This window comes from Sinohyriopsis cumingii, chromosome 18 (genome assembly GCF_028554795.1).
Source record: "Sinohyriopsis cumingii isolate HCF-2022 chromosome 18, ASM2855479v2, whole genome shotgun sequence".
Taxonomy (NCBI): Eukaryota; Metazoa; Mollusca; class Bivalvia; order Unionida; family Unionidae; genus Sinohyriopsis; species Sinohyriopsis cumingii.
This window is the reverse complement of record NC_142978.1, coordinates 89,808,413-89,880,501: the sequence shown is the minus strand read 5'-3', so window position 1 is coordinate 89,880,501 and position 72,089 is coordinate 89,808,413. Positions and strand designations below refer to the sequence as shown.

The 72,089-nt window shown below is 38.8% G+C and overlaps 1 protein-coding gene across 3 annotated transcripts; it reads left to right on the top strand.

The window, feature by feature from the left end:
* Positions 1 to 19,351: 19,351 nt before the first annotated feature.
* LOC149777416 (core alpha-(1,3)-fucosyltransferase-like) lies at positions 19,352 to 49,993 on the top strand. 3 transcript variants are annotated; one of them, XM_089942035.1, is made up of 4 exons: positions 19,352 to 19,474; positions 34,608 to 34,757; positions 38,310 to 39,966; positions 44,578 to 49,993. In XM_089942035.1, exons 3-4 carry the CDS (start codon positions 38,866 to 38,868, stop codon positions 44,632 to 44,634), a joined length of 1,158 nt encoding a protein of 385 aa, XP_089798161.1. In that variant the 5' UTR covers positions 19,352 to 19,474; positions 34,608 to 34,757; positions 38,310 to 38,865; the 3' UTR covers positions 44,635 to 49,993. The 3 variants fall into 3 exon arrangements, with proteins under 3 accessions (XP_089798161.1, XP_089798162.1, XP_089798163.1); XM_089942036.1 differs by lacking the exon at positions 19,352 to 19,474 and adding an exon at positions 19,626 to 20,189; XM_089942037.1 differs by lacking the exon at positions 19,352 to 19,474 and adding an exon at positions 26,365 to 26,451.
* Positions 49,994 to 72,089: the final 22,096 nt, after the last annotated feature.

The following is a 72,089-nucleotide window of genomic DNA, read 5'->3' as shown; positions in this document are numbered from 1 at the left end:
CGAAGAGGGTGACGGCCGCTTTGTTTCAACACCCGTTGCAGGGCTCGCACTAACTCGCTGCTGGATTTGGAAGTCAAGGGCACGACCCAGGCAAATTTGGAAAAGACGTCGATGACACAAAACAAATATTTGTAGCCACGATTGTAGCTGGCTAAATGAGAGACATCGGCTAAATCGGCTTGCCATTGATGATCGATGCCTTCCACTCGGGTGCGACTTCTGGCAAACTTGCGTCGAATGGGTTTGTGTAAAGTGTAGGTAGCTTGTTCTTGTAACCATCGTTGCACTTGAGGTAAACGGAGACTTTTCAGTCGAGTTTTGGCAGCACGATACAATTTTTGAACTCCTGCGTAACCTGCAGGATGGGAGGGATCGTAGTAAATGCTGGCTAAGACTTTTTCCATTTTTTATTTTGTGTTGGTGTGTTAATAAGGCACCCACTCTTGGAAGAGGCTACTCTTTTTCTCTTGGGGTATTTTCTTGGATTGCAAGGCTTTGCGTGTGCGGCCAGCAATAGGTGTCGAAGAGGAGGAGGATGTCTGAGCGGGGGATATCGGTTCTTGTTTCACTTCTGTCTTCACTTCTGTCTTCACTTTCTTTTTCTCTTGTGAGGAAGAAGGGGTGGCCATCATCTTTTTAATCCATCCAATTCTGGAGGTAGGTGGTGTTGTTAACTTGCGTACTTTTTCTGGTGGAGTTTGAAACCCTTCTTCTTCTTCTTCTTTTCCTTTTTCTGTCTTGGTCACGGGTACTGGTGGTACTGGTACTGGTACTGGTACTGGTGATGGTGCTGGACTTTTCATCAAGGTCTTAAAATCTTTCAGAGTGGGTAAAGCTGTTTCGTCTAAAGCTTTCTGGTGAAAGAGTTGCAGTCTTTGCAAGAGTTGACCGTACTTTTGCGATTTTTCTGTTTCGGACAAATCTTGGCGATCCAGCAAGGATTGCAATTCGTGTTGCAACTGGGACATTTCGCTCAAATTGGGATTGGGAGGTAAATGCGGGGTGCGTTGTTCTTGCCACCGATGGTATTCCATCCATCGTTTGTAAGGCACTAAAGCTAGTTTTCGTCCTTCCATGGGGTTGTCAGGGGTGAATTCTGAGATCTTGGGACTTCCGAAGGCCTTTTTATCTTGCTCCCATCAGTCCTCCCAACATGGTTCCCAAGACTCCTTTCAGTATGGGGCCTAACAAGAGAGGTAAAATGCCTCCACGTTGGACCAACATCTTCTTTTTTTGACGAATGGGAATTTTCTTTTGAACCATTTTCCGAAGAACGTGACGATGTTTGCCTAAGCATTGTTTCTGGTGTTTGGACAAAGGGATCGTGCCTTTCAAAACGTTCAAACAACATTCGCACACGGTATCGATGACCTCTTTGGAGGCTGTTTGAATGAGTTTTTTTCGTAGGGGTGGAGAAGCTTTGGACAGGACAGATAACAGGTCCCCATGTTTGGCTAAACGTGGTGGTAGTCCTTTCCTTTTCTTTCCTTGGGGTTTTCTGGAGGGTGACATCTTTGAGTCTTTAGGAGCACCTAAAAACACTGATACCCTACTCGGTCACAGGCCTTTTTTATACTGGAACGCGTCGCCACTGATTGTCTTTACGTTTTATCAGTTTGAGGACAGGCATGACACGTCGTGCAGGGGTACGTAACGGACTAAATCGAGCCAGTTCTTGCTTGGACAAATCCAGTAAACTTTGTAACATGCCCGATCTTTCATGGACTTTGATTTTGGGAGAAGGTACTTTGTGAGCAGCAGCCACTGCCGCTAAATTGGAAGGTCCTGCCACTGGGGAAGTTCTTTTGGGGGTCATCAACGGAGAAGTTCTTGGTGTGATCAACGTATCCAAGTACTCTTCAGTTCCTGGTGACATCAACGGAGAAGTGGACAAACGTGAGGCTGCCGGAGACGATGTGACAGGTCGTGGTTTGCGAGTGTAAGGTTGCGTCCTGGCCGAAGTGCCTCTCTTGCGACTAGTTTTCTTCTGTGGACTTTTCTTTTTCTGAGGACTTTTTCTCTGTTTCTTTTTCTGGGGGCTTCTTTTCTTTTTCCGGGGTGGTGTCTGGTAAGAGGAGGGTCCTGCCACTGGAGAAGTTATTCTTCTTGGGGACTTGGTCTTTTTCTTTTTCTTCTTGGGGCTTCGTTGAACTTTTGTCTTGGGGATAACTTTGGGGGCATTAGGATCCCATCTTAAGAGTGAGCGAATGATGACCCCTCCTAGAGTACCGCTCCCTCCAGGTTTCAAAATGATTTGTTTTTTGGTTTGAGTGTCGATGCGGGGATCGGCCAGTTGGACCAAAGCGACTTTGTTTCGATCGAAAAAGCGTTGGGTTTGATGAGGAATCTGAATGATTCCTTGGAGTAATTGACGTGCCGTCACCGTGAACCATCGTAAGACTTCTTTGAGACTAGCTTCTAAGACACGGGCTCGTGTTTGTGGATCTTTTTCTCGACTGATGCCATACAAGGCACGAATCAATTTGACGGGAAGATGAGACTGAAGGGACGTCATGTTCACACTGTGTGAGACAGACGAAAAAGGGTCTGAGGTTTTTATAGATTTTTTCATGGGGAGTGAAATGAAGTCGAGGACGGAGACGTGTACAGGACAGGCCCTCCGTCTTGGCACCAGTGGTGAAACAAGTGGGTACGAAATCGCAAATCCTCGGGGGTCGTAGGTTTCAAATCGACGAGTAAATAGGCGTGTGGCGTTTGAGTGGCATCGTCGTACGCCTGAGTTAGCCAAGGCGTTCCTAACTGTTTGGCTAAAACTTGCACTTGCGATTTATCTCGAGGGCTTTTAAACAAGACCACGTAATGCGCATTGAGACTGATGGTGCGATGGGCTTTACTTTGTTGAAACAAATTTTGGGTAATGTAAACGACACTGGCATTACGGTGATGCCCTTTGCGCGTGAACCACAGTTTAATTTCTTCTTCGTCTTCTCCTAACATGTCGTCGAAAATGACCAAATGGGTTAGACGGGAGTCAGAGACGATGCCGTCGTCTTCTTTAGGAATGCCTTCCACAAACACGATGGAATCGCCTTGACTTTCTCGCAAGAGGTTGTACGCCGATTGCCACTCTTTGTAACACCACACGATCCGTTGAGGGGGTCGATCGATCAAATGATGTTTATGTTCGATCAAACGTTTGACGAATTCGGTTTTGCCCGAACCGCTAGGTCCAGCAATGAGCATGTTAAAGGGATGGCGAAGATACAAAGCCTCCCAACTGGCACGATCTAAGTGTTCGTCGATGACTTTGACAGTAGAGGAAGAGGGAGCAGAGACAGCAGAGGTAGCCATGGTATGAGAAATGTCACTTGTGACACGAAAAAACAAACAAGACAAGAGTTTATATACTTTTTCAGAACACGTTTATTGAATGTTTTTTTTCAAATATGAACACGAAAGACAAAAATACATACAACCCAAATAGTGATGTACAGGAATATAAAACACAGCAAAGCGATCAAAGTGAAATATAAACAAGTGTCTGTACAACATGTTTTGGGTAACCAAGATGTCCTAGGGACAGTGTGTAATGTTCTTACAGTCTCTACATGAGGTATTGTCACACAAGTGTCCTCCCGGAATGACCTTTCAGGAATGTCCATGACAGTCCTGTCCTGAAGCGAGTGGTTGTTCTCGGTGACGGGTTCTTCTGGCACCGTCACTAACACAGGTTGAAAAGTAACTTTTTTCCTTGAACAACTCTTGTGCATACTGGGCCACTTCTTGGGTCCAAACCTCAAAACCCCCCTTTTTCCAGTCACGAACATCTGTCCAATGAGGGTGTAAGTCACAAGCTACACACACATCGTCATACACGTCTTGGGTAGCTAAAAGTTGACGAATCTTTTTTTCCTGTTGAGGTCGAGAAGTATCCAGATGAAACCGCAAGGCTTTGAGCAAAAGGAGTTTTTCGTGACCATTTAAGGCCATGGAGGTGGTAAGTACTGATCGTAAAGAGTCCACAAAGAATCGGCTGGTAAACGAAATCCCAGAAAACAAGTCACTAAGACACACACCACTTGTCGTCCCAAATTGAACGGATACAATTCTTGTAATAATCGATGGTAATGATCCACGGTTTGAATATGGTCATTGAGTTCCTTCCACGGAATCTGTTGAATGATATGTGACATAATCCGTGGCATGGCAACTTGATTTTATAGTGTCTTTGTTTCGGAAGCAATAAAGGTAATTTCTAACCAAACACGTTCGTTCTCCAGTAGGGAATTGAAATGTTACACACTGTAACTGAAACGTCAGAGTTTGTCTAGATGTTTCGTCTTTTTCTAAGCAGATTCCATGTAACAAATGTTGGTAATCCTTTAACTCGTCTTCCTCAATACGTTGCAGTAAGTGAATCTCCAAGTAACCAAAATTACGAACGTCTAGCCCATCATCATTCATATACTGAAAGTATTCAACAAGGTCTGACCAGTGAAAAAATTTCTGACGAATCAGTCCTCTTATACCATTCAGGTACCAGTGGTTAAAGATCTGGTGACGTAACGGATGCAATTGTTCTTTACGTTTCACTTGTATTTTCACCAGCTCTCGGTAAATCCTTTCTCTCAACTCCTCAGGCAAGCCCAAAATGTACTCTTGTAAAGTATCCATAATTATATACACTGTTTTTGGAATCGTTGGGTGGCGACCAATAGCCTCGTTTAACTTTGTGTCTAATGTAATATCCACTCATAATCAGTCTTCTTGTACTTTGGAACATAGCATAATTTAAAAACGGACGAATCACTTTGAGTTTGCGTTTCACTTGTATTTTGATCAGTTCTCGGTAAATGCGTTCTCTCAACTCCACAGGCAAAGCACGAATGTTCTCTAGCAAAGTATCCATGAATAGGTCATACTAATTCCTCTTTGGTCTGACACAAGAAATGTACTCTTTGCACAAACATGGTTTCACTTCAGTGTCGAATTTAAATCGTTGAGTCACTAATCTACACATTACAATTCGTTCAGAAGTTTCCTCTTTCACCAAGTTGACATTGTGTTCAAGATGTTGGTAATTCGTTAACTCTTCCTCTGGAATTCGATGCAGTACGTTTACAATGATGTAACTACAATCGTCCATACCAAACCAATCCTCTTTAAAACTAGAGGATCGTTGATCAATGTCTGTCCGATGGAACACTTTCAATTGAATCAATCCTTGTATAGCCTTCAGGTACCAGTGGTTCAAACACCGGTGACGTAACGGATGCAATTGTTCTTTACGTTTCACTTGTATTTTGACCAGTTCTCGATAAATGCGTTCTCTCAACTCCACAGGCAAAGCACGAATGTTCTCTTGTAAAGTATCCATGAACAGATTATTATGGTAAGAAGTTACTTCAATGTCTCGGTCCCACTAAGGGTAAGTAATGACAATTCGGTGACCATCGAGCATGTTCAACGTAGGCCGAATCTTGCGGTTCCCAGTGGTGAAGTGACACACCGCAACTGAAGCACTTGACTTTATCTCCTTCGCCCAAGTAGAAAAATCCGGCTCTGGCTAATTCTTCGGGGGTCGGTCCTCCCAGATACTTTGGCCATTTTCCTTTGAACGATTGAAGACGATTTTCAAAGTCGCAGTATTCCGACAAACGCACAGGGAACGAATATTCGTCTTTCACAGGTTCGTTTCGATGAGGGTTGAGTGACATGGGTAGGAGTTTGCTCAGGGCTGGATGACATCCGTAGGGGGGTAGACGTGAAGGTGAACATTCCCCTTTAAAACGAAACCCAGTAAAATGTCCAAGAGGACGAGCGGCATCACTTTCGCATCCCACAGGTTTGACACGCACAGCATCACTTTCCATGATAGGGGTAGGGGCACTAAAGTTCCCATGATGCTTTACGGCATCGCTCAGGTCACAAGGTACAGCATCGTACCCATCGCAAGGCTCACAATCGCATTCCACTTCCGAAGCCTCACACTTGAATTGTGCCCTTCTAAACAACTTGTTCTGTGTTTCTCTGAAAGTATTCATCTTGTTCGCTCGGTCTTGGTAGTCACAATGAACTATCGATTTTGCCTAGGGTTCCTTTTTATATACAGACCAATACCGACGTGACCGTACGGTAAGGTGAAATGATTGGGAAGTCGAACTCGCTTCTGGTATACAATTTGATAGATTTTTTCCAAGGGTCGACTGACGATGTGGTGAGTGGGTAAACGTACAATCTTGTTCGGTTGATAGGTGGTCACTTTAAAGTTTCCATCCTCTCCCGATTGCAAGGCTTCTTTCAATACCCCAAAGTTGACCACTCGACTGGTACGATAATTCAGAGTCAGTCCTTTCACTTTGCACGTCGTGTGCACTTCTCCTTGTTTGTCCCGGTATTCGTAGCCGTAATTTTTGGGACCGCCACTGACGAAACTTAGAATCTTGTCGTCGGGATGCTCGTCTGTCCAGGCTCCTAAACGGTCTCCTTCGATGTCAGGGTGATGTTGAATCGGGTGATGGATGTAAATGCAACTGTCCGTGTCAAAGTACAGGACGCGTTCTTCTAACAGTTCTAAAGCTTCGTACAATTTTAAGCGAGCATGGGCTGTCACGTAAGCCGCAATGATGACATTTCCAAAAGGGTCGTCTTGTACAAAGTCCAGATCTTCTTCGTAATTGACCAAGATCAAATTCTCTCGAACGACGTCCACGTGTTTCATGTATTTGGTTTTGTCGTGAATCATCTGGAAGTAGCGGGAAGGTTCTGTCAAATATTCCGTCTTGGGTAAACACGGTCGTTGTGCCATTTTACCCCACAAGCAATTTAACATCACTTTGGCAAACGATCGCCTGCCTTCGTTTTTCTCGATGTGGTCTAAGGTGATGCCTTCTTGTTCGTAGTATTTCTCTTTGAATTGTATTTGGTCTTCGGGAGTGTGACACCAGGAAGGATAGCCGCTGGCTTCTTGCTTCAGTTTCAAAAAGGCATCCACGTAGTCAGCGAAAATGCCTTTCTGACTGGGATCACCCTTGCGGTATTGTTGTGTCTTGGGAAAGTGGCAAATTTCGCACACTTCTAACAGTTGGTATCCCATGTCCAGAGCTTTGAACAATTCTACGCTGACCCAGGTTCCCGTCAAGGCCCGTTCTTCCTGGCTGTGATGACAAGGCTGGTCTTGGTTGCACGTTTCGGCACAAGTACGGCACAAGGGAAACATCAGTTTGCCTTGACAATGGTGAGGTAAGACGGGATGGTATAGGTTCGTGGGAGGCAAAACTTTGCACTTGATCAAGCCTTCGTATTGTCGAATGTTTTTCAGGTCGATGTGTTCCGTGAACAATTGTGGGTGCCCTACAGGAAAGCGACAATATTTGCACACGTAGGGATACAGCGAACACACGTCCAAGTATTTGATTTCTTCTCCTTTCTCTTCGTCGGCTTGGTACAGCAAACAGGTGGCATTGGTCCTTCCTCCGTACAAACTATCCCTCGGGTTCAGTGGGTCCATGAACTGGTAACTTTCCACGAGGCGTTTAAACTCGGGATCGGTTTTCAAACGGTGATCGTACTCGTGTTCCCACATTTCCACCACTTGGTATCCTTGCTGTTCTAACTTTAGGCGTCGCTGACAAGTGTCCTGGTACAAGTCTTCCATGGTTCGTTGCAAAAACTGATTTTTAGTGCCACGGTCAGGGTAACAGACGGGACATCCGTGAAATAAGCAACCGTTAAACTCGTACACGATCTTGGGGTTTTCTAAGTCCCAACCATCGACCGAATACGTTCCGATGGTCTTTTCGCCTCCTCCGTTGCGGGCATGCTGAATCCATTTGTCTTCCTTGTCGCACAAGTAATGTAACCAACGTAGGGCTTTGACCGAGTATTGACGCTTGACATAGTGGGTCGTTTGAGGACTGATGACAGCCACGGTGTTTTCAGGCATGAATCGTTGGCGGTACACTAAGGAACACGCTTTGGCAATGGTGCAAGCTTCTTTCAAAGGATCGACCCCTCCGTGTTCCATGAACAGTTCTCGAAATTTTCCACAGCAACGCCGTAAAATGTCCACGTCGGAACGACAATACTTTAGCATTTCTTCCTGAAAGTCGAAAGGGTCCGAGGCGTGAATCTGGTACCAAGCGTAGAAAGCTTCTCGTTGTTCGGTACGCATGTTGTCGGGGTCGTAATAGTGAACCTCTGGTAAATGGGGTAGAACGGCATGTTGATTGGCTTCCGTATTGAAAAAGTGTGGAAAGTACCCTTTAGCCATTTCTGTCATTCCAAACGTTTTAGGCATTCGACTCAAAGGCATGGCCAAGTAACTCATCGAATCTTTAAACTGCACTTGTCCCACTTGCATGAAAATGATTTTGGCTCCGTTCAAAGTGACTTTAGGACGTTCGGTGCCTTGTTCCGTATAGTATCTGAGAAGAAACTGTCCATCGTATCCGGAGAAATTGTGAGCCATCACCGTGGCATGACGATGACAATCTCCGTAACGTTCGATGTCCTCTTGGCTCCACGTCTTGTCGACGGGGTCTAAGACCCATTGGGCAAAATCGGCTAACGTGTTCGGTCCCCGAAAGATTTTTTCACGCCCTCCGGGAATCTTGCTGCAGTGAGGGCAATGACTGAAGATAGGTTCTTGAATGCACTTCTCGCACGCTCGATGAGCCACGCAGAAATTAGGAATGTGAATGCCGGTCTCTTGCATGCATTCGAAATCGAAAAAGATGAAATTGCCTTTCTTCTTGTGACCGTCCTCTTTCTCTGGTGGGGGTTGGTATTTTTGCACGTAACATTGGTGTTCCAAGTCCACGATGTGGTGACAAATGTGACATTTTTTCTTTCCTCGACATACGTGTGCCTTGGCAGCATTGGTACATATGACTTGTTCACACGTAGGGCACAATCTCAGGAGTTGACAAGCACATTTCTTCTGTGAACCTTGCGTTTTCAGATGTTGTTGGTAACAGGTAGGGCTGACAAACGTGCGCAGACAAGTTGAACAAGGCACTGGTTCTTCGCTCGGACAGGGTGAAGAGGCCAAACATCCTGAGCATTTCGATCCACAATGCTTGTGTTGCTCTCGATTATTATAACCATGGTCACATTTCTCACAGTAATATCTGTATCTCAGGAATCCAGTGATACTGGTAATGGTATCGAAATGTTCATCGTGATGATAAAGGTGAATGTATTTTCCATCCTTAAAATCTTGGCCTCGAAACAACAGAGGTCCGCGCACTTCTTGAGGGTGCACTTTCAAGGTGTATCGTGGAGCTAGGGCATCTTGCAATTTTTGCATCTCGGAAATGCCACAGGGTGTGTCTTTGGGCAGTCCGGCTTGTTGTAACAGGAGTTCTGCTTCGTTTCGTTGTTTGGCTCGGTCGGAACGTTGAATAGTGTCCCAGGTTCTTTTCCATTCTACCGTGTCGTTCTTGTTGGCATAGGTTCGTCCCACCACGATGGCACGAGCTAAACACATCTGGTCATGAGGGTTGTTAATTCGGACGAGACTCGTTTTGGTGTTGCGAAGGTCGTCCACCAATAACATCTTTTTGCGTCCTGTCCCTTGAGGAGGAGAGACATGGGTCATGTCCAGTGTGGCTTTACCATCGGTGATGTCAAACTGATCATTAGATTGTTGTACGTGTTGAATCTTGTCCATGACTTTGGAAGCAGTCAATTCTGCAGGGGTGCTAAACTCGATCCAAACAGGGGATTTCAAACCGTCGTGTTGTATGGAAAGTCTCAAGCGATCGTCTTCTTTGGGTTGACATTGTCGCTTGAGTGCAGTAAGCAAAGAATCCCACACCTCGGTGATGAACACTTCTGCTTTCTCTAACGGCACTTCAGCCTTGAAATCTTTAAACTTCACCGTGTATTTGTAAGCCGTGGTTCTAAATTTTCTAGAGGAGCGCTTTTCCGTCTCTCGAATGGAATAGTACTTTTCAGGGTTGACTAAGGGTGGTGAACTTGGTTTAGAGGGTTGGGATTCTGGTTCACTCATGTCCTCTTCAAAATCACTGGCATGAATTTGTGCCAAGATTTCAGCCCTGGTTCGAGGCGAGAGATCACGTTTCTGCCTCTTACTTTCTTCTTCTTTTTTCTTCTCGAATGAATGGGATCGTTTCATCTTGAAAGCAAAAAGTCAAATGACTCAAGTTCAAACACCATAAACTACTTTATAGTCATGGCAGACCAGCGTATATAAAAGGCTGTGTGTCTTGTCCTTTCACTATTCATTTCACTCTCAAGCCGAGCACAACGATGGAAGAGACTAACCAGATGGAACGTTTCGTCAGAGCTTTGCGAGGGGTCATTAGAAAATTCTCTTCAGACCAGCCTACGGACTACTCTCCTTCCTTTCGAGATAAAAGTCAAGATACTTGCTATATCTGTCAGAAGAAAGGGCATTGGTCTTCAGAGTGTCCAGACCGTCAAAAAACAGGAGCTAAAAAAGACAAAAGTCAAGATACCTGTTATTATTGTCAAGAAAAAGGACACTGGTCTCCAGATTGCCCAAAAAAGAAACAAGAAGAAAAGAGGAATTATTCAGAAGAAGAGAGGGATTCTTCAGAGGAAGAGAGGGATTCTTCTGAGGAAGAAAGAAGACAGGTGAAGAAAAAGAAACAGGAGAAAAAAAGAAGAAGGGAAGAAAGCGAGGAGGAAGAAGAAGAGGAAAAGAGTGTGAGGGTGAAGAAATTCAAAAAACAGAGAGACTAAACAAGGAGAAAGAAGAAATCAATGAACTTTTTATTAAAGTTTTGTGTTGTGAATTGTGAATTGGATTGTAAAAAATGGAGAAAAGAATAAATGAATGATATAAGGTAAGAGTCTTTGAGTTTTGATTTTAAAATAAGAAGCTACACTCACGCACTCATACACAGACACGTACTATAAGGGTAAAATGGGTGGGTTATTTTTTTTTTTTGAGTTATTGGCAAATTGAAATTGTATTTCTTTTCGAGAAATGTGGGTGGCCCTGAAAAGGGCCTTTTTCTTTATGGTGCAGGGGTGAGTTTAAGCAATCAATTTTAACTGCCTTAAGCCTTTGCCACGGCCAAGGCCTACTTCTGGACTGCGTAATGATGATAATGATTGAGTTGAAATCACTAAGGGTGGTACGGTAGGCTTAGTCACAGGGTTGACATGTTTGGCTCGGGAAGGTCGTATTCTCTTCGGTCGTGATAAAGAAGTCTGATACATTTGTTTCAGACTTCTTAACTCCGCTAAAATGTCCAACAGTACCGTGACCGTTTGATTTTCACCCTCTTGTTTCTTTGCTGCTACTTCTTCTTGCTGTTGTTTTTTTCTTACCTCTTCTTCTTGTTGCTGTTGCTGTAGGAGAAAAGCCTGTTCCGCTTCCTTTTGTCGTTGTATAAATTTCTCCAATTCTTCTTTCTGTCTCTGTCTAAAATTCTCCACTTGCGGTAATGAAGAAGGTAACGAAGGTTCCGGAACAAATTCTTGCGAGGAGAGAAAATCCACAAAATCCCAATTCACCTCTTCTGAAAGTAAGTCCGGGTTCCCTTGGGCGGTCTCCCCTGCTGGTGCACCCCACTGGATCGTTTTCTGAGTTTCCGTCATGTTGAATCACTGTCGCATAGATTGACTGCACACAAGCGCTAGCGAATCTATATTGACTACGTGACGTCACAGACTGCTCTCTTCGGATTGGATGCGGGCTGACTGAATTCTGTAACGCGTGTTCGGATTGGTGAATGAACTCAATCCGTTTCAATCCTTTCTGTCCCTATAAATAAGCGCCGTTCACTGCATTGATTCACCTATTCTCGGAGCCTCAACATGTGGACCGACGTTGAATCTTCAACCCTTGTGTCAACAATGATGTTCAGGACGGACATGCTCATGTATGTCCGATCCAAGTGGACCGTTGTCCACAGGACCAACAGCAGCCTGTGGATAAGAAGAGTCTACATAGAGAGACAAGGTTGCCTCAAGAGGACTCTGATGTATGGCCCTGCTGTAAGACGAAGTTTGAGGAAAAGAAGATGTCGCAAATGCCCTTTATGCTAAGGGCATATTAACATAAACCAAAGGCCCTTTTCAGGGCCAGCCATATTTCTCGAAAAGAGATAGTCTTTGAATTGCCTACCCCTTTTTTTAAAAAAAATTTTTTTAAAAAAAATTTAAAAAAAGAAAATCCCATATTCAATTCCCCTTGTCCCTAAACAAGCCCAAACTCTATTCCCATGTTAAATTCCCCTTGTCCGTAGAGTGGCCCACGATTTATTGCCATGTTAAATTCCCCTTGTCCGTAGAGTGGCCCACGATTTTTCGCCATGTTAAATTTCCATTGTCCGTAGAGTGGCCCAGGGGTGTTTTAATGCTAATTCCCATTGTCCGTAGGGTGGCCCTATTCACTACTAATGCAACATCTGCAAGCATGTCTGTGTATCACTGAACAAGGCAGTTTGATGAGACAACCCTTAGAGAAAGGTCTAAAGGAGATGTATTCTTCGATGCCAAACCAGGGCTAGAGTGAAAGTACTAAAGGAAATGTATTCCTCGATGCCAATCCAGGGCCAGAGAGAAAGGTCTAAAGGAAATGTATTTCTCGATGCCAAACCCGGGCCAGAGAGAAAGGTCTAAAGGAAATGTATTTCTCGATGCCAAACCAGGACCAGAGAGAAAGGTCTAAAGGAATGTATTCCTCGATCCCAAACCAGGGCCAGAGAGAAAGGTCTAAAGGAAATGTATTCCTCGATGCCAAACCAGGGCCAGAGAGAAAAGACTAAAGGAAATGTATTCCTCGATGCCAAATCAGAGCCAGAGAGAAAGGTCTAAAGGAAATGAATTCCTGGATTCCAAACCATAGCCAGAGAGAAAGGTCCAAAGGAAATGTATTAATCGATGCCAAACCAGGGCCTTAGAGAAAGGACTAAAGGAAATGTATTCCTTGATGCCAAACCAGGGCCAGAGAGAGAGAGAGAGAAAGGTCTAAAGGAAATGTATTCCACGATGCCAAACCAGGGCCTTAGAGAAAGGTCTAAAGGAAATGTATTCCTCGATGCCAAACCAGGGCCTTAGAGAAAGGTCTAAAGGAAATCTATTCCTAGATGCCAAACCAGGGCCAGAGAGAAGTTTCAGTGATACTGAAGAGCGTCAACTTGTAAATCATCTCAAGTATATGGCTGAGACCGGATATGGTTACTCCAAAGCATACATACACACACCTACAATGTCACGCTGCATATCGCTCTTTGTATATAAAGAGAGTTTTTCTTTCAAGGTCGCAAAGCAGGGAAATAATTTATACTACATTCTTTTGCCTGTGACCCTTTCTACGTTGTAGTCTTCTTTTTTGGGGAGCTAACTTCTTATTTTGAAAGGAAGAATATTGAGACTAGCGCGAATCGAGTACGCCTTCAAGGTAAAGAACTGAAATTGCTTTTATACACGTTTCCCTTAGATTATTTCCCTTACATGGCTTTAAAAACCTGTAATGATATTTGATTTACGAAATTCACCAAGGCGAAAGCCTCACAAGAAAGAAAGAAAGAAACAAGCAAACCAAAAAAAAAAAAAAAGAAAAAAAAAAAAAAAAAAGAAAGAAAATAAACTTCGGAAGATGAAATAATGTTGATGTTCATACGCCAACGGATCCATTTCCAGAGTAAACATGACCCTCGTTATCATTGGATTTTAGCATAATACTCAGTCTTTTACAGTAAGAAAGACTCAGTATGAATTGATCAGTTGGTTTAATAAAAGTTGTATATCTACTATCTTGCTTATTAAACAATAGCTTACCCCAGACAATATCGTCATTCGCTTTTGTCAGTATTGTCTAAGAATGATACCTTCAGTTCGGATCGAAATTGGACAACGTGGGCCTTAATGGTGATATGAATTTTATTTCTGCTTTGTTGTTCTAGGGTTTAACGCCATTTTTCAGCACAAGATAGGCTATACATGGCGGCCAGTATAACTGGTGGAGGAAGAACCCTGGAAAACCCAGGGAAGAACCACCGACCCACGAGAAGCTACTGGCAGGCTGTCCCACGTACCCACGCTAGCCGTGCCTTGGACTCGAACCCACGCAGACAGGTGAGATGGCAGTGATCCGGAACGGTGAGCGCTTTAGACCACTCGGCGCCCTATTTCTGCTTTGAATCAATGGCATATCGAATTTTAGAAGAGTGGACTGTTTCATGATGTCCATCTCTTTAGTTTTAGGACAATTATTAAGATCATATACGAACACTACGCTCTAATGCTACGGTAAAGACTAAGCTCCGATTTTGAGGTCAAAGTTCAATGTTTACTGTAAAGTTTTGGCGTTCATTTTGCATTTTAAAAAAGTACATTATTCTACCACTGGTCTCATCTTTTTCTATTTATTTTAATTTAGTCTAGTTTGTTTCGGTTTAACTTTTTGTAATGGTTACCCACATTTTGTCCAGCAAATACGCAACATGTTTGCCCTCTCATGTACATTCATTTTAGTGTTTTATGATGCTTCTGCATATAGCAGTGATTGAGTAGTGACTGATTTAACTCATCCAATTAAACCTGCTGACAATAACTATAAAGTGGATATTGCAGTGTTACTGTATTTTTATTTTCTAATATCTTTGCAGAAATTATGTAGTGTTGTGTTCGGACATAGATACTGTAGTAGATCGTCTGTTTGTCACGTGTTTGGACTTAGATATTGTAGTAGAGCGTCTATTAGTCCGGGGTTGTGACCGGGATGCAGTATAAGAGCGTCTATTAGTCCAGGGTTGGGACAGCAATGCAGTAGTAGAGTGTCTGTTAGTCCCGGGTTGGGACAGGGATGCAGTAGTAGAGTGTCTGTTAGTCCCGGGTTGGGACAGAGGTGCAGTAGTAGAGTGTATGTTAGTCCCGGGTTGGGACAGGGATGCAGTAGTAGAGTGTCTGTTAGTCCCGGGTTGGGACAGGAATGCACTAGTAGAGTGTCTGTTAGTCCCGGTTTGGGACAGGAATGCAGTAGTAGAGTGTATGTTAGTCCCGGAATGGGACAGGGATGCAGTAGTAGAGTGTCTGTTGGTCCCTGGTTGGGACAAGGAAACAGTAGCAGAGCGTCTATTAGTCCCGGGTTCAGAATTTCTAGCAACAAAGAAATGGAATCAGTTGAATTTAAATCAATAACGTCTCAGGAAGGACTTGATATTTTTTAATTTTCACAATTATTTTTTTTAGGAGTTGATATTTTTAATATTTCCTGATAACGCCTTTAGAAGGAGTTAATATGTTTAATATTTCACAATAATGCCTTTAGAAGGAGTTAATATTTTTAATATTTCACAATAATGTTGTTAGAAAGAGCTGATATTTTTGCTAATTCACAATAAAGACATTCTTCTTAGTTTCATGTTTATCAGAGATTCATATCTTAAAATGTTCGAGATTTTTGCAAGACAATGTAAAACTTTGGTAACCCGTATGAATGTTCCAGTTTTGTACTATACCACGAATAACTTTGGTAAACGTTTAAATGAAGATGAATACAACCAAATACAGTTTTATGAATCAGTAAGTTAATGATTATCGATACATTTATACAGAGCTCACTAGTAGAATCGTGCTCTGTCGCACTTATGCCTAATCCAACACAAACAGCCACATATCTGCCCCATTCACCTCCCTCACTAACAAGGCGCCCGCAGAATTATGGGGGGGGGGGGGGCAAACATGTAGTGGTCAGCTTTTGTGTTTTACGGATTTAGGCAAAAACATGTTTAGATATAAAATCAGGTGGTGGGAGTAAGCGTCCCAACGTTGCCACTATTTGCAGGCATCTATGCTCACCAAAATTAATCGACCATTCCCTCCCTACTTCCATCATCCGCAATACAATCTATGAAGCTATAAAAGAAGTACATCCATCCATCCATCCATTGTTGTTGTTCGATCTTTGAGTCTTCTAAGATGACCATGCCATCACTGACTAGTTTTGTTTCTGTGAGTACGTAAGTGCCGGATAAGGCAAAATTCCTGATGAATGTGTCCGTAGATTGTCTTCAAAGCGTCAGGGAACCTGTTCATGTTCTTTTTGTCTGCGAAGTACTAATTCTCATCCGTCTTAATGCTCAGTCACGTGTTGCAATTCTCTGATTTTGTATGGGACAGACTTCTTCATATAGCTGAAGGTTTCCTTCTTAGACGAAAAAGTACTGTCTTCTGAGCAGCATGTCATACATACATACATACATACATACATACATACATACATACATACATACGTACATACATACATACATACTCAACTTACATCGCAGACAAAAAAAAGTATAAATTCATAAGATTCCCTAACTTCAGTATTGTTTTCTCTCTCTGTCTATTTGCCCATCTCCTGAAATTAGGCAAAGTTATAACGATGCAAATTTGTACATGTTCTGCAGTAAAATCCAAACAGGTGTTCAAGTTTTCTGTGTTTGAACTTCTCGCAGCTGATCATATACATGTAACATGTAAAAGGAAGATGACGTTAGGCTGTACATGCGAATAGCGACTTGATTGGTCAATAGTCAAGTGGATACTGATAGGTCGGAGTTGATTGAATGTCATAAAAACTCCTAGATTCCATTAATGTTTTCAACCTCAAACAGTCAGTTAACCAACCCATCCATAAACATGGTCACATTTTAGACTGGATTCTTCATAGACCTGATGATAACATTTTATGGTCCTCCCTGGTATCCCATGACCTTGCATCAGATCACCTCTGCATTATATGCCATCTTGACGTATCAGTCCCTAACCCTCCACCTTTATCTGCTACTAAGAGAAACCTCCGTATGATAAATAGAACCAAACTAATGCATGACATCCAAGCAAACCTAAGAGGCTTTGACTTTCCACTAGACTCACTATTCATAAGCAAATCTATGAAACCGCTAAAAAGAACGTCACAAACATAGTCCATGCAGAAAAATCATCGCACTACAGTACTAAGATCATTGAAAGTTCCAGCTGCAAAGAGCTCTTCGAGATTATTAACAAGCTAATGTCAAGGAACAAATGTACACCACTTCCAACTACCTTCTCTCGAGTCGACCTTCCGGACCTGTTTGCAAATTTCTTCCGTGACAAAGTACAAACCATTAGAGATAAGCTTACAACACAATTTCAATTGACTCGTCGTCACCATTCAGTTGGGATACAGAATTTCAGCGGCGACCATTAGCAGCATTTGAACCTGTCTCTATGGATTTAGTACGTACAGTCGTGATGAAGAGTGCACCAAAATCATGTGAACTTGATCCAATTCCAACATCACTGCTTGATTGAGTGCTTAGATCTAGTATTACCTTCACTAACTGATGTTATTAATACCTCTCTCTCTCATCTGGGGAATTCCCATCATTTTTCAAAACCGCCATTGTAAAGCCTCTGCTGAAGAAACCAACCCTCGGTCATAACGATTTAAAGAACTACCGCCCAGTTTCTAATCTCCCATTCATATAAAAATCTTAGAAAATGTTGTTCTATCCCAACTTGTATCTCATTTGAATTCAAACAGTCTTTTTAGCAATGTACAATCTGCATATCACCATTGCCACAATACTGAAACTACTCGTCTAAAAGAAGTTAATGACATTCTCTCTGCTTTGGACAGCGGAAAGATTACATTTCTCACCCTCCTTGATTTGTCTGCAGCATTTGACACAATTGACCATGATATATTACTTCACCGTCTCCAGCATGTATTTGGCATTTATGAAACAGCCTTACTGTGGTTCAAGTCCTACTTGGTCAACAGGACACAAATTGTGTCTTCAAATGGAATACACTCCAGCCCAGTTAATCTATGTTGTGGTGTTCCACAGGGGTCTGTTGTTGGACCTATTCTCTTCATTCTATACACTCAGCCGCTCTCAAGTGTCATAAGTCATCATCCAGTGTCTCACCAATTGTACGCCGACGACACCCAAATATACAAATCTAGCCACCCAACTGAAGTTGATGCTACCATCCAAGGTGTAGAGAGGTGCATTTCTGATGTGAAGTCGTGGATGACATGTAACAAGCTACAGATGAATGATGATAAAACTGAGGCCATTCGGATCACAACAGAAATACTTTCTCAGTCACATCCTTTACTTCAAACAATAAATATCAGTAACACCAACATTAAATTCACATAATCAGTACGAAACCTAGGTGTCACTCTGGACAGTACTCTCACATTGCACCAACATGTCACGAACATATGCAAGGCTGCATATTTTGAGCTGAGACGCATCAGCTCCATTCGCAAATATCTTTCAGTTGATGCCACTAAAACACTTGTATGATCATTAGTACTTTCAAGACAGGACTATTGTAACCGAATTATGTCTGCTTCATCTCAATATCTACTTCAGAAACTTCAAAAAGTTAAAAACACAGCTACTCGGATCATACTTAGAGTACCACGATCAGAGCTCACCTCCCCGCTGCTATGTACCCTGCACTGGCTATCCATTCGATCCAGAATCAAACACAAAATTTGTTCTCTGTGCTACGTTTCACTGACGGACTCCAGTCCAACATACCTATCCGAATTCACCCATGTGTAAACACCAGCAAGATACTTACGCTCCTCTTCTGAGAATCGTATACTGAATATTCCCACTACTAAAACCAAGTCATATGGACAATGTTCTTTTGCATACCAGGGCCCAGCAACGTGGAATGAATTGTCCACTGAACTAGACACAAAGACACGGTGATCCCATTCAAGAGTGCTCTTAAAACTCGCATATTTCGACTGCAAGAACAAACTTAAAGACCTAATAATGTTCCCAACCTTAAATATTTACAGTTTTTTTTGTTTCCTAATTTCATGGTGTTTGCTTTCTGTAATAATATCATTATATATGTTTTTTATGTTATAGGTGTTGTCTAATGTTGTAAAGCGCTTAGAGCTTTTAAAGATTAGGCGCTATACAAAGTCCTCATTATTATTATTATTATTATTATTGACAATAGACTTATCGCCAGCGATAACCAACATATTTATCAGTACAGGTCGTGCGAAAGTCGCCAATGCAAAGACATCCCCGCCATCTCAGCACCATGGGCGATATGAAAGTCGCCAGAGCAGATTTAACCATCCCCACTCAACATCATGGGCGATATGAAAGTCGCTAGGGCAGAGCTAACCATATCTACTCTTCAGCATAGACCGTATTAATGTCGCCAGAGCAGGAGAAGAAGAAAAAAAAAACACTCCTTGTATCGACCAATGAAAGTCGCCAGAGTAATGATAACCACTCCTACACATAAGTATCGACCAATGAAAGTCGCTAGAGTAATGATAATCACTCCTACATATAAGTATCGACCAATGAAAGTCGCCCTATTAAACATAACAACTCTTAATCATCGGTATAAACCTATGAAAGTCGAAATAGCATACGTTATTGGTAATAATTTTTCGTTCTTTAGCTTTCGTTCCTTGCTTGCAGTCCAACATCTCGAAAAATGTCTGATAACCTACGACAAGAACTTCACCCTGAGTTCATCTTTGAAGGTACTTTAGATTAACATATGCTTTTTTTTATGGCTTTGTACACAGTGGAATGTTCAGTATGGACAAACACATGTAGAGACTGTATACACTGTATAAATAAAATAATTGTGATCCGAGTCAAACATAGTAACGAACATCAGCCCTCTATATGCAGCAAGCCTTCTGTGTGTAAGAAAACAAGTCATGTCTCAAACCTTGACCATCGATAGCAATAGCCGGCGGTCCAGACTGGTATGTGTTTGAGTCTATGACATTTGGTACTAGATTCATTGTCAATAGTTCAGTATTAAATCGAAAGATATTGCTGAGCAAAGTTGTAGCAGAAATGCAACTTGCCCGTCGATGGTGGTGGTCCCGTGAATTTGTCCCCGGACCTGGCAATGGTTGCGTGCTAGAACAGTATTGAGATGTAGAAATAAGTAGGTAAAATAAATCATTTGACTAGATGACAAGGTAGCTACCGGGGGTACCTGTGGATGACACACGTGGCCTGTTTAATAATGTATCGTATAAACTAAACTGTACACAACAGTGATGATCAGTGCCAGAGGATAGCACAGTCTCCACCATTAAGGTCTCTGAGCAAACATACATGATAAATACAAGGCTGCTCGACTTTAGACGTTCAGAAAACAGGACGGCTCTTGATGTTATCTGTCTACTGACGGCGAGAGAGTGTGTATGTAAGATTAGTGGTGTGCATGCCTATATACAGGTAACTAACATCCACCCACCTCTCCCTCTCTCTCTCTCTCTCTCTCACACACACACACACACACACACACATGCACACACAAACACACACACACACACACAAATGCAAATTTCATCAAAATGAGCAAGGACTGATAGGTCCATGCATACTGTATAACGCATAGCGTTTACTACAGCATTTATACTGCATGGGAATGGGTTAATCCGCATTTTGTTTAGTTTTGTTGTTTCTGTGGGGCTTATGGGGTTGGGAAAGCTGTGGAGTGTGTGGGAAAGTGGTAAACAATGTAGAACAAAAATTATTATGAAATATTAGTAAGCAAACATTCTACAGAATAATCGTGGCCTTTAGATGCGAGGGTAATTGAAATATACAAAGCTGTGTTAATTGCATATTAATATTATTTATTTTATAATTTAATGTAATTCTGTTATTCTGAGTATTTTGTGGGACCTTTTCGATGAGCTAAGATAACTGCGGGCTACATTTATGGGATGACTCAGGTTTTCATTTGGAGCTTTAAATGTTTCCTTACATAAATGATTTTGGAAAACAAGATATCTATGTAAAAAAAAAGAAAAGCATAACAAATAAATTCAAACTATATGGCTGCCGTTGCGTATTTTTGAATTTTGACAGTAGATGTATTTTAAGAATACGTGTCATAACAGCACGTCAGACGAATGTACACTTTCAGCGTAAAGTTCCAACATATGTATTACCATATTTCAATAAATTTACACAGAACTACAACAAAACGTATTTCAGCTTGTAAAAGAGAAAGTTAACCATTGCCTCTCTTCCATTCACCCAAAATGTCTGCTTAAGTAAAAACGACCTTTACATTGTACGGCACAAATCTATTAGATCCCTACACAAACGCGTTACATGTGTATGAAGTCGAATTTTTTATCCCAAACGCTCGATAACGAGGACTTGTAACAAATTCATGAAATTATTGCATTTTGTATTTTAATCATCGAGTGACGTAAATTCAATGCTATTGTTAGAAGCTGCAGTAATTTTTAGATTCATATTTTACGCTAAACGTCGTTTCAAAAAAGAATTTGGACTAAACTAATTTCCTATTAGTTCTTTTGTAAACCAGAGCTAGTTGAGTCAAAGGATTATGGGACTACATATTGTCCGTCCGTCGGTTAATGCAAGTTTGATACCGCTACATCTCCTAAACTATTTAGAGGATTGCATTAAACAACAAAAACAACAACAACAACACACAGAGACATACACACAGAGAAATGTCTAGTTAGTCATAAAGGAAAATAATCCCTCTCACACTTCCAATATGACCACCAGAACCCCAGTCGTGACAATCTTGTTTTCACGACTTCCCTAGAATAGATGGTTACGTCAACATGGGCTTTTCAGTAACGGACTTATCACGATGTTAAGCTGAATTTAAATAAAAATGGTCCAAACCTGAAATCCAATGTGGCCGCCAGATTGATTTTTTTTATTGCTACGTGTCTTAATTGGGGTTTTACAAAGAACTTCATATGCTGTATTGTTAGTCCTATTAAAAATATTGCCGATCTGACATCCATCATGGCCGCCATGTCATCCATCTTTAAACCTTGTGATGGCGACTCCTCCTGAATGGATGGTCACCTTGACAAACATGAATTCACCAAAAGATTTCTTATGATATCTAGCTAATTCTAGCTGGAAATAATTTCAATCTTAATTGAATATTATTGTCGTGACGTCTACATTGCAAATTTAGGCATTTCTACTCTTCCTGAATGGAAGATCATATCGACATGTAATTTCACCTACAATTTTATTATAATGTCAAGTTGGTCCTACATGAATGTTGTGCCAATCCGGCCATCTTGAAAATTATGTTATGTCTCAAGAATATTAGGGACGGTTTCAATAATCAGAACAGAGAAACGGTTTTATATTAGATTACTGAAAATTCTATTGGATCAGCAGGGAGTCAGTCCCTATGAAGGATTCCTGAATAGAATTCTTTATATAATTTCCAAACCTCAACAATATCAACTGTTTCCGGGCAAGCTTCAGTAGATCCTGACACTGTTGCAAACGTGTAAGTATTTAAATTTTCACAATACCAATAATGGAAGTTTCATTAATATTTCAGTCATTGAAAAAACTCACTGTGCTGTCTAAATGTGTACGCGTGCATGTATAAATTAAAATCAGACGTTTAAATTAAATTATATCATAGCCCAAAAATGGGTAGTTATATTAAAGTCCATATTCATGTAATTTTAATAACAACTGCTGCTCGAAATCTCACTCCCAAGTTTTTTTCTTCAAAAGTCAATATTTCAAGGCATAGAAAAAATCCGAATAAAGAAAATATTTTAATTATTCTATAAAAATAGAAACCTTGAACATGTGCAACACTGAACAAGTCAAATTTCATACATTATTTTATTTCTAAAACTTTATCAACAATAAACTACCCATTACAAGCTGAATTCGGTTTTTTTAATACAATTTTTGCCTTCATTTGAACTTAATCATTTTTTTATTTAATTAGTTATTTATTTATTTTCTTGCTTGATAACTAATACGTTGCTTACTTTATTACTTGGTAATTAGTTAATTAGTTGCTTAGTTTCTTATTTGGTAATTTTGTTAGTAAGCAACACTGATAATTCTCGAAGCTACAAAATTTTAAAAGGAGCGTGAAATATTTACCATAAGCGTATATAAAAATGGTAAACATTGATTTTGTATCATATTAGCTTCCCTAAATAAATAAAGATTAACACCCATTACAATGTCCTTTGTTTATGTACTGATAAATTTACACATATCTTTAAATTCTTGTAATCACTGCTGAACCTCTAGTATACACAGTGTTTATTCTTTAGCCTCGTTGTTATTTTCCTCACAATGTTTTCCTGGAGACATTTATGTATGTTTATTCTTTAAAAGACGTAGAAAAAAGAACGTCAAAAATATTAAAGCCTTAGAAAAACAAAACCCTCCATGTTTTCCTATATTGCGAAACTAATTCATTAATTACAACGATACAACTATTCTTAGAGTTATATCTCACCATCCGTTGAATTGAGTAATTATATAAAATACTCAATATATCAATGAAACGCTTTAGATAACGACAAAAGATGTTTATTGTCTTACACCTCTGGGCATAAACATGGCCAAAGTTGGGCATAAATATGGCCTAAGTTGGGCATAAACATGGCCAAGTTGGGCGTAAACTTGGTCACAGTTGGACATAAACACGGCCAAAGCTGGGCATAAACACGCTCACAGTTGGACATAAACACGGCCAAAGTTGGGCATAAACATAGCCAAAGTTGGGCATAAACACGGCCAAAGTTGGGTATAAACACGGTCACAGTTTGACATAAACACAGCCGATTGTAGACATAAAGAACATCTTTAGACACCGTAAACGTATTTTGGAGCTCATTTATGAAGACAAAATACATCAAAGGGGGATAAAATACTGCCCTGGCATGTTCCGTTGTTAACATGAAAAGCTTAAGATATCCTACTTTGTAAATTACCCTACTTCGTATATATGTGCACATGTTAGCAAAACCTTCGAATTCCTGATATTAATTCCAGTATCGTTAAACTGAAGAGAAAAAAATAACACAGCACATCATATTTGACCAGGAGCGGCCCGTTTATAGTCCGTATAAATGAACTAGATGGTTGCCTAGGGCGCCAAGTTAAGTTTGAGGATAAATGTGTGTGTGTGGTGGTGGGGGGGGGGGGGGGAGGGGGTGATTGCAGGGTTCGTCTATGGCAATGGTTCCTAAGCCATAGGTCGCTACCCAAATCAAGGTGTTACAAATTTTCAAAAGGGCCCCGACTTTCCTCGAAAGGGCATCAAATACTAAGTCTGTGTGTCTTTCAACTCAAAGTGTACATAATACCCATCAAACGTATGCAAGAATAAAACGATGGTCAAATTTCAAGTGATAAGTGACTGTACCTTTCTGCCTGTGTATAGTTTTGTTTTAGCGGGTGGGGGCGGAAACTCTTGACTCCCTCTCCCGATCTGGCTCTGCACCCACATGTAATTATCCGGAATTTAGATTGTCATAGCCTTCTGCTTTACTAAGATCAACGTGTAAGAGTCACAAAGGGTATTCTACTGTAACTGGTATCATCAACGCACTCTTTTCATGAATTTTCATTGGTCAAAATATATTTTCAAATCCGTGTAAAAAAAGATTCTTTATTTACGTGATTATTTGAGAAAGATTACAAGGCCTCGAAGTAATTATTATATTGCTGTGATAATTATTACAAGGCCTCGAAGTAATTATTATATTGCTGTGATAATTATTACAATGCATCGAAGTAGATCTTGTTGTTGTAGGGTTTAACACCATTTTTCAGCACAAGATGGGCTATACATGGCGGCCAGTATAAATGGTGGAGGAAGAACCCGGGAAACACCCGGTAAGAACCACCGCCCCACGATAAGCTACTGGAAAGCTTTCTCACGTACCCATATTAGCCGAGCCCAAGACTTGAACCCACGCAGACAGAGGTGAGATGGCAATGATCCTTAACGGTGAGCGTCTTAGACAACTGGGTCACTCGCCCCGTCCCCCCCCCCCCCAAGTATAATTAACCATTGCTCTAAAATATACACTGGATCTCCTTAAATAATATAATAACGTCATTTCTTAAGGTGGCAAGTTTCTATAATGTCGCAAGGAAACGCAGTTCTAGAAGATGGCGGTCAATTTCAGCATGTTTATTAATAATGTAATTTTCTTGTTTCAAATATTCCGAGACACATTTTAATGCAGCTTTTGCTTTTTTGTAATGGCGGTAGGATCTATCTGGGATACCCATAGGGTAACATCATAGGGTAACATCACTGGTAGCATGTATGCTTTAAATTAAGCCTAGTTCTATCCGATTCTTCCATTGTTTCATACCAGTAAGATTTCCGAAAGTCGTCCATGTGGAACAGAGCATATCCACCACTCTCGACTCGCGAAGACACTTAAAATCGTAAACAAAATGTCCACTGTTACCACCATAACCAATACATGCATGAGCAGGGATTTTTGTGTTTACCTGCTCTGTGGTGTCTACTATGAATTTGTGTTGGTGTTTATGGCACAGCAACACAACAAGGCTATTTAGTGCCGAAACAGTTTGAGTAAAATGCCTTACCCAAGAACACGCAACAGTTACCGACCTAGGTTGAGCCAATGGGGAGACTGAATAATCCACAACGCGAACCACCGAGCTCCTGTCCATATTAGTTGCCTTTTACGTCAACAGGTTAATTGAATATGTACAGTTTGCACTGTTAGAGATGGGCAAGCATTGTCTTCAGCTTCCCCACCCCGGAAAAAAACCTACCGCAAACTCCGCGAAATGACGCCCTCCCCCTTCCGGGTTCGGCCCGCCAGGCGGTATCGCCTCCCTGTTATCCCTTATGACGGACCTGTATGCATGTGTGTGTGTCTATTATACATACATACATACACACACACACACATACATACATACATACATACATACATACATATGATGTAAATAAGCAGTTAACAATATAGATTTCTGTTGTGTCCTTTGAATACCGTTTCATTATGAGAGCGGCCAGGCAAAGGCGCCTGTAGAAATTTTTTCTGTCTAAAACATGTTTATAGGTTACATCCGAGAGGGGGAGGGCTATTGTCCCCCCCCCCCTTGTCCTTAGGTACGGGTTCCCATGAGGGCAGGGTCTATGATTTTCATGACAACAATTTCCAGCTGAGACAGCAGTCCTGGGCGAGTATTAAACAGCGACAACTCTCTACCAACAGAGCTACTGCGGATCCTTAACTAAAATAATTACGGTATTGATAATAATAATAATAATAATAATAATAGTTTATGAGGATAGAACATTCAACATTCTTTCAATACAATGTCATCACTTGCGTGTCCATAAAGCTTAGCGTTAAGATGACAGTTTTGAAAAATCAATATAGCATATCACCAATAAAGTGAACACTCCTATGACAATTTCTAAAAGCTGGGTTGAGCATATCGCCAATAAAGTGAACACTCCTATGACAATTTCTAAAGGCTGGGTTGAGCGAATATATTTTATTCATGAAATCAAATATTTCGGTTGACAGCTGTTGTGCGCAACACAGCTCTAGGTAATCCCGCTTCCACTGCAATTCATGTTTGCGCCATTTGCATGGGACAGTAGTAGACGAGGACAAAGCTTTTCTGCGCTGGACAGTCAGGTACACATGCAAAGTGACTAAAGGTATGTCTAAACACACACACACACACACACACACACACACACACACACACAGAGTGAAAGTTATCATTTCGCCTATAAACGGATTATCGAGAGAAAAAAAATAAACATGCCAACCTGAAAATTCAGAAGAATTTTCTGGATCTAAGGAGGAGCATCAGTAGCTGAGTTAGTACAGAGCCTTACTAAAGAGTTGCGCGTTCGATACCTGTCAAGGTCAGTTTGGATCGCCTACCTAAGTGTCGGAGGGAAAGGCGTTTAACACCCATTTTTTGGGAATGATTTAAAGTGTTCAAGTTGCCAATAACTGGAATCAAATATGAGGTGGATGGTCTCATACTTCATGCAAGACAATGTAGACGGAATTCTGGGAAAAATTTAAAGTATTGTTTCTCATTTCAACTACCGTGTAATTTTTTAAATTAGTTATTGAATACTGCAACTTTGTGAAACCGTGGCAGATATTTCCAAAAATAAGATGTGCGTTTATTAATATTTGTGTTCACTTGATACTCGTTTATGTACAATGCATTGTATGCGTCCTTCTTGGTGAATACACTATTCTGTCCATATGACTTCTAATGGATACGTCAGACCCAATTTTAACTGATAGGAATACCTAGATTACTGTACTGTACTTTCAAATAGGTGAAATATTTTTTGTGTGTGATTTTGATTGTAACAATTTTTCTGTCTTCGCTACGATGTCTGCCGAATGACAGTTTATAATGATGTCTGGCACTGGGGCATCATGCCGCAGACATGTACCATTATGTCCTACCGGGTCCCATTATCTTGACACCAGGCCGACCAGTCCTTACATTAACCTTTTAATGCTGAGCGCCGAGCGAAGCAGCGGTCTGTACCATTTTTATAAGTCTTTGGTGTAACTCGGCTAGGGTTCGAACTTGCGACCTCCTGCATCTGAGCGGTCAAAATATTAAATCTGCTGCCACTTTATCAAGCAAAAAAAATGCAGTTACTAAAACTTCACCAGACAACAACCAAGTTGGAAACAGTTGAAACAACATTGACATAACCCTTATAAATGTATACGAGAGCACAGGCGCATATGTCTTAAGGGCTGGTCGTAATGCACAATTCAGTACAGGTGGGTGGGGGATAGTACACAGATTGTGAAGAATGAGCTAAAAATGACGGTAATAGTGATATCACAATTCAGTACAGCTGGGTGGGGGATAGTACACTGATTGTGAAGAATTAGCTAAAATGATGGTAATAGTGATATTACAATTCAGTACAGGTGGGTGGGGGATAGTACACTGATTGTGAAGAATTAGCTAAAAATGATGGTAATAGTGATATTACAATTCAGTACATGTGGGTGGGGGATAGTAGACTGATTGTGAAGAATGAGCTGCAAAAGATGGTGATAGTGACATCACAATTCAGTACAGGTGGGTGGGGGAATATTACACTTTGAAGAATGAGCTAAAAATGATGGCAATAGTGATATTACAATTCAGTACAGGTGGGTGGAGGATAGTAGACTGATTGCAAAGAATTGGATAAAAATGATGGTAGTAGTGATATCACAATTCAGTACAGGTGGGTGGGGGATAGTAGACTGATTGTTAAGAATGAGCTACAAAAGATGGTGATAGTGACATCACAATTCAGAACAGGTGGGTGGGGGTTAGTACACTGATTGTGAAGAATTAGCTAAAATGATGGTAGTAGTGATATCACAAATCAGTACAGGTGGGTGGGGGTTAGTACACTGATTGTGAAGAATGAGGTAAAAATGATGGTAATAGCGATATCACAATTCAGTAAAGGTTATACAATCAGTACTTTGTTTGGATGGGCAGAGCCGGTGGTAAGCTGTTTTGTCTTAGAAGCTTTTTGGTTTGTTCAGGAAGCCATCCGTAAAGTGGACAGCTTCCTACCAAAACTCATTTTATTGTGACAATACAGTCAGAATTGTGATAATACTGTCAGGTTTTTCAAGTACTCTGGTTATAGTGAAATCCACGGGCGGAGAGCTTTATCACAGCCGGCACTTCGTAGCAGTGGGTGAACTAATCTCGGTATTAACATTAAACAAGCATTGTTCATTATGTAATTTTTGCTGTGTTCATTGGAAGTCATAAGCCCACGATACGCGAGGTAATGGCCAAAGGAACATACATTTTAAAGCTTTGTTGTCCGTTTTGGTCATTATATCATGCATTCTGCTTTAAATGAGCATAAACAGATACAATATTTCATAATGATAGGTGTGCTTCGATTATATTACTTTAATTAAAATTGTAAAACATATTTAATCAAGTGCAGGTAATTTCTTTATTCAGTTTTGTTTTATTTTCTAAATCTTCACTAAAAATGAGCAAGTAAAAAGCATATTAAAGGTACACCTGAAAGAACTCCAATCAATGTTCAGGCATTTTAATCGATGTACATCATAGTATATGCACAGATGTTTACACACCATAAAAGTTAAACGATAATGTCCACTAATGTACACAGAAGAGTAACCGGAACGTCACACGTACATGCTTACATTACAATGCAAATGTTCATGTCAGTTTGTGGTGTAGTCTGAACGAGGGTGAACGCGAAAAGTGTACGGAACACCGACTTTTCCTCCCGCACATTCTGTTTAACATAAAGAACTCCCACCCCTCTTATTATACATTACATTGCCAATACTTCCACTGTGTTCCACATTCCCAGTATTATCGTCAACATTATGGATACAGTACAGTATATATCTGTGTACACCATGCTTGTGTGTGTGTGTGTGTGTGTGTGTGTGATTAAGATTTTTAACGTAGCTTTAACATTTTTCAGTCATATCGCTACGATGTCTGCAGTGTGGCAGTTTATAGTGACGTCTAGCACTGGGGCATCATTCCGCAGACACGTAGCATGATGTCCCACCCAGTCACATTATCCTGACACCAGGCCGACCAGTTCTAACACTAACCTCTTAATGCTGAGCGCCAAGCGAGGCAGCTGTTAGTACCATTTTGTAAGGCTTTGGTATGACTCGGCCGGGGTTCGAACCCACGACCTCCCGCTTCCGAGGTGCACGTTCTAACCACTAGGCCACCGGAGCGGTACCACGCTTGTAACTGCAACACCTGTAGACACAGACCTTCTAATGGATGGAACGTCAGTAGATCAGATGCTACTTTGCTCGCAGACGGTTAGAAATAGGACAGTGTAGACGTTGAGCTGATAAGGTACTATGAAACAGCATGATTGTGTCTATGCTGTTTGAAATTGTTATATTTTACAACGGGCAAATTCGGTACCATCGAGAGTTTTATATATCACATAATAAAATACGGTACTATTAATACGAGAGTCATTATATATCGCATAATAAGATTCGGCACCATTAATACGAGATGGAATAGATGTCGTATCGAGCCGCGGTTTTTGAAGTGATGTAAGGCGTTCGCCTTTACCAATCACTGAGATCTCACTTTTGTCCGAGTAGGTTCAAGTCTCGAGCTCGGACAACGTGTGTATGTGTAGCTTCACGAAGGTAAGTGGTTCCTCGAGTAGTACTGCCGGGTTCTTCTTTCATCAAATAAACTGGCTGCCATGTATAGTGAATGTATCTTGTGCTGACAAAAGGCACTAAACCCATGACGATAAAAACATAGATTATAAAACACGGTACCATTAATACGAGACAGATTATATATAACTCCATAATATACGGTCACATAAATACAAGACCGATTATATATTGCATCGTAAAATACGGTCCCATTAATACGAGACAAATGATAAATTGCATTGAAAAATGTAAATTCAAAACTTTTCTTGTGATCTTAATACTGAGACAGTGATTTTTTTTGTATATCCGCTTTACTGACATTCGTGATTGGTCCGTCTAAGCTCATTGTAAAAAAAACACTCAAAAGGTAATTTTACCATGTTTGGACTGCACTGGAATTTTTGTCTCATAGCATGTTTTTTGTTGTCTTTTTATGGTTGTTGATACTGTAAATCCAGATGAACATTGTAGACAGACAGACAAACAGACAGATAGATAGATAGATAGATAGATAGATAGATAGATAGATAGATAGATCATATGTATAGAATGTACGCTGTATCAATGATATACCAAGAGATGTTTACATTTTTCGTTAAATGGAAACGAGGCTTGAGAGTTTCCTTTTCATGAAAAATTTATAAGACGAGTGGTATATCACTGATACTGCATAATACTGTCCGTATATTTTATTTATATCAAATACAAATACACATATTTGCCCTTTGAACGGAGTTTAAGATTAATTACTGGCAAATGTGTATTGACAAAGTGAACGAATTCCTAACATTCCGAGTGTATCCGCTACAAAATGTACTTCTGTGCCTTTTGTTGCTATTTATAGTCACGATTTCTCAGCCCCAGTTCGTAAGTCGTGTGTAAACTAAGGCATTATTACAAGCCATGGCTTGATGTCTAAACATTGCCGCTGGCTAGAGGTAACAACTTACGCAAGGTTACCGTGGCCAGAGAGAAGACCCGACATCTTGGATCGGCACAAGCGTTAGACGGAGCGACTTCCCACCTATGTGTTACAGCTTAGTCCTTAGATCAGAGGAACCCGCGAGGGAAACTGGACGTGTTCTAAATCCTTACCCACGTGGACAGACAGTGAGAAGGACATTGCCCGCTAAGTTTGGTTGGATCGGGTCAAAACGACACCTATTCGGAATTGTGATAACAATTTAGATCCGAATTATAACTTCTACCTAGCAAGTGCAATTATAGTCACGCCTAGGAAGATTGCTGAGCAATATAGAGATACTCCGAGGAAGCCACTCGTAATTTGGCGGTTAAACTTAGAGAGGAGATTCTCAGGAAAGACAAAGCTTCGTAAAGGAAGCTTTTTGGGGGACAGAACTTCCGGTTCAGTTAAGTCCCGAGTCTCTAAGAGGGGAGACGGAAGTGCAACTAGCAGAGCAGTCGGAGTCGACAAGTCGAGTCGGTGGAAAGAGTCGAGGAGGAGGAGGAAAAGGGTCGAGGAGGAGAAAGTGGAGAAGAAGGAGGAGTATATAGAAGTCGAGGAGGAGAAGGAATTTGGAGAAAGTCGGGAGGAAGAGGAGAAGGAATTGGATGAATAGGAGAGCAGAATACACAGATGAGTAGAATACAAGGACAGGTGGAAAGCTATCTCACACTACTAATCAAATGATGCAATAGGCTATCACAGGGTCGAACGGAAGGAGAGTACTTGGGAAATTTTAATCATTTGACCACTGAATTGTCATTAAATTGTTATTCGTTGAATTTCACTTTTCTGGTATATGCAGTCATTTAACCATCGGCATTGCTGACTGGGGGGCTCGGAGCCTTACATCTATCTTTCACTAATTTAACTTCCAACCGAAATCGAGCCTGGGTGAAACTTCTTTACTAATTTAAAAAATAATATTGGGAGCACTCCACCCCAACCATAATAACACACCTACCACAGTGGCGGCATAACAACCCGTCACATCAAATTTGCAATCACCTTTGCATATTGATAAGTTGATTGTTTTCTTCTTTGAGTTTCTATTTTTATTCGCATTGATTAAACCAATATAAGACACGCTTATGATTTAAACATAAAATATGGCTTTAATGAAGAAAGTAGAGCACTACAAACACATGGTTACGCCATTCACATGAACGCTCAGCTGTTCATGTACCGGCGCATGGACATTCGTGTGGAATAAGCGAAATGACGAACCAAGAAGAAGTAATTAAAATATTTTAATATATTTACAGTTGATCAAAGGCATTATTCTACTTTAATAACAGTACTACGGACTATAACTACTCTCTCTCTCTCTCTCTCTCTCTCTCTCTCTCTCTCTCTCTCTCTCATCCTTTGGTCGGTTTGACTTAACTTTTAGCAACATTCATAAGTCCAGAGACATCGTGGGATGACAGGCGAAAGTTCTCTACGCTCGTCTTTTCATCAATATTCGCCCGTATATTGCCACGTCAGTCCAGAGAGAGAGAGAGAGAGAGAGAGAGAGAGAGAGAGAGAGAGAGAGATGGGGGAGGGATGGCCTTTGGACATCTTCATATTTAATTAATAATAATCGATTTTTAGAAAATTATAATAGGTTTAAGAAACAACAACAACAACAAAGCATTAAATATATCACGGTATGTGCATCACATAACCGAGAAATTCACAGTATAATGTCGACAGTGTTTGCATCTTTGTATCATTGATTATATAAACACTACAGATGAATCCCAAGGAAAGTGCACACATGCCGTTAAGACGAACCATAGTCATGTAGGTTACTTGGTGTAAGTTCAGTTTTAAAGCTTTCATCCAGCCCAAGTTCTTTTTCTCTCCCACTCCAGATTTCTGCGTATTTTGTCCCTTATGCATGAGAGGGGAGGGGAACGGAACGAAGAAAGGATTGCGATGAAATTATGTACCAAAATAAATTAATAGGAAATGGGGATTATTAATACTTTTTATTGTTATTTTCATACGTTGCTAACGATTAATGAGTGGACAGCACACAGTTGCAAGGGCTGCATTGCAAGGATGTTTGTATATGTGTATTATTGCGCCATGGGCGGATCACAATTTGATATAACAATATTATTGGTATATCAAATTGCTTTATACCAACACTTTAAAAGCCTTGTTATTTTTAATGAATGTGGTGTATATATTAATATAAAGAATATATGTATAGTATGTACACTTATCAATGATATATCACGAGATATATACATTTTTCATGGGACCCCGAGTGGCCGAGTGGTCTAAAGCGCTCTCCGTTACGGATCACTGCCATCTCACCTCTGTCTGCGTGGGTTCGAGTCTCGGATTCGGCTAATGTGGGTATGTGAGAAAGCTTGCCAGTAGCTTCTCGTGGGTCGGTGGTTCTTTCCGGGGTTTTCCCGGGTTCTTCCTCCACCATTAATACTGGCCGCCATGTATAGCCTATCGTGTGCTGAAAAATGGCGTTAAACCCTACAACAACAACAACAACAACATTTTTTCATTAAAAGGATATGAGGCTTGCACGAGAAGGCAGAGGGGAACGGAAAAAAGAAAGGATTGCGATGAATTTGTGTACCATGTTAAATTCATGTAGAAAACGGTTACTGTTAATACTTTTATCGTTATTTTCATACGTTATTTTCATACTTTTATCGTTTTTATCGTTATTTTCATACGTTATTAATGATTAATAAGTGGAAATTCATCATTGATCTATAGGACTGCAGTTGAAAGAATGTTTATATATTCGTATTATTGCGCCATTGGCGGATCACAATTTGATATATACCCGGCTATCCACCATTCAGGTAATATGAGTATAACATTATCTGCATTATCTGCAAGGGACTTCAGAGGGAAGAATCCATTTACCTTTTGTTCATGATCTGCCTTGTCTGACAGAGGAAATACGTACAAAAGGAAAGACGCTTGAAAGCTTGTAATGACAAAAAGTTACCAATTGTTAAAATTTAAATTATTTACGTATAGTACCCGTGACTACCAGTGGCGTCACTAGGGGGTACGGGGGTGCGGACCGTACCTGGTGACACCATCAGAGGGGGTGACACCAAAATGACTGTCAGCAAATGTTTTGAATTTTTGTGCGGGATGGAGGTCCATGTGGGTAACACCATGAGTTACCTCACATGACTGTCATTACAACTTTGGATTTTTTATTTTTGTGCAGGAAGGGGAGACATGTGGGTGACATCATGAGTTACCGCACATGACTGTCTATAAAAAAAATTAATTTTCGTGCAGGAAGGAGGTCCATGGTGGTGACAGCATGAGTTACCGCACTGGGTGACACCAATCCTAATGACGCCACTGGTGACTACTACTACTGCCGTTACTACAACCACAGCTGGTACTGTCGCTAATGTTATTATACAATTACTACAACTGCTTCTACCCCATCCCCACCAAACACACCTTTCTTAATGTAACTAAAATGATGTACACAAACATGTGTCGAGTTTTAATACAGACAACAATCGCTCTTTTGCATTCAGGTGTCATAAAAAGGATCGAAAGACAGATGCAGCAAATGAACTCTAAATTTAAGTTTATTTAATTTTTAGACATTACTTAAAACACAAAGTTAAGAATCACATTTAGTAGATAGCTACGTCCCTTCTTTTCCAGATCCTGTTTTCCACTAGTTCCAATTTTTGGTGCTCTACAAATCATGTACATACGGTATTAAATTATCGGGGCATGACGTTGATCAATAGTAAGTGAAGGACACCGAATACAGATGTAACAGATCACCACAACAGTGGGAAGATGTAACAGGTAAGGCGTTTCAGTTATTTTCTCACTTCTTATGAGAGTATTTAGATTTTGAAATCATGTGAATGATTTGTTTTCGATAAATATTAATGGGATTGATCAGTTTAGCGTCCTAATTACTATGGTTAATACACGAAGACAATTAGGAACTGAATTTGCTAAATGCACGTGACTGTATCGCAAGCAACTAGTGCAAACATCCATATACAGGTGTGCGTGTGCGTGTTTTTGAAACAGGTGAGTTTACTCCTTTTCTTTACAGACACGACTTCTCTGTTTCAGGTTTTGAAATAGTACCCGCTGAAAGTAAGTTATTTGTACCAAAATTCCCTCAAAATCACGATAATTTGGCTCCTGTACACAGTGTTAAATATTTTGAGACACAATTATGAACCTTTCTGCGCGCATTGTCTCTATTTCGCCCATCCCCAACTCACACAACACACACTACGCGTATTTTTTTGTTATTTTTTATTTTTTTATTACTTTTGTGTGGTATTTAAACGAACACGAGCGAGTTTGTAGACTGTTTAGCCAGTTATGATAGTGATAAACTAAATTACCATGTTTGGTCACAGCAGTCAGACATATTGATACTTTAAACACTGTTTTTTTCCCCATAGCAGTTGGGCATATATATATATATATATATATATATATATATATATATATATATATATATATATATATATATATAAGGCTCGGTTAACTGCCAAAAGGGTAGACACGCCCCTGTCGCAAGTAGAACAGTCACGAAACAAATGCACGCCAATTTAACAATGTCTGTAGAATTACAACACATACCTAAATCTGTCAATGGACCTAAATCTGTCAATGGATTAATACGACGGCAGATCTGAGACTGCGATGCTTATAATGCCGTGAGCGTCGTACACCAGCTTAGGTGGTACTTTTGAATATACAATAACATATGAATACATTTAGTGACACAACCTTTTACGAAACTTTCTGCTATATTTGTTATGATTTCCCACGAGATTACAAGTGGTTCCCTGATAAAGCGGACATAATGCGAAAGTTCGAGGCTATCGTTATGTAAAATTGTCGGCAGTGGGAAGAAGTTGCTACAATTCCCCCGAGGTGACCTCCCTTGAATATAATCATGTGCCACTATCGTATATTTCGTAATTTGCAATCAATTTGTCATTTTCTGTAATGATAAATGTTATTGTTGTTGTTGATGTTGTAGGGTTTAACGTCATCTTCAGCACAAGATAGGCTATACATGGCGGCTAGTATAAATGGTGGAGGAAGAACCCGGGAAAACCCCGGAAAGAACCACCAACTCACGAGAAGCTACTGGCATGCTTTCTCACATACCCACATTGTCCCAACCCGAGACTCGAACCCACGCAGACAGAGGTTAGATGGCAATGATCCGTAACTGATTTTCCAACAGGTCCGTCATTGATTCAACTTCTACATAAAGTTTGTTGACATACACGACTTTTATTTTTCTGGCAAATTAAACTTATTTTGTGGCTACCCAATTAAATGATGGTTAAGGTAGCTCATATCGGTACCCCCACCTTGTATAACTTTATCTCGAGAAAATACCCGATTGATTTTGAATGTTCAAAAATATTTGCACTTACTTCCATTAAGTATATTTGTTAAATATAGCATAATTGGGTGTACAAAGTAGCTTTAGTTTCGCACAAGTCGACATGAATATCTACCTAAAAGCAATGACTGGTATGATTCGTCATAATCCTTGCCCAAGGGCACAATGATATTAGCTGCTGAACATGCTGAACATAATGGATTGGCCATATCTACTTGACTCGTATACATAACATAATGGATTGGCCATATCTACTTGACTCGTATACATAACATAATGGATTGGCCATATCTACTTGACTCCGATACATAACATAATGGATTGGCCATATCTACTTGACTCGTATACGTAACACAATGGATTGACCATATCTACTTGAATCAGATAAATACCCTAATGGATTGGCCATATCTACTTGACTCGTATACATAACACAATGGATTGACCATATCTACTTGAATCCGATACATATCATAATGGATTGGCCATATCTACTTGATTCGTATGCATAACACAATGGATTGACCATATCTACTTGACTCCGATACATAACATAATGGATTGGCCATATCTACTTGACTCCGATACATAACATAATGGATTGGCCATATCGACTTGACTCAGATACATAACATAATGGATTGGCCATATCTACTTGACTCCGATACATAACATAATGGATTGGCCATACTAAATAGACCGCTCCGGTGGCCTAGTGGTTAGAGCGTCCGCCTCGGATGCGGGAGGTCGTAGGTTCGATCCCCGGCCGAGTCATACCAAAGACTTACAAAAATGATACTAACAACTGACTCGCTTGGCGCTCAGCATTAAGAGGTTAGTGTTAGGACTGGTCGGCCTGGTGTCAGGATAATGTGACACAAATCACACTAAACAGTGTTCTACTACTACTGTGCCATTGAATACTGTAACACGCGAGAGGTCTCGCTACCGTACTAATCAAATCTATCGCGTGAGTCTTGTTTTGACGTTTACCCTATTTCCTATCACTGCAAGATGTCAGTCGTTGTCAAATAAAGGGTTCTACCATAGTCTCTTGAATACTGTACATTGTGACGTATGCTCTAAGTAATTGGCTATGAACTCGGTTTGAGAAATTTCTTCCTAACACAGACTTCCCATACTCAAAGAAATACTTATTCAAATCAAAGAAAGCTGTAAACGCAGACCTAAATTCAAATAGTACATACCCAATGTTCGTTAATATATCAAACAACAACCCAAAAATAATTATACAAAAATTGCCCACTGCTACGACTACTCCCGTTCAAATTGTATTTGCATCCTCTTTTAAGGTTGTTGTACCATGATATGTCCTCCTTAATCTTCCGCCTGTTATGTGCGTAAGAGATCGATTTATGAGCACAGTTCTTCCTTCAAGATCTCTTCGAAAAGCAGTCCGGCATGATTGTCCGTAAAATGAGCGCCTACATGCTAGCAAATACCGAGAGCTTTTGTTTAAGATGGCTTCCCTTAAGATTCTACAGCCTAGATACAGAAAATACACATTCTTGCATCGAGTGGAATTTGCAAAGAAACTCAGATGTTTTGTTTTTTTTTAATAGAAGAAAGGGATGAAGCAATGCTTACTTAACATATTCGATTTGGGGTGGGGGAACTTTAGTATCGTTTTGGGCATTGATCAGTCAACATTAAATCGTGAATAGCGAACTTTTTGACAAGTTGAGAAAAGGGGCATAAACATGTTGGAAAACTAATGGCTAGGTGCATGGAATTCAAATATCTCACAAAGGAGAGTCTGCATCACCTTTATTTTATTATTTTTTTGTTTTGTATGCTCAGTGCGAGCCTTCTTTTTTATTATTCTAGATTTGGCGACTTTAAGTTCTAATCCATTTTGCTACGAGAGATCATAATAACACATTTAACTCATTCAGAATTTTGCCATCATCATTTATTTAAATCAACTTTATCCGACTTTCTTCATATAGGAGATTCCACCCGCTGAAACAAGATTTGTTGATGGCTCTTGTGGATGAATGTATACCTGGTCTTTAATTGCATCTCTACACAGGATCAATAATTAATTAAAAGGAACTCGCTTTGCCCAGCAGTCCATTAAATAAGGAGATGTAGTGCACGGAGAAGAAAACCGCGTAGCCGAAGAGACGGATTTAAGGGAAAGTAGATATAACTCGGGGCATCTTAATCATATTCAGGGCGCAAGACCGATAGAGACAATATCAAGTGAATGGTCTATTGTGTATATTTACGGATTATATTAACAGTTTTAATGCTTGTTTTCAATACTTGACAGCACGTGGTTTAAAATCCAGGTTGGCTTTAAAAGAAGTTCGAAACCTATTGATTAATTTTAAGCTGTTCACTTTGTTTATGAATGTTATGAAAGTCATAAATCGTATTGTTGAAGCGCATATGAAGATAAGCCGTGTATACAGTGTACTTGAGATTTTATGGTAATGAAATGTCCAGTAAGTGAGAGTTTTCTACCTTATCTGCAACTCGGATAAACGCACCCTGTTCAAAATGAAGCCCTGTCGCCGTTTCTCTTTTAGAGGAAGGATTTTGATCCTGTGTTTCATTGTTTGTCTTTTGTTTTATATACAAATGTTTTCAAACACAAGTTTCGAACAGAATTCGAGTAATATAGAATACTTCGCAGATAAAACATGGAAGAATAAATCAAGGAAACTAATTCTGCTTTGGACGAAATTCTGGTCTCTGGAGTATTGGACCGAGGTAGATAAATTCGGAATACCTCCATGCGCCAGGCGGTGTGACATTACTGTAAATAAATCAAGAATAGAAGAAGCAGATGCCGTGTTGTTTCACTGGGGAAACTTATGGTGGTTTACAGATTTACCAAATTACAGGCGTTCAGATCAAGTATGGGTTTTCTACAATGCAGAACCGCTTCACAAACAATCGAACTTAGCGCCATGGAGAAATGTATTTAATTGGTCAATGTCGTACAGGATGGATTCAACAGTATTTTCGCCATTCGGAATTTACTTTGAGATGAGTGATAAGGAGCAAGCAGAAGCTAGAGAGAAATTCTCAAAGAGAAATTTTGCGATAGAAAAAAAGTACAATATTTCAATGACGTATAGCAACTGTTACGATGATGCCAGACGATATAGAATTGCAGACGACATTAACAAGTACATTAAAATTGACATTTTTGGACGGTGTGGCGGGAAGGACGATTGCAAATTTAATACTCCAGAGTGTAATTCAAAGCTAAGCAGTTATAAATTCCATCTAGCTTTGGATAATAGTTTCTGTAAGGATTACTTTTCTGAAAAATTTTGGGAATGTCTTGAAAAGGACGTAATTCCTATCGTTGCTTGGAAACAGTCGCCTGGAAAATTAGTGCCACCGAAGTCGTACATAAACATATTCGATTTTCCTGATATTAAGTCATTTGCAAAGTTCATAGAATCTTTGATGAGAAATGACGCCGAGTATAACAGCTATTTTGAGTGGAAACAGAAGTATACTTTTACCAATACGTACAACAGGCATTGGTGTCCACTTTGTGATGCTTTGTTCAATAGCACCATTCCTCAACAAGTTGTCAAGGATCCGTATCGATGGCTGGCTGACGACTTCTGTGAACCCGTCAGTGTAGGTTATCTATCTATTTATCTATCTGTCTGTCCGTCTGTTTGTCTATCTATCTATCTATCTATCTATCTATCTATCTATCTATCTATCTATCTATCTATCTGTCTGTCTGTCTGTGTATCAGCATAGAGAGGTATTAGAGAGCGGTCGTTTCCTTTGCAAACTGTTATAACGCGCTTTGTTTATTCCTAGGATGATATGGCTTTCTTTGCATGTCACTAATGTTGCTAGTCATGCATGGCGCTGACCAGTAAAATTGAAGATTGTTTCATCGCTGAATACAGAGTTTAACAAAAACAACAACAACAACAACAACAACACCACCAACAACAACAATAATAATAATAATAATAATAATAATAATAATAATAATAATAATAATGTCAATGGTAGTGGTACTAGACTTCATGTTCGATGGACTGTTGAACCGAAGACTCATCTCACACAGGGTTGATATAAACGATATTGAATGGCCGAAGTACTTCATACGAATATATGTGGTAGCTTTATCTGATCTGAAAGCAGCGATTAAATATGGACAGTTTCTCTTTTATCGTTTTAGTGTCATAAATCTGCAAATATATACACCGCTGTCGGGCTTTTCTGCGCATGTAAGGTTTCCGTCACCAATATTTACTCAAAACGCATATGTAATTCGACCGAATGACGAAAATAAAATACTGCAGTACTTACCATTTGTAAAGAGGCAGTTGTCACCAGAATAGTTTGTTCAAAATAGCATTAATTTTGGATATACGCGATACCACCCCCACCCCCCCCCCCCCGTTTTCCTGACTCGCGATATGTCGGCCTATTCTGCGCATAGCTTTGAAAAGATGTAATGTTTATTAATCGGGCTGTGGAAATGAAATACATTACTTTGGACTCTTTCTGTCAGCATTTCATTAGGTCAGGTTTATAGCTGGTTTTACAACGTAATAATGCCGATGAATGGCAAGATATATTAAGCAAACTAAACCGATATTGTACATAAAATAGTAGAAGTTCAGCATTTTATTAAAATATGATATTATGTTGCAGAGAAACAACAATAAATAGGATGTAATGTGTCTACAACGTTTCGTTTATGGTAAAAACATTTTGCTAAAAAAATGAGAAACACTACGCCGGAGGATTTCTTGAGAAACCCGTTCGAGCAGCAAGTTGACAAGCTGGATAGCAGACGATAAAGTAGGTGTGGGACAACTTCTTGTAAAATTAGAAACTTGGATTAAGATGTAGTATTGTTCATATGCGAACATTTCCATCTTTTAAATAATCTATTCATTTTTGTGATTCTAAAATATAAATATTAAATAGGTTTTTCTGAGTGACAAGTTCAACGAGGTCATGGAGTGGGTCTTCGTGTTGACACGTAATTTTCATATGCATTTAGAGCAGGAGTGTGGGCTATTTTTGTACACTTTATGAATATTACTTTCCTTAGTTAAAGGACGATCTTTCTTTCTTGATACAAATTGGAGTTTCGACCAAAAATAACACTTGATCCATTGTCCACAGAAATGACGTATCGTTGCGCATACTTATTTCGATTTTGACTGGGACATAAATATTATATTTTTCGCTTGTGTATACAATGCTTTAGATGGCGAATCTTTCATTTAATAATGTTTTCTTATTTGTTTATTTTGTGATGGGGATATGTCAAGGGTATACAGATTCTCAATGCGCATGTGCATTGTAATACCGAGCTTTTATTTTTTATTTAATCCTTTAAAGCATGGGTATATTTGTCAGGGCGCGTTTTGGCGCTCTCAGCCTCAGATGAAAGGCGCCGGTTATAACCTAGAACTAGAAAAAGTCCACCAGTATATACCTACTTCATCTGAGACTTCCAGAGGATAAGCCTGTTATACCTCATCAATCTCGACCAAAGTGGTCACAACATTCATCCATTAACCAGTTTGGAGAATTGTCCACCTTGCATAACATGTGACGGACAGTTTATCTCGTGTTTATGTAGTGATATGCGAATCCACTTTATCTTTCTATCATTACCTGTCAACGGTATTGAAGACATGCCACGAATAACTCGCGCGCCAGGCAGGTTATAGTCATTGATTTTCAAGATTTTATACGTATCACGTTTCCAACCAATCAGTTTATTCTGCTAGCAGATGTTGCGATGCTATACTTAGTCAAGTTGCCATGACAATGGTGTGACTAGGATAAATATGAAATGAATGTGGGCTTATCCAAATGACGTCATTAAAGCATACAATAACAGGTTCCCATAAGCATTCTGGTCGCGAGTCCGGCGCGCTAACCGTTGAATCCCCGTTTTGTTTTAGGCTGCTTTGGTGTTGTGGGTTTCTCGCCATTGTTCAGCACATTACAGGCTATACATGGCAGCTAGTTTATTTGGTGGAAGAACCATCGACCCACGCGAAGCTACTGGCTAGTTTTTCTCACATATCCAGTCTACGTTAACTGAGCCGAGACTATAACCCACGAGGACAAAGGTGAAAAGTCAGTGATCTGTAAAGGCGAGCGCATTAGAGCACTCGGCAACCTGGGGCTCCGTTTTAGGGTGGAAGAATACACCTGAGCCTCTCGTGGATCTCTAACATCCATATATATAGTACTTAAATTGCCGTATTAACGTGTACGTAAAACAATCCATCTGTCATTATCAGACATCGAAATCTAATACGTCAAAAGATCAGATTCTGTGGTTTTCGATTGCTAGGAATCTTAAGTGGAACAAATAAATACAGATCCTTATTTGTGGACACGTTATGCAGTGGCAGATCTGGGCCTAGAATACAGTCAGGTACGCTTGTACACAAGCATATACGGTAACCAAGGCTGTTGTTTGACCTGTCTGAATATGGTCCGGTAGAACTACCCGAGCTTGTAGTCGGTGTGTGTGTGTGTGTGTGTGTGTGTGTGTGTGTGTCTGATATGAGTTTGTTTGGTTTTCATGTTTTTAAAGCATTTTTTCAGCGCATGATAGGCTATACATGGCGGTCATTATATTTGATGGAGGAAGAACCTGGTGGTATCTGCTTATTTAAATCATTGGCATTGTTTGAAAATCGCTTATCCGGTCGTCAAAAACTGATCGATTTGCATTCCTTAATCTCGCTTGATTCTCTACACAATTGGCACGTCTCTTTTTGAAGATAATTTACACCGGTATATTTATTAGTCATCCCATTGACCTTGGGGTCAAGCATATACATGTATCTCCATATAATTCCGTCGAAGTTTCTATTCATCCCCGGGATATCAAATTATGCTATAAGATAATATGACCGGTATATGTTGAATTTGTTCAAAGCAGTATCATACAGTCATTCAAACAACACTTGAGGAAAACGTTAGGATAAAAGTAGTGCTATCTTTTCCCTTTTGTAAAGGGGAAAAAGGTTGGGGGAGATGGGAACAGTGTATTGAGAAACATAGTATCAAATGTATGTCAGTTACTTAAAGGAAATAAGCCTTTAGGGGCCATCCATTTAGTACGTACGCAACAATCTGGTAAAGCTCGACCCTTCCCACCCCTCCCTGTACACATGCGTACTTTATTACACACCCTACCTGCGTACGTACGCTTGACGCCCCCCCCCCCATATTCTATAGAATGGCCTATATTTAATCCAAAGAAACGATCAATGATTAATAATATTAACATGTTTAATAAAACAGATAGTCCACCGAAGTTGAATGTCTGGCTGTATCAACGAAATAAGCTAGGTACGTAACTTTAAAAGTCTGTCTAGTGTCTAGTGTCCGCTAAAATTCAAACGCCAACTGAACCCGGTCGAACAGGTTACGTAGTAGACAAATTATTATCCAGGTTTCACCTCACCCCCGTTTCCTGTGCGTACGTGCATTATCAGTAGACCCCCCCCCCCCCAATACGCAAGCGTACGCATTTGGGTTAACCCCTTCCCCCTCCATGCATACATACTAAATGGACGGCCCCTTACTTAACGCACTCTTAAGAATGTGAACAAAAGCAAACTTTTACTTACTGTCTCCTCAGTCTAGGTTTCTTCAATTGCACCATATATATGGGGGCTTCTGTGTCATATATTTATACTTTTAGCTTATTATTGTTATTATTATTATTATTATTATTATTGTTGTTGTTGCTGCTGCTGCTATCATTATTATTTAGAAGTATGTTCCAGATTACAGCCGCGTGAGAGGTAAAATAGAAGCCTTTCAACTTCTCAACATTATAGTTAGGCAAACGGCAATTTTTAAAAAAGTATTCTATTTACAATTGAAGAACAGTAGAAATGGTAGAGCCATGTGGAAAATCAGGAGTATGAAAAAGAGGGATGGGGGATAGAAAATGAGGAAAATAGGGGAAGGCTTGAAAGACTTTATACATCATAACGATGTTTACAGGCGGGGCATGAGGCAAGTATTCTGGGGACTCGTGTTTAGTATTCCAGTAAGTAAAATACAGCCTAAAAATAGATGCAAAACAAACGCAGCAATTTATTCTCAGTTGTTCAATGAAACTGTTTTGATTTGTACGAAAAGTTGTCCTCGAGTTTCGGCACTTTATCCCTAAAAAGCAATTTTATTTGAAATCAGTCATTTTAATTTACGAAATTCATCTGCTTCTTTCAGATCCGGCAGTGGATTGGCATCATCTTAGACAGATGGCTGTTTGATCTTGGATTCTGATTTTCTAATCACCATCACAGATTCCTAAGGCTACGCCGGTAAATAGTACCATCCCAGTGCAGGTTTACAGTAGTGCCTTATCAGTGATGAGCAAACAGCATTATCGTGTTTACCTTGAGACTCCGCCTACAATATAAACATCTTAGAGGTGTAAATCCATTGATCACTGTCCAAGTAATTTGGCGTCGTACGTCCTAATCAGTCTTTGAAGATTGCATTGCACATTAAAAATGTAATCATTGGAATTAGGAAGGGCCATACTCGGCACAAAGAATGACCCTATGTACCATTAATAAGTCTTTTCTGTCTTTTTCATTTTACCTCTGAAATTCAAACGTATTTAAACGAGATGATGTTCAAATAGATTTTCACCAATTTTTCAAAATTAGTCCTTGTACAGTACATATTTTCCGAATGTTTGTGTTTTGTGATTTTAACGCCATTTTTATACACATGATAGGGCTATACATGATGGCCAGTATATTCGGTGGAAGAAGAATCCTGAAATAACCACCGACCCACGGGAAGCTGCTGGAAAGCTTTCTTATATACATATTTTGGCCGAGCTGAGGCTCGAACCTACGCGGACAGGTGAGATAGGAGTGATCAGTAAATGCGATCGCCTTAGACAACTCGGATACCCGGGGCCCCTATTTTTAGAGTGATCGTGGGTGCTTTGAGAATTTTGAATAAATGAACATTCGATTCGAATGTCACAAAGGCACATAACATTCGTGTGATAAATCTAAATGATCGAAACAGTTCATCTGTATAAGGCGACATTCTTAATATATACGTCAAGCAAATACTGTGTGCGCTCATTGCTCAAGCAATTAGTCCCCCTTCAATCATTTCGCGGTGGATTTGACTATTCATTACTGATGTGATACTTATTAAAATATACAAAAAGAAAAATTGCCAATTAAAGCGAAAGAGCAAATAATAAAAAAATAAAAATAAAATAAAAATAAACGCAAAGGGCAGTGACACAGAAAACTTGCCATTTGAAAGAACAAAAGAAAACTTGCCAAGGACAAGAACACTAAAAGCTCACAAGAGTAGCTATTCTGGAAGTGTGTCAGATGTAATTAGTTTTGTTGAGCGTAAAGACTTTGGAAGTACTTTACTGTGAATAGTTAAATAAGTGTTCAATCAAACCCTCTCTCCCTGTTTGTATCTGCGACTCGTCTTGGTTGCTAAGGATTATTTTTGATAATAATGTACTGACTAGGAGAATAAATGCAAAACCAAATTCATTCTCATTATTTTGTGCCTTACTTGATGTGACGTGCATTTAATTCACAATGTTCATAGGACATGTTTAGAGCTGTATTTTGTAAAGTTATCCAGTGTCAAATTTCCAGTGTTATTATACCATCCAAAACTGCATAAATTATAACCCAGTCATCACTATCGAACAAAGCATTAATATTGCTCCGATCTCTAGTTTTAAATGCATACGTCTATCTTAATCACGATGTATGGTTTTAAATGCATACGTCTGTCTTAATGACGATGTACGGTTTTAAATTCATGCGTCTGTCTTAATGACGATGTACGGTTTTAAATTCATACGTCTGTCTTAATGACAATGTACGGTTTTAAATTCATACGTCTGTCTTGATGAAGATGTACGGTTTTAAATTCATGCGTCTGTCTTAATGACGATGTACGTTTTTAAATTCATACGTCTGTCTTAATGACGATGTACGGTTTTAAATTTATGCGTCTGTCTTAATGACGATGTACGGTTTTAAATTCATACGTCTCTCTTAATGACGATGTACGGTTTTAAATTCATGTGTCTGTCTTCATGTTGTATAGTTTTCAATTCATACGTTGTTCTTAATGATGATGCAGTGTCAGTCTGGTTCGCCTTTGAGAATACAATAACAAAAGACGAATTCCAAAACGTTCAGGTATGTAGCAGACAAGAAAGAAAGAAAAGGACGACGACGCAAACGTATAATCATTCCATCTAGATACGCACACAAACATCACAAGCAGATTTTGTTAGTCTACCTTAAATGCGTTTGGTTTTTGTGTAATTTGCAAACGAGCTTTTCGGGACGGACGTGGAGGAATAGGACAAAATCAAGATCTTCTCAACTCACAGCCCCACCCCGTAAACAATGAGTGCATTTAAGGAACACGTGTCTAATATAGATATTAGTTCTTCCTGGGGTTAGTAGCTTTCCGTGGGTCGATGGTTCTTCCCGGGTTCTTCCTCCACCAGATATCCTAGCAGTCATGTATAGCCACCAGATATCCTAGCAGTCATGTATAGCTCTGTCGTGTGCTGAAAAATGGCGTTAATACCGTAACGTACAAAACAAAAGCATCTGTTTATGTAATAAATTTCTGTAAATGTAATCACAGCAAAAATGGAAAGGAATAATACATGTATTGGAGTACGTGTTATAATAATGTCTTCCGTGCAATACATTGCGTCTGCCCTATCTGAACAACATTTTTACTCAGACGTGTTTAAACTCCAGGTTTATTCTTCGCTTTCTTTATGATTTAATTCTAATTACAGAACCAGTGAAAGATTGTGAGATTGTACCGCAGATTACATATCCCCCCCCCATTAAATACAATGTGAAGGATATGTGATGTAGAAACATTGGTGCTATTTTCAACCTACCATATTCAACTGACACTTATTTGTGTCTCCGATATGTATGTATATGACTTTCTAACAGTGTATAGTGGAACTACTTGTTCCGCGTCAACGAGCAGGGTATTAATTTCAGATCGTATTTCAACTATTTTGAGACCTGTTCTCTAAATCCATATAAGAATGGACACAGTGTGGAAAGGTGATACACAAACGCAGAGTTCATCACCGAGTTATTGTCGATGTATGTCGGGTATGCGTTTTTCTCTTTTTTTTTCGTACAGCAATTTCTATTGGCTAAGGTGTCAATCACAATCCGGTGCGAAATCGAACAAGTTATACACTGATGTTGCATTCATTTTCTTAAACGTTCACTTAGCTTGCATTTCGCCTTTATGCGATATCAAGCGTTAGGTTGTATTTCACCTGTATTCCATATCATTGATATTTTATGTACATACAGGCGAATATCTTATTAGCTTCAAGGCATTAATCAGTCAAAGGAGACATTTTATTTTAAACTCCTGTTCCAGTCGTCTGATTGTTTTGCTTTTTTCCCCTTTTCTCCAGCGCATGCATAGTGATACATTTATCATTTTATTCGTGTCGGCGACATTGAACTCTACTTTGCTAGAAGCTTTAAACGGATATATTAAAACCCCATTATTTGGCCCGTTTTTTTTATAGCAGTGTCAATAGAGAATTAACCATTCAAAAAGTAGCCTCAGTCATGGTCGGGTGGGGTGGGGTGGGTTTATCTACAAAGGGGCAGTTGTATAATATTTAAAGTAACTCTTATTGAATGAAGGACATATTGATCTGTGAAACTTTTTAAACTTGTCTAAAGAGAGACAGTTAACTGATATTTAGTTCAGTCGCACAATCCTACCCGTATCGCATCAGTGTTACATCCGTATCGCATCTTTCTTACATTTGTCGAAGATTTTGACAATTTTATAGAATCGCTTAGACAAAAATCAGGATGAGATATATAGTGGCAAATTTAGTGGCATTCGGTGCGCTACATTGTTTTTATAAAATATTGCTTATTGCAAAATTAGAGACAAAAACTTTGCATCGAATACAAGATTATTTTCAAGATAGTGACGTCCGATTTGAAGTAGTTTTGGGCCCCCAGCTTTGCTCTGTTAATCTTTAGCGAATATATAGCGCACTAAATACAGTAAAGCAAGTTCTCCCTGTATCGAACTATTTGGGTATTACTGCGCAGAATTTAGCATTTGGCTATAGAAAGCCGGAAGACGGCACGGGTAGCTAACCTACAAAAAGACATTTCAAATAAAATATTCACGCTGGATTTGAATGGCGAATGTCTGGAAGCGAAATTGGATGATCAGGCTAGCAACGTAAATAACATTTTGTTTCCTATATATATATATTTGGTAAGTTCCTGACATCTCTTGCAATGATACCGTTTTGAGCACATGATTTACGTGCATTTAACTCCGTCATGGAAACCGACATAACTTTTGTCTTGAAAATATACATTAAGATTTGTTTTGGAAATAAACATTAAGCTTTGTGTTAGAAATATATAAAAAATTGTCATGGAAATAGATATTAAACTTTGTCTTAGAAATAGACATTCAGCTTTGTCTTGGAAATAGACATTAAGTTTTGCCTTGGAAATGGAAAGCTTAGTCATCAAAGTAGTTTATACTTGGAAATTGAAATAAAAATTCGCGAGTCAAATAATAAACATTGATTTTCAAGACAGAAGAAACTCTGTCTACAAACACACTGAAGTAGGAGCTATATATTTTGAGTGCGAGCGACTCATCAGAGTTGGAGTAAGAAACTACCGCCACCCTTCCGCAAATTTGTCAGTCCTGCCACTGCAGCTCCGATTTCTTCAAGCAGTCGGAACGATTGCTGATATTAGCCGAGTCACAACAGACAGGCCAAATGCTTCTGACGTAGGGTGGTTTTTGAATCACAAAACCGCATACTCTTTGATACAAAGTGCATTAGAATGAATTTTTTTCTTCATTAACAGAGTAATAAAATTTTGAGAAAAAAATTTGCATTAGCTCTGCGATTAAATACTAATTGATAGTATTGCTTGTACGTACTATACATGTAACTGGTGCAGTTTTTGCCCATTTATGGAAATTGTGTAAAATGTTATAATGCGAAAATCCTATTTTTTTTTTTACATTCCAATTAATATTATTAAAATAAGTATCATTGTGTGTGTATCTGATTACATGCTGTTTTGTAACTTGCTTTAAAATCGATTTTGTTTTCAATTTAGATTTTACTGGATGTATTTTATACATGATGTTATAACTGTTGCTACATTTTCAGTCTTATTTTTTTATTGTCACTGGCATCAATATGTATTTTTAGTTGACTTTCCTCATCCTTCTTATTTGGGAAAACCGAACGCCTTTAATATAATTTCATTTTCACTCTGGTGCTTCTAATCCATTTTTTGTTCCACTGTTTTTCAGAATCATGTAAATGTATACCATTTAGAAAAAGAAATATTGAAAGTTTTAAAATTTTCACCAGTGCAGCTTTACACTCACATATTAATATGAAGTATATATGAATATAGCGTATATTTCGTAATATCCACAATGTTCATTCCACTGCATCAGATCTTTGTTAATTTATCATTACGCGATATCATTATAATTTTATATGGTTTTTTTGTGGCAATGCAATATTATTTTTTCAATGCTTTTCAGTGTAAATAAAGTACCTTTCCTAATAGTTCTCGTACTGTGTTACCTAACATTGTTGACTGCCCTTTCATTCTTCCATATTATCTCGATAATATAGGAACATGATCGTTTATTCTTTCTAACTTTTCTTAGTTCTCTTTGTATTATTTGAATACCGCCAATTTTAATATTTATTTGTAAAATATGCTATCCGTCCTAAACGTTTTGTGTAGGAAGGTATTCTTTATATGGAAAAATATTCCCACGTTCTTTTTATGGGAAAATATTCTAGTATGGAAAAGTACTCCCATGTTCTTTATGTTGGAAAGTATTTCCATGTTCTTTATGTGGCAAAGGATTATTTGTATGGGAAACTATTCCCATGTTCTTTGCATGTGAAAATATCATAGTATGGAAAAGTTTTACAATGTTCTTTATACGGGAAAGGATTATTTGTGTGGAAAAGTATTCCCACGTCCTTTGTATAGAAAAATATTCCAATGGTTTTTATATGGGAAATTATTCTTTGTATGGGAAAGTAATTTTTTGTCCGAGAAAGGCAATAACAAGTTGCTAGGGCTTTGTATGCGGGCCTAATTACATTTGTTGCAATAAACTTGTGTAAACTATCTCATTTCTCTTTACAATGCACATTCTCCGCGCCATCTTGAGTTTCAAATAAATGAACAGTTAATCTAGTTCAACCGGAATCTCGCGTGAATCATAGAAATATCGCCAAACGAGAAGCTGGTCAAGATCTTCTTGACAGTGTTACGAGTCTATGCTCTTAAAATATGTAACAGAACAGAGTAAAAGAGAACAAGCTTTGTAAAATTTAACATAAAATTTATTTCCCTAGAATACGAAGTGAAAATGAGAAGAAAAAAAAAGAACTTAACGGTATTGTGAATTAAATCACAAAATAAGCCAAGAATTACAGACACAAGTCCTAATAATTTAAAGTCCTGAATAAAACTCATTGCGTGTCTGGAAGAAATCCCAAAATTGTAGGCGATGACGTGTCTGTTATAGTTTATATAGTCTTTTCTTGAATCACGGTACTATGATTACAGGTTTGAATTCAGTATAGATTCCAGTGAATGTCTTTTTCCAAGAATTTTATCAGAGCACTTTTGTATTTCCAGAGAAAATAATCAATTGAATACAATAATTTGAAGAAAAAAAAGATTCCATCCCAAAAGTACTGACCCATATAAATATATTTACTTTTTCTATTAATCATAATACTGATTTTGAATCCATACATATAGACAATAAATTAGCTATATATTTGTTGTTTACAATAAATAATTTTAAAAAAAAGTCAATTTGGGCCCAGCAGAGATGAACTCAATTTTGGACACGGTCAAGTCCAACATACAAGGTTACTTTACAATAGCATGTACATGTAATGAAATAAAATAAAATGAAACTAAGAAACTGTGTAAATTAAATATGCATAACACTTCCCTTAATAAAGAAAAAGAAATATTACGCTATAAAGGTTTTTTTAAACTGTAAGTCAAATATACATGTGGTAAAAAAATACATAATATGAAATCATATGAACGACACAAAGTATACATGAAATAATATATTTCTGTAACATGTGAAGTGCATCTGCTATTAAAATTTCTTTTCCCTTGACGTGCCTGATGTCAATATTGTATTCATGCAACATCAAACGCTACCTTAATAATCTCTGATTTTTTATTTTCATCTTGCCGATGAAAGTAAGGGTGTTGTGATCACTAAACACAATGATCAGTGAAGAAGCTGAACTAATGTAATCTTCAAAGTGTTGTAATGCCAATATCAAACTGTAAATTAAATATACAATGTCAAAGCCAATAATTCCTTTTCAATTGTGGTATAATTTTCCTGGTGCTATTTAAATTTCCTAGAAAAATAGCATACTGCTCCAACCCCAACATCACATGCATCAACAGACAGTTTAAATGACTGACTGAAATTCAGCGCTGTAAGAACTGGTGCACTCCTAAATATGGCCTTTAACTTATCAAAAGGCTCCTGACATTTTTCAGACCAATGAAACTTGGTTTTCTTGCTCAATAAATTTGTCAGGGTTTCGTCAATTATGGAAAAATTGGAACAAAACTTCCTATAGTACCCAGCCATACCCAAACATCGCATCGGTTGCTTTTTACTGATATGCACAAGGAATTCAGAGATAGCCTTGACCTTGGCATCTATAGGTTGACTTGTCCATGTCCCACGATATATCCTAGAAATGGTACACAAACACGACAGAACACACATTTGGATAAATTAATTGTCAAATTCGTATTAATGAGTCTGTCAAAGAATTTCCGAATTGTCACTAAATGATCTATCCAGATGTTGTAGAAGATGACATCATCGATGTAAGCATCGCGGTTATCTAGACCAGATGTAATCATATTCATTAAAACGTGAAAAGTAATACGCAAACCTTTCATCCCAAACGGCATCACTCAGTGACGGTTTACCAAATAGGCAGAGTAGGCACCGGTCCCAGTCCCCCGCGACAACTGATCAAAATAATATTGATCAAACGTATTAGAAGATAATCTGCGCGGAGGGCCCCAATATTTCGACTGTCTAAGGACCTCCACAGAGTTTTATCCGGCACTGACATCACTTTATATTGATAAAGTCCATCTGGAGTCACGAATGCCGAAATTTCCTTTGCCCTTTCCGTCAGTGGAATGTGACAAAATCATTTCAGATGAACAAATTTGGTGACATACTTTGCATTTTCAATTTTATCAATGCAGTCATTGATCCTTGTTAATGGAAATGAAACTGTTTTAGTAACACTGTTCACCTTTCTATAATCAGTGCACATGCGTAAAGTTATACCTAGTTTCGGAACAAGTATACATGGTGAACTCCAATTACTTTTACTGGACTCTATGAAATTATTCTCAAGCAAATGCTGAATTTCTATTTTCAAACATTACTGTTTGAGATGGTTCATACTGTGTGGGTGTTGTTCACAGGTGTGGAATTTACAATTTCAACGTCATGGGTAGATTTCATTTGTTCTTGTAGGAACATCTGGAAATAAGTGCTCATATTCAAGTAATAACTGTTTTAGTTTATTCTTTTCTTGTTGCTGAAAATGTGAAAGTTTCTGGTCCAGATTATTCATAATTTCTGAATTACGAAGATTTTTTACTCCAAAGTGAATACAGTCCGAGTGGATTCCTTCGCTTAAATCCTCACTAAGTGCGACAGTTACAACTAAATGAATTGCATGATTAACCTGGCTATCTCCATCAACATTCTCCTTTAACATACTTATTTGCCACATGTTTTAGTTTTTGCCTCCCAGGAGTATAGATGATATAATTTAAATCATTTACTTTCTTTTGAACTGTGTAAGGACCATAATACTTGGCCTGAAGAGGATTTTGTGGTACGGGCAAGAGAGCCAGAACTCTATCACCAGGCTGAAAACTCATTTCCTTTGTATTTTTTTCATAATTTAATTTCAATTTTGACTGAGTAGAGTGAAGATTAGTTCTTGCAATCGCAGAAGCCTTTGACAACTTATACTTAAATTTGGAAACATAATCGAGAAGATTAGTTTCTGTATCGTCATTAGAAAAAAGTTTCTCTTTTAAAAACAACAATGGTCCACGCACATTATGTCCAAAAACTAGTTCAAGGGGACTGAATCCTAAAGATACTTGAACTGATTCCCTGACAACTATCAAAAGTAAATCAACGTATTTATCCTAATCTTTACCCGTATCAAAATAATATGACCGAATCATATGTTTCAAAATTTGATGAAATCTTTCTAAAGCCCCTTGGCTGTCGGGGTGATAGGCAAAAGACTTGAATTGTTGGATGACTAATTTGTACATAACTTGCTGGAATATTCCAGACATAAAATTCGACCCTTGATCAGAATGGACAGATTTGGGAAGGCCAAATTGAGTAAAAACACGTTATCAAAGCTTTTACTATTGTTTTAGTTTTAATATTCCTCAAAGGAATTGCCTCCGGGAATCTTGTTGACGCACACATTATGGTCAACAAGTATTGGTTACATGACTTGGTCTTAGGTAAGGGACCGACACAGTCTACCAGTATTCACTTAAATGGTTCGTCAAATGCAGCAATAGGTTGTAGATGAGCCTTAGGTATCTTCTGATTGGGTTTTCCTACCATTTGATATGTGTGACAAGATCTGCAGTATTTAAAAACATCACTTTTAATATTTGGCCAATAGAAGTGATTCAAGATCTTGTGAGGAGTCTTATTAATCCCTAAATGACCAGCCAAAAGCGTTTCATGGGTCAGACTAAGTATTTCCTGTCTGTAAGATTTCAGAACTACAATTTGATAGTTCACTGACCACTCGTCACCGGCAGGTACCTCGGGTGGTCTCCATTTTCTCATAAGAATCCCAATTTTAAAGAAATAGTAAAAAGGTATTTCTGTCGTTTCAATTTCACTAATGGCCTTTTGAAACAAACGGGAGATCTTTGAATCATTTTCCTGTTTGACAACAAGTCATTGTCTTTTGACACCCTGATTAGGATAAAGAGAATGAGATGTTAAAAGAGGATCACTGTGATTAATACCTTTTGATTGATACAAACGAGGAGTGAAAGTGACCTCATCAAAGGCCTGACCAATACATGTGTCAGCTAAAGGAATACTTTCCTGATCAACATCATGCTCAAGAGATCTTTCTGCCATAGCACTAGTAACTGCACAAGCTGGGTATAAATCAGTGATTTATTTTTCAATAGGATCGACTTTCTGATCCGAGCAAGGCTTGTCAGTTACAAGTGGATTAACCACAACCTTATGTCCAACTAAATCATTGCCAGGTAATAAACGAATACCATCAGTGGGTAAAGAATACACTTCCGACTGTCACAGATCTTGAAACTAAGTCTGATGACAAATTTACACAATGGAGAGGAACATTAACAAAGCCGCACTCATCTCCCAGAATACAAACACTCTCATTAGAGAAGGAAGACTTCTCAGAAAAAGGCAAAATACCCGACAATAAAAGACTCTGAGAAGCTCCTGTGTCCTTTACAATTTTAATAGGGATATGATTAACTGAATCACCCATGAGTGATCTAGAACCCTTCAAACATGCACGGTTCATAATTCTCCATAATACAATCAGACTGGGGTTTATTTAACCAAACAAATGTATTGATTTCAATACATGACCATGTCCTTGACTTGTTAGAAATAAGAGTATTTGGAATAAGTCTGTCTTGATTTTTTTGCTTATTTTTCAATTTGTAACAATCAGAAATAACGTGTTCTTTCTTCGCGCAATAGGTACATGTAGGAAGAAACAAAGACTTTTGATCTATCTTAACAGAAAATTCAATTTTAAAAGTTGTAAGTTGTGCCAGATTGAGATTTGGAAGGGGTCTTATTAGGCTGAAATACGTTTTTAACAGAAGACTATTGAGTGGAAGACTTACTAACAAAAGAAACGTTATGAACTAAGGAATACTCATCAGCAGTACTAGCAGCATTTCTAACATATTGGAATATCAATCGACCATTAGATTTCTAACAGATAATTGCCCACTGCATTCCTTTGCTCTTCCATGTGATTAACAGCGGAGATGAGCTGGCTCAGAGGTTAGCCTGCCGGACTCACAACCGAATGGATGTGGGTTCAAATCCTACTATCGGACTAGCCCGGGTCGGACATCCATTGACGTGATGAACAATCAATGTACGGCGATGAGATGCTATCCTTAGTCTATCTGGTACAAGGTTTAGGAATACCCCCCCCCCCATTTTTGTGTGCATAAAACATTAAAATTATATACAACATATCATAACTTTTAAAGTTTTCTATATTATCTTGTTTTCTTTATTTTGGTGTCGCTTTCATTTTGTATCCAATGAGGTCATTAAAAAACACTCTGATGTGACAAACTATTAGAATCCCACTGCGGGTCTGGGGATTAGAATAGATCCAATGTACCACATCGTCTTAAAATGCAGCTAATGGAGACAGAAGTTGCGTGGTGCGGTTAGTGTGCAGGACTCGTGGCTGAAATGTTAATGGTTCGAATTCTACCATTGGATCAACTCTTGTCGGCTACCAATGTGTGTCCGTGAGTTGCTGTTCCATAAAACACTAAACCAAAACGGTTAGAATATGTGTGAGCTCGGTCAACATTAGATTTGCAAATAAGCATAGACTGGCTGGTGTTCCATAAAACACTAAACCGAAACAATCTGAATCGCTGTGAACTCAATGCACACTAGATTTGTAGATAAGCAGGAAGTAACAAGTCATTGCCTCTTCTGCTGCATTGGTGTCCAGAAAATTGTACCTGATAACCTGGAAACTATGTCATATATACTCATAGTTTAGTGCGTGACATCGCTGTCAGTCCGTATCAGTCAGTGAAACGACTTTAAAACTGAAGCCCAAGCTAAACACGATAAAGACGGTCACAGTGACCTACTTATAGTGGAACACGTCTTCATTTTACGATGCGTTTATACTTTTAACAATTTAGCAACACTTTTTGTCCAGAATGTTTGATACTCGAAATAATGACGTATTCAGGCTTTTACAGGTTTTAACGGCGTTTTAGTTATCACGATAACCCGTTTACAAAACTTACTTTGAAATTAATTTGCAATAGTACTTAAATTGTATTTTTTGCAAATTTGTACATATAAGAATGGTATCCAAAAATCCCCTGTAGTGTAGAAGTGGTCAAGTTAGGGGTTTTCACAACAACCCGATATAGAGTGTTGTATTATTTATAGTTATACAAGCATTAATATTTTACATGATGATAGAAATTGAAATAAACTTAAGCTTGTTGCTCAGTCTTCTATAATTCTTGTTCAGTTGTATGTACTACCCATGAGTACTTCAGTAAATAAACAAATACCGCTTAAACCAGCGTGCTGCTATTTTTATAGCGTGGTATGAGTGACAGATCTCCCCCCACCCCTCTTTCACTTGTTGATATTATGATATAACACTTGTGTAAAACGTACAATACCCATTACCAGGCCTTTATGAACCGCAGTAACCCAGTTTGCAGTGCATAGAACTCCTACTCCAACTGCTGCGGATTCAATACCCACACAGGCCAGCTGGAGTCAGCGTGACCATTGCAAAAACACCATTTCCTCGGCATGCTATGGCCAAAAATGAGTTGAATGTGTCATTAAAAACAAATACATATACACCAGTCAACAATCATTTTATGCCATGAGTGAATACAAGAGAAATAGCGTAGAATACATCACATTGAACCGGTGTTCAGGAAAGAGAAATGGCGTTGAATACATCACAGAGAATTGCTGTTCATAAACAAACAACAAACTATATCTAGGCAACTTTGTACTGTTCAAAATCTGAAAGCAATGTTAGTTTATTGTTCATTTTCTTGACTATAATAACCAGTCTCTTGATTAGCAAGCCTGTCTGTATGATCTATACACATGTAACAAGAATTTAAAATTGATTTAAATTGATCAAGCATTTTTCTGAGGATTTGTTTCTGTGTTATTACCATTTGTTATGTAGAGTCAATGTTATCTTACTGGTGAATTTTGATTTCATTCATTGTAAAACATCGTGCTTGAGAGCTTGTTAATATAAAGCTACACAGCAATTTTCACAAAACTCTGCCCATAGATAAAGGCTTAAGTGCCTCCAGAATATCAGCCAACAAGAGCCACCAACCCCTCATTAATACGGATGGATTTTGCCGCTTACATAAATTGTCTGAGATAGCGTTGATAACTTCAACAAACTGCGACCCAGAATAAAACCTACAGAGAGCATCGACAAGGTCAGCAAGTCAGGTCTTAGCCCGTATCGCCATATTAACAGGCGAATATGCGCTGGTTATCGGACTTGGTCCGATTTTGATGACGTAAAACAACATGATACATTCAATCAATTATGTTCATAGAAACGCCTCTAGCCTGTCCATAAGGTCAGCCTATCCGAGTCCAGATTTTTATTAATAAATATAGTAATCAAACTCGTCCAAGTTTTGTTGTAATAATGCCGTATTGGAAGTTTCATCCCAATCTGATTAAAATAAAGCCTTTAGTGAGTTCTTGAGATAAGCCAGCCAGAGCCTATATCTTGTCACTGATCTGCTGGGACTTGCCGTTTTAAAGTACATTGTTTAAAAAGATCTTTTTAATACAAGGCTCAATAAAAAGTCTTCATTAATATCGGTTCATACATAAAAAAAATGTTTAGTGCGTCCACTTGGTCGTTCAATCAGAACCCATATCACATCATTAATATTGAGGGGCCCAGGATGGCCAAGTGATTTACAACGCTCGCTTTTTCCAGCCATCTCACCAATGTCCGCGTCGGATCGAGTCTCGGACGCGGCCGATGTGGGTATATGAGAAAGTTTGCGAGTAGGTTCCCATGGGTCGGTGGTTCTTACCAGGGTTTTACCGGTTTCTTCATCCACCAGTTATACGTGCCGCCATGTATAGCGTATCATGTGCTGAAAAATGACGTTAAATACAAAATTAAACATCATTAATACTCGTAGTACTAATATTAGTACCCTTACTCGTACCTCGTGGACAGGGTACTAACATGAGCATATACGTGTTAATGGAGCAAGCCGGGTGTGATTCACACCCGGCGTTCCTTTAGCCTAATAATAAAACTTTAAACATATTCCTTAAACGTACTCCAATAAATTGAGTAGTCCTCTTATTTAATACCGGAAGTATCAAAAATCATTGTAAAAATAGTTGTAAAATCTCGTTTACCTTTTTTAGCCGATATTTTCGTTTAGATCGTCCACCATATTATTTCAAATAATGATTACTTCCGTTCTCAGCCTCGTTTGTTTGTGTGCCATATAAGGACATTGGCGCCTTTTTTGGAAATGTAAACAAATCGTAGTAAAATTTTGGCGCCGTTTGGGTCAGAAATTCTGCGCATTAAAAGTAAATACGGTTTATCGGCAACTTTAAAATTCCACCAAGAAGCGATTATTCGCACTTAATTGATAATTATATAGCGTAGAAAATCCAAAATATGGCCTGGCAAGACTTACGTAGAAAAGGGGTCACGGCGAGAGTCTCGCGTTATCTGTTATGGCGGAAAGGATAAGGTTAGAGTAACCATGCCAATTTATTTTATCGCATAAGGGCTTAATAAATTCAAAATAAGCCAAATTTTTTCCACAATATGATTATACTTATGTATTTGATTTCTACACTGTTTGTTTTTCTGACTTTAGTGACGAATTTTTTTTGCTCCATGACATGATATGGGATCAGTTTGTAGCCTCAACCACAACAAATCAAGTTGAGGCTACGACATCGTAGCTATAATACTCGCAGATGTTGCTTTGTTTGGGGTCATCTAGGATGTTGTTGACACAAAGCTACAGTGCAAGCTTAATCAAAACGGGATAATAAATAAAGGCTCTGACGCGCCCTTAAAGTCTGGCAATCGAAACTCAGATCATGTCAGTAATATGCTTTGATTTTGCTGGCTATAAAATTCACCCGTGATTTTGTTAATACTTAGTTGTTAGAAAGTTTCGTCAGGACATGTGTTATGTATATTTGAGTTAATTTATATTTGATTTAATTTGTTTGTTTGTAAGTTTTAATTTTTTTAAATTCCATTACTTGCTATTCTAATGTAACTTTATTTGCTAAAATAGAGTTCAGTTCTGACTGACTTTTCTATGTTCGACGTAAACAACTTTATAGAAACATTATATCTAATGCTGACTTAGTTCCTGACCTTGATTCAGAACCAGTGATAATTTGTAGTAAGCATCCTTTTTAAAAAGAAATTAAATTCTTTCTCAGAGTAAGCTTCATAAATTGGTATCGAGGCCATGCTTTGAGTACATGACAAATAACATGCATCAATTAGGTTTTTCCAGAAGATTGACCCACATCAGGGCATCTATTTTGCGTTGTAACTAGATTTGCTGCTGATGTTTTGAGAAATAATAGTCATACCTTCCTTAACATTGAAGACGTCCAGGTGTTCTATGTTGTGACCAATTTTTGGGCTAATTAAAATATTTTATTTTAAAGAAAAGTGATTCTTTTCCCTGGAAACACTAATGCGCTAAATTATTTCTTGGACAAGGACATTTATTGAAATTTACACAGAATTAAAAAACTGGAATATTATTTTATGTGATTCAACAAAGAACTGTTGACACATCATTACGACACTGACCACAGCATACGTCATCGCCTTTCATTTTTGATTTCGTCGTGACTCGAACTAAGATTCATTTAGGACTTTTTAATAATAGGACTTCTATTTTTTAATTCTTGGATCTTTTTTTTATTTGATTCGTAAAACCGTAATTGCTTTTTCTCATTTTTAACTTGCTTTTCTAGGGATATAAATTATTTGTTAACTTTTATAAAACTTGTCTTCACTTTTTTCTTGTTATGTTTTCTAAGAGCCTAAACACGTAACACCTGATCATAAATTAAAACATATAGAAAGTCCATCAAGTGAGCCAATTAGAGACCTGATCACTTTATTGATATTTGAAATTCTCGTTATTAATCGAAGTCGTCAGACAGCTTGTTAACATAAAGATATAAAGCAAGTTTAATTAAATTCTGAAAATAAATATAGCATCTAGCGTGTTCACAAGATCGTTCAATAACAGCCCAGATCGCCTCGTTACTGTTTATTTTTTTTTTCTTCACCGGAAATAAAACTACAAGGAAATCTTGGATGTATAAAGCTACACTATAAGGTCCATTATTGTTTGATAATAAATAGGGCCTCCAGGGCGTAAATCATGGACTATAAGGTCCAGTATTGTTTGATTATAAATAGGGACTCCAGGGCGTAAATCATGGACTATAAGGTCCAGTATTGTTTGATTATAAATAGGGACTCCAGGGCGTAAATCATGGACTATAAGGTCCAGTATTATTTGATTATAGATAGGGCCTCCAGGGCGTAAATCATGGACTATAAGGTCCATTATTATTTGATTATAAATAGGGCCTACAAGGCGTAAATCAATGATTATAAGGTCCATTATTGTTTGATTATAAATAGGGACTCCAGGGCGTAAATCATGGACTATAAGGTCCAGTATTATTTGATTATAAATAGGGCCTCCAAGGCGTAAATCATGGACTATAAGGTCTATTATTGTTTGATTATAAATAGAGCCTCCAGGGCGTAAATCATAGACTATAAGGTCCATTATTGTTTGATCATAAATAGGGCCTCCAAGGGCGTAAATCTTGGATCAGGTGACTTATTTAGTATTTGTACATTTCTCTGTTTATCGAATTCGTCTGAGATCATGTTGACATAAAGCTACATAGATAGGTTGATCAAAGTCATATCATAGAGCACCATCAAGTTCATCCAGTCATAGTCACCATTATGTAAATAATATGCACAGAGTTGGCTGGTTATCGAACATATTCGAGATCTTGCAAGGCGAACTTTTCATAATCTTATCACTAAAACCCCAAGTTTTTCAACAAGGTCAGCTTCTCAAACTCTACTCACCTATTTATATACGTGGCTTTTGCTGGTTATCAAACTTATCCAAGATTATATTGATAAAAAGCAGACTGGGAAGATGCATTAGAACTTAATAATAAATAACGGCTTTAAAGTTTCCCAAAGGTCAGCAAACCAGATCTGGGGTCACCTTATTATCGCATGCAGGTTTTACCGGCTATCTAACATGAAATTTTGTTGATATCAAACTAACGACCATGTTTCAACAAAATCTCATCGCAAATAAAGCCAAGATTGCCTCTACAAGGTCATCCAATCAGAGTACAGATCATCTCATGTTCTAAGTTCGTTAATTATCGACCATGTCTGAGATCTTGTTGACATCTATAAAGCAGTTTTCATCAAAATATGTTCATAAATAAAGCATACAGGGTCCACGGGAATTATTGAGAAAGACTGTCGTGAGAAACGCGGTGTCACGTCATTAGCTCAACAGTATGTAGTTACGATATCGTAGCCTCGAAGTAATTCTACACCGTGCTATGGAGCAAGTAAAACTACCGTCAAACACAAAACGATGGCGTGGAATTTTGAAATCTACACCTAAGTAAATTTATGTTTTTGCTTAAGTTTGGCAAATGCTAAAGTTATTTAGCCTATATAAGATAACATATATTGGTATCATTTAAGCTAACCGTAGTTTATCCGCCATTAAAGATAACACGAGATTCACACGGTAATTCGTTTTCCAAATAAGGCTTGCTATACTATATTGGATATTCTACAACACGTTATGCAATGCATGCCATATTTGCTACAATTAGTTATCTAATTTATTTTAGTATATGTATAATCATCTTCAGTTTATGTTTACAATATGCTGATAAAGCACAGGGTGTGAATCACAACCTGGCTGCTCCAATGATAAATACAGGTTTATGTTAGTACGACGACCATGAAGTAGGGGTAATAATTTTAGTACTAACCGGCAAACTTTAGTCAGATGAGCTCAAACAAAAGGAAATAAAAATGACATAAACCCCAGTAATGTATTTTTTTTTTTGATGCTTAACTTAGACATGGTTTGTCTGTTCACAGGAGTCTAACGTTTTATCAATGAAGTACGGTGAAATCTCTCGCTACACGAAGTCACCTCATCGGTAATATGAATGTGTTCATTTATATGCTGTCAGAGATTTCACCATATACTATTGATAAAACGTCAGACTCCTGTGGTCTGATGTAGAAACATTACTAAACACATTCGCACATTTGAAAGTGTCAATTCTTCTTTGTTAATCCCACAGCTGCAGGCATGGGATATAAGTTGCCTCCATTGAAAGACACAGGATAGCAACATTTACCTCCCCTGATCGAACGCGCACTGAGACAAAAGGATGTCAGAGGATAGATCGATAGTAAACCAATGCCAGTCGATAACATCAAAACAAGACCAAACTGTTCCACTTTCTACGTTAATTATTTTATTACAGTTTCTAAGGATATTTTGTTGTTGTCTTATTTTCCTTGGAATTCCTATTGATGAAATTTTCCAATTTCTAGAGTCTTGCATGTTGACACATGAGCTGGAACACTACACATGGCACATTCTGGGACTCTGTGAAGTTAGATGGAAATCCCTAGGAGAACACCAAACCGAAGATGGGCATATATTATAATATAGTGGAGAGTGTGACAAGTCCATAAATGGAGTAGGCTTCCTTGTAAACAAAGCCATCAAGGGATCTGTGCTGGAATGCTGCCCCATATCTAGCAGAATCATTTCCATTCGTCTGAAAGCATCTCCCTTTAACATCACAATTATCCAAGTCTATGCTCCAACTACCGATCATGATGATGAAGAAATAGAGGAGTTTTACAACAAACTACAGGGTATTCTAAACATGATCAGTAAGAAAGATATCCTCATTGTCCAAGGAGACTGGAATGCCAAAGTTGGCAAAGATGCTCTAAAAGACTGGGAAGTACATTGTGGACCTTCTTGCAATGAGCTTACCAGTGAAAGAGGGAGACGGCTGCTCGAGTTCGCAAGCTACAACAACTTGGTACTAGCCAACACCCTGGGACAACATAAAGCTTCACGATGCTGGACATGGCACTCACCAAATGGAACCCATCACAACCAGATCGACTACATACTGGTTCAAAACCGTTACCGATCTGGCATCAATAGAGCAAAACAAGGACATTCCCAGGTCCTGATGTTGGGAGTGATCATGACCTCGTGATTATGAACTTCCGAGTGAGGCTGAAGAAAATTAACAAGCCAAAGAACATCAGGCTCAAATTCAACCTTGAACAACTGAAGGACCCTAACATCTGCAAGTCATTCCAAGCCACAATTGGAGGAAAATTTGCTCCACTCCTTGTGATGGATGGTGATGTCAATGAGATGACAGACACCTTCAACACAGTCATGACAGCAACTGCCAAGGACATCATTGGCCTCCATCGCCCGAAGAAAAACCCTGGGTTACAGAAGAGGTTCTCAAGATGTGTGATGCCCGAAGAGAACTAAAAAAACACCAGACACACAACAGGGGCATTGAAGTACCGAGAAATGAACAAGAATATCAGAAAAAACTTGAGCAAAGCAAAAGAAAATTGGATTGGACAAAAGTGCACAGAAATGGGGAACAGTATGATAAAGAATAAAAGCAAAAAGGCATTCCAAATTGTGAAAGACCTCACCAGACACAAACAACCAAGAGACAGTACCATTCAAGACAAAAATGGAAAATGCCTCACAGAAGCGAGTGACATTGCAGAAAGATGGACTGAGTATTGCAAAGAACTCTACAACCATCAGTCCACAGGAGACCCAGAGGTGCTTGAAGTTCCAAACTACTCAAATGATGATGACTTCCCCATTTTCAAAAAAGAGGTGGAGTCAGCAATAAGAGCACTGAAGAATGGGAAGGCAGCTGGAGTAGACAACATCCCAACTGAACTTATCAAGAATGGGGGAGAATCAGTGAAAGAGCTCCTAACAAAAATCTGCAACAAGATCTGGCAGACAGGTGAATGGCCAACACAATGGATCCAGTCACTGATTATAACACTTCCCAAAAAAGGCAATCTCCAGCTGTGCCAAAATTACAGAACTATCAGTTTGATCAGCCATGTTAGTAAGGTAATGCTGAAGATCATCTTGAACAGACTGAAACCACAAGCAGAAGAAATAATCGCTGAAGAACAGGCCGGGTTCCGGAGTGGAAGAAGCACAACAGAACAAATATTCAATCTCAGGGTTCTGTGCGAAAAGTACTCGCAACACCAACAAGACATCTATCATGTGTTCATAGATTTCAAAAAGGCCTTTGACAGAGTGTGGCAAGAGGCATTGTGGGCCACAATGAAGAAGTATAACATGGGTTAAAAGTTAACCAATACCATCAAGCAGCTGTACGCCAAGGCTACCAGTGCAGTAATTGCCCAAGGTGCTGTGGGGGACTGGTTCCAGACAACAGTGGGAGTGCGTCAAGGCTGTCTCCTGTCACCCACGCTTTTCAACATCTACTTAGAGCGCATCATGAGCGAAGCCCTGGAAAACCACTGTGGGACAGTCAGCATTGGAGGGCGTAACATCACCAACCTCCGATTTGCAGACGACATTGATGGGCTGGCAGGCAGTGAAGACGAGCTAGCCACCTTAGTGAAGAACCTGGATGAAACATCTTCCAGATTTGACATGGAGATAAGCGCTGAGAAGACAAAACTGATGACAAATAGTGGCAAACAAATCTCAGCCAAGATTAAAGTCAGAGGACATGAACTGGAAACAGTGAGCCAGTTCAAATATCTTGGTTCCATAATCATGAAGAGGGATCAAAAGCAGAAATTTTGTCAAGAGCACCACAAACAATGGCAGCTATGTCAAAGCTTAGACCCATCTGGAGAGACAAGAATATCTGTCTGAAAACTAAAATCAGACTATTGCGAGCTCTAGTCATCTCAGTCTTTTTGTACTCATGTGAGGCATGGACCCTGACAGCAGAATTACAACGAAGAATCCAGTCACTTGAAATGAGATGCTACAGAACCATCCTTGGCATCTCTTGCATGGACCACATTACAAATGAAGAAGTGCGTAACACCATCAGGCGCGAAATAGGCCAATATGAGGACCTCCTCACCACCGTCAAAAAGAGAAAGCTGAAATGGTATGGCCATGTCACTAGAGCCAACAGTCTATCCACAACAGTCCTGCAGGACGGTGTCCAGGGTGGCAGAAGGAGAGGTAGACAGAGAAAAAAGTGGACTGACAACATTACAGAATGGACCAGGAAATGTTTTGTGGAGACACAGGCATTGGCACATGATCGAGACAAGTGGAGGGAACTGGTCAGATGTTCAGCAGCACAGTGCCTCAACGACCACACTAGGTCATGAGACTAATGATGATGATGATGAGAGTCTTGAAAAGACAATATACATTGCAACTTTTCTTTTCCGTGATTAAGATTAATAAGAATGCTGACAAAATAACTTGCTTTATGGACACAAATGTCTGGGGGCTGTGCGTGCGCGCGCGCGCGCGCGCGCGTGTGTGTGTGTGTTGGAATTTCAGCAAATAGTAGCTGCGACGTGAATGGGAGTATTATAAACAAAGTAATCTTTAGATGGGTTGTTTGGTTGGTTGCAAACCTATCAATATAATAATCACATACCAAATCATAGGATTTTGTATCTCTATCATCAAATAGACGGACTATCCTGGATTCCTTATCAAATACTTTTTGTAAAAGACCACTGATAACGCTCATATATAGAATGGAAAGTGATATAAATTTCTCTTATTGATACTTTTATTATTATTTGCATAATAATTTCTTTCCCGTTCAACCAAATTATCTACCATTATCGCATACGTTTAGTACACCCAAATTGTCTACCATTATCGCATATGTTTAGTAAACCCAAGTTATCAAACATTATCGCATACAACTAAATGTTTGATGAAGTGTAGCTTTCCTGAGAAACTTTAAAATAGGACATATGTATGTATGTTGAGTACTTACGGAAAGACGAGTTTGAAACCCCCACCCCCCAGTGCACGTATTTTACAGTGTCGCAACAGAAGTGTTTAAGCTGTTGCAAAATTGTTTTAATCTCCAGTATTGACAGCATGAGTTGCTTGCAGAATTATCCTTGCATCGACTAATACTGAAAAATGACAATCCAAAGAAGCCGTCATTTTTATATTTGGTCCACTACTGTTACGTGTTTAGGCTCGAATAAACAGTAACACAGAAATAGTGAAAGCAACAAGATATTTTAAATTTTAACAAATAATTTATTTGCCTGGAAAAATTATGTCAGAATGAAAAAAAAGAGAAGAACGTATGGTTGAAAGAATCAAATCCAAAAATAATCTAAGAATAATCCACGAATTGTTTTGCAAAAGTCCTAGCAACAAATGTTCTAATAGTTTCAAGTTCGAATCCTGATGAAAAATCCAAGATGGATGACGATGACGTATGCTGTAGTCAGTTCGATGCTTATCTACAGTTCCTTATAGAAATACAAATAATGGCACTCCGGTGATGGAAATCCAAATTAAATTTGTAAGCAATGTCTTTCCAAAATTTCTGTGTGAGCACTCCTCAAAATATTTCCAGAGAATAAAGAATTAATCCTTTTGAAATCCAACTGATCTGAAGAAAGTTATACTCCAGATCTGAATACAACAAAATAAATTGACATCAGTATAAAAAGAAATTAAGAAATCTCTCTCAAAGCATCTCCATTAAAACTAACAAATCCACGTAATGGAAAAACCGGAATTGCGAAATCGAAAGGGGGGGGGGGTGTCACGTGATCGTGTTTATGTCACGAATACCAAAAATGATCCTGACGAAAACCAATCATTTTTACTCCAAGAAATAAAATAAATTGTTTACATCTTAAATGTAATCCCATCATGACCTTGGAAACAACCAGTCATTTTAGAATAAAATAGAACTTGTTTATAAAAGTAGCTACAAGTTCTGAAATAAGGTCAGAATTTAGATCAACACCTGGTGTTTATAAACTAACAGTCAAGGTCAAACAATTTTCTGAAAAAGTATCATCTCTAGTGAATAAATTTACATTATAAAAATAGCATATAATAGAATTAAAAAATTTAAAACTGACAAACAATTAAATTAAAAATAAACATGAATTAAATCAGATATACGTAACAACTACTAATAAAAGCATGATTGAATTAGACTTTTTCTCAGTTCCTATTCTTCATTTAAAAGTGGTGACTCTAAACTGCTTCTAAGTTGTTTTTTTGTTGTTGTTGTTGTGGATATGGCGTGTCATGTTGGATGTAAATCCTGTAATGAGAGAGAGAGAGAGAGAGAGAGAGAGAGAGAGAGAGAGAGAGAGAGAGATTGTATGCAAGATCAAAGTTGTGACGGAAATGTACTAGGATTGGATGCATTAGGGTCGAATGGCACGTTAATACAATACTGGCTATATGGTGTCAATCAAAAGTACAAATTGTAAATATAGATAATTGCACAAGTCACACCAAATAAATTCAAACATGAAGTACTGCAAGATAATAAGTAACACCATCAGCAAGCACACTTACTATGAGTAGAGTCGCAGAGAAACTATCTGGAACGAATATGTGGAAGACAGTAACAATTGTAATAAATCTAGGGTATGTGGCATTCGTATTTACGTCTCTGTTTTATAGATTTATTAGATCTTAGTGACTAGTTGTTTGATTATGGGATGCCGGTGTTGGGGAAATATTCATCAGCCTAAGTAATTAGCCAGTCTATAGGGGCAAACGTCACCGATTGCAGTGTTGATGAGATTTCATGATGGTGTAGTTAAATTTCGTAGTGAGTTCAGGTCAGAGCCGCATTAAGTGGGCATACTAATTGTGCTGACTGATTGTGTATCTCCATGTGAACTATTTCTGACAGGAACTGATAGTTCGTATAAAATGGAATAATTGAGATAGGATTGCTCCATTATCTGGAAACATCTTTTATTGTTGCTATGATGGTAAATGTGGTTTAAAGTCACATGTGAAATGCGGCTGGAAACTTTGATTCTACTGACCCAGGGATAGAGTAGGAAAACAGCTCCCGGTATTTGGTGTTTGACTAGTGATTTATATTTTATGGTATTTAAGTACTGACGTTTGTCTACGGAGGCCTAACAGCGAGAAATCATGTAGTTGTGAAGTTGTCATGCAAATGAGAATTTGTGATGCAAATGTGAAGTTGGTATATTTTGTGGTAATTTATTGATTAGAGGAAGATTATTTATAGTCTTGGGGGGTTGTTAGAACTTTCAGTAGACAACGGTCATTATCGAGAAGTCCTTGGAAATAAAGGGAAAAAAGTGACTTCAAGCGGAATTCACGCGAGTGTTGGGTTCACTCGGTAAAGATTCTTGGTGTATTACACTAGGATGTGCTTTGCCATTCATCGTGACATTTTATTCTTCCCTTACTTGTATGGTCTTCTGAATTTCATGACAAGTTATGCCATAAGCAGTAACACTAAATCTCATGCATTGTTTTTACCATTCGCAGTAACACAGAATCTCATGAATTGCTTTTACCATACGCAGTAACACCGAATCTCATGAATTGCTTTTACCATACGCAGTAACACTGAATCTCATGAATTGCTTTTACCATACGCAGTAACACTGAATCTCATCAATTGCTTTTACCATACGCAGTAACACGGAATCTCATGAATTGCTTTTACCATACGCAGTAACACTGAATCTCATGAATTGCTTTTACCATACGCAGTAACACGGAATCTCATGGACAGTTTATAGTTCATACCATACACAGTAATATGTTGCTCCATTCTTATGGTGCTTTAAATCTCATGAATTGATTTTACCATACGCAGTAACACCGAATATCATGAATTGATTTTACCATACGCAGTAACACCGAATCTCATGAATTGCTTTTACCATACGCAGTAACACTGAATCTCATGAATTGCTTTTATCATACGCAGTAACACGGAATCTCATGAAATGCTTTTACCATACGCAGTGACACGGAATCTCATGAATTGATTTTACCATACGCAGTAACACTGAATCTCATGAATTGCTTTTACCATACGCAGTAACACTGAATCTCATGAATTGCTTTTACTATATGCAGTAACACCAAATCTCATGAAATGCTTTTACCATACGCAGTGACACGGAATCTCATGAAATGCTTTTACCATACGCTGTGACACTGAATCTCGTGAATAGTTTATACCATATGCAATAACACTGCATCTCATGCACGGTTAATACTATACGCAGAAACACTGAATCTCATGCATGGCTATATCGTTTCTAATCTCGTCACGTAATAAGCTGTTATACAACATGTGGAGAAATTAGGTCAGTTGACAGTGTTGCTGCTGAGGCTAATCCACGGAAACTGAGGCAAATTATCCAATATGGCGGATATTGTGAAGATCAGCTCTACAATTGCAACAAATTGGACTGTTATAAATTCTTGCCAGACAAAACCAAATCCATGTGATCCGATCAGCAGAAGAAACAGGGCTTTACAAAAATAAAGATAGAATGAGTCCTGGTGTGCACAAACAAGAGTAGTGAATGGGGACACCATAGGGACAATGGGACTTATCATTAAAAACACCCCTGGGACGATATAGGGACTATGTAAATTTAACATGGGGAAAAATCGTGGGACGATATAGGGACAAGGGGAATTAACATGGGGAATAAATCGTGGGACGATATAGGGACAAGGGAAATTTAACATGGGAGAAAAAAAGCAATTCTAGGGACAAGGAGAATTGAACATGGGAATAGAGTTTGGGCTTGTCTAGGGACAAGGGGAATTTAACATGGGAGAAAAAAACTACTTTAGGGACAAGGGGAATTTAACATGGGATTTTTTATTAAAAAATGAAATAAAAAAAGGGTAGGCAATTGAAAGTCAATCTCTTTTCGAGACCTATGAGTGGCCCTGAAAAGGGCCTTTGGTTTCATCATCATCTTCTTCTTTTATTTCCTCCACTTCTGTAGCCATCTTCTAACTTTTGCCATTATTCCTGTCTTCTTCTTCTTTATTTCTGATTCTGGCATCCAGTCAGGATGACCTATCGCTCGGAATTTCTCCTGTATTCGTATCCAGTTATTGCTGAGTTTCTCAAAGCTTTCTTTTCTCTTTCTATTTTCTTCTTCTTTTCTTTCCTTAGTCCACTTTTCTTTGATGTTCTTTACCTCTTCCGTCATCACTTTCCTCATTACTTCTTCCGTTTTTGTCAGCTGGTCCAACCCCCATGTTACGTATCGCCACTCCGTCCAATTCAATATCTTTTCTAAGAAGCACCTGACTTCGATGACATATTCAAGTGCTTCCTTTAAACTTCCCACTCTTACATAAGGCGGGTCAATCAATCCTCTCAGTCTCTTTTCCTCTTCTTCCATCATTCCTGTTACTATCTCCTTTGCTTCCTTCAAATTATTAAAACAGTCAAGACACTTTTCTAATTTGAATTCTTTTTCTATCTTTTCCATGACAAACGTAACATCTACCATCCAATAATAAATGCCTATCAAATGATTCAGTAACGCTGTTGCTACCACCATTTTCTTTGTCTTTATTCCGTGGAATGGGTTCTAATGGCTAAAACTGTTAGCTTTATTGTTAAAGCGCGGACGTGATGGAAAACATCCTCTAAAACAAAATTTATATTACCTAGATCATTACTTAAAACGCGCGGACGTGAAGGAAAACATCCCCCCCTTTTCTCATTTTATATGAACAGCAATAAACAAACCCCTAATCTACTATCCACACACGCAAAACATTAAAATGAAACCCTAATCTACTATTCACATGAACCAACTTAAGCTCTTACATAACCCAATACGTGAGCGCTTACACACACACACACACACACACACACACACACACACATAAAAAACACACACTCACACAAATAAAAAGAGTCAGTGTTTATATTCACACTACTCTACATACACACATTGGCAAATCGATTGTTATTTCTTTTCTAAAGGTTTGGGTAGCCCTGAAAAGGGCTGTTTGTTTTTTTAACTCCAGTGACACCTGGTTAATGATGGCACCTTCCAGGCCTGGCACCACACACACATCTTCTTCCCCAGTCTCCTTTTACCTTTTTTCTTGGGAGTGCAGAGGCGGGATAAGTGGCTTCAGAATCCCAATTTTCTGTCTCTGGGATTCTGAAATTTCCTCTCTCCTTTTCCTCCTCTTCTTTTTTTCTTCTTTCCTCCTCCTCTTTCATCCTTCCCTCTTCGACAATGGCCTCCGCGGCCAGTTCATTTAGTATGCGCCTGGCATATTCCAGGTGCATCTGGAGTTCTAGAAGCTTTACAATTCTGGTATTCATTGTCTTGTTAACGAATGAACAGGGTAGCTAGACTGCCCAGCGATTTTCAATTTATAGTGAAAGCGCGGACGTGATGGAAAACATCCCTTAAAACAAAATTGATATTACCTAGATCAGGACCAAACAAACGCGCGGACCTAAAAGAAACACTCACTCACTTTTTTATACTGCCCATCACTATTCTAAAATAAATGTATTAAACAAATAATATACTATTCACATACTCAAAGCAATCCAATCAAACCCCA

Excerpts from the sequence above, each read along its gene's own strand:
- LOC149777416 (XM_089942035.1), top strand. The coding sequence starts at position 38,866 with ATGAAGCCCTGTCGCCGTTTCTCTTTTAGAGGAAGGATTTTGATCCTG. Across the intron at positions 39,967-44,577 it reads ACTTCTGTGAACCCGTCAGT|ATCCGGCAGTGGATTGGCAT; the intron begins GTAGGTTATCTA and ends TGCTTCTTTCAG.